The 72,089-nt window shown below is 39.2% G+C and overlaps 3 protein-coding genes across 3 annotated transcripts in view; all 3 read left to right on the top strand.

Moving 5' to 3' along the window:
• Positions 1 to 1,034, top strand: part of LOC142150576 (extracellular calcium-sensing receptor-like) — a 12,858-nt gene extending 11,824 nt beyond the window's left edge. Inside the window, exons 6-7 of the mRNA XM_075205776.1 lie at positions 1 to 58; positions 136 to 1,034. The exon at positions 1 to 58 is cut by the window's left edge and continues 81 nt beyond it. Of these exons, the coding sequence (XP_075061877.1) occupies positions 1 to 58; positions 136 to 1,034 (957 nt within the window). The remainder of the gene's footprint in view (positions 59 to 135) is intronic.
• A 16,734-nt stretch (positions 1,035 to 17,768) lies between these two features.
• LOC142150575 (extracellular calcium-sensing receptor-like) lies at positions 17,769 to 30,410 on the top strand. Its single transcript, XM_075205775.1, has 6 exons — positions 17,769 to 17,779; positions 20,197 to 20,488; positions 22,775 to 23,605; positions 25,410 to 25,637; positions 28,594 to 28,717; positions 29,482 to 30,410. The coding sequence occupies exons 1-6, from the start codon at positions 17,769 to 17,771 to the stop codon at positions 30,408 to 30,410; spliced, it is 2,415 nt and encodes an 804-aa protein (XP_075061876.1).
• Positions 30,411 to 53,019: 22,609 nt separating this feature from the next.
• Positions 53,020 to 66,884, top strand: LOC142150574 (extracellular calcium-sensing receptor-like). Its single transcript, XM_075205774.1, has 6 exons — positions 53,020 to 53,033; positions 55,528 to 55,819; positions 58,765 to 59,595; positions 61,550 to 61,777; positions 65,657 to 65,780; positions 65,956 to 66,884. Exons 1-6 carry the CDS (start codon positions 53,020 to 53,022, stop codon positions 66,882 to 66,884), a joined length of 2,418 nt encoding a protein of 805 aa, XP_075061875.1.
• The last annotated feature ends 5,205 nt before the right edge of the window (positions 66,885 to 72,089 follow it).

Here is a 72,089-nt window from a genome sequence, read left to right as displayed (position 1 = left end):
CCGAGTTGTTGCTATGAGTGTGTCCCTTGCTCACAAGGAGAGATTTCCAATGAAACGGGTGAGTTAGCAAAAGGGTAAAAGCAGTGGTCCTTAATGAGCGCTGGCGTTTTACACAGGACATTGTTCTCTTTTCAGACTCGACAGATTGCTTTAAATGTCCATGGAATGAATGGCCAAGTGAGGAAAAACACAGATGTCTCCCAAAACCAGTTGAATATCTGTCATACGAAGAGACTTTGGGTATCACTTTGGCCTCCACCAGTGTTGCCTCTTCATTTGTTCCTATGGCTATTTTAGGGGTTCTGATGTGTTATAAGTACACTCCAATTGTCCGTGCCAACAATTACACCATCAGTTGTCTTCTTTTGATCTCCCTTTCCCTTTGCTTTCTGTGCTCCTTGGCATTCATTGGTTATCCTCAGCGTGAGAAGTGTATTCTACGTCACGTGACATTCGGCATGGTTTTTTCTCTATGCGTTTCATGCATCTTAGCCAAAACAATTGTGGTTATGACTGCATTTAAGGCCACTAAACCAGGCAGTGATTTAAGAAGATGGGCTAGTCCTCATATGTCATACCTAGTCATAATTTTGGGCATGTTACTTCAATTCCTGATCTGTCTGATGTGGCTAATTATTTCTCCTCCGTTCCCTGAATACAATTTACATACAAAAACTGGAACACTTATTCTTCAATGCAACAAGGGTTCACCCACAGCCTTTTGGCTTACTTTGGGTTATCTCAGTTTCTTGGCTGTTATGAGTTGTCTTGTTGCTTTCTTAGCAAGACAACTTCCTGACAGTTTTAACGAGGCCAAGTTCATCACATTTAGCATGCAGGCCTTCTTCAGTGTCTGGTTGTCTTTCATCCCAGCCTCACTCAGTACCAGTGGCAAGTATACTGAGGCCATGGAGATCTTTGCCATCCTGTCTTCCAGTTGGGCTCTGCTCTGCTGCATGTTTGCTCCTAAATGTTACATTATTTTGTTTCGCCCCAGTGTTAACTCCAGAAAACTTCTCCTGGTAAAAAACTAAGTTTAAGTGAGTTCGAATCCACCAAATACCATTTGTTCTTCTTCTATGGTGATTATTTTTATGCAGTGTTAAAACAGAATTATGACTGGAAAATAAAAAAAAATACAAAAAATATAAATAAATATGTGTCTCTATTTTTATAATTGAGTTAACGACTATCCAATACTATTAAAAAGGTTAATATTTTGGAACATTCATCAAGAGCAAGAGCATTGTAGGTAAAAGTGAACTGTTTATTTCTTTCAGAAAGGTACAAATCTTACTACATGGAAGGGTTGTCAGATTCTTTCTTGGTATTATAGATTATAAACGATTAAATGGGTTTGTTAAAAAGGAAAGAGAGACAATATTTTACTAAGAATGGAGAATTCTATCTCTTTTTCTGAAGACCATAAGACGGTGAGAAAGACATAATATATTGACCATTCTGACACCAAAGGCTCCATCATTCTCTATAAGGCTAAATTAGTTTATTGATACCAATACAGATAGATGAATCACTTAAATTGGAGTCAGTGAAAAAGTATCTGTACAGAAGTGACAGGCTTGACCTAGCTTTTCTTTGCTTTCTCTGTTCTCAGATATGAGTTGAGCACTTTCTATATATTTAAGAAAATGGCCGTACAGAGGCTTGGTTATTTGCAGAGTCCAAAATGGTTCCTCAATATGTAGCAATGTGTTTAATTAGTAAATTAAACATATTTTTGCAAAGTCCCTTGTATGTAAATTTGCAGACATGCAGATGCATTGTGTCTGTTATGATAATCAGCAAACATGCTATCTCCAGTGTTGCGGTTAATCTGATCACATGCACACCATTGTGTGCAGGAATCTAGACATCTGGGGGTAAATGTATCAAGCTCCGATTTTGAAAATCCAGCGATTTTCTTGCGGGTGTTTCATCTCGCAGATGTATCAAAGTGAGATTTTAGATAAAATTGCCAGAGATGTGTTTCTGTCAAAATTGCCATTTCCAAAATCGATAGAGATCAAAGTCCTGACTGTTTGATACTCTAGCTATACAAATCTTAAAAGTATGAAGCTGCGATTAAGCAAACTCTCCGGAGTTTGCTTTAAAAATCGCCAGATAGACCACGCTGCTTCCTAACTGCTAGATTAGTAAACACATCACTGTTACACTGCCCTGCCTATACAGCCGCAGGTTCCTGCATCAACAGTTTAAATATAGATAAATGTTAAAAAAAAAATGCGTGGGGTCCCCCCGCCCAACCACTATTAACCCTAGTGCTGCCAAACTACTACTGATTGCGTGAAAATCGGGAAAAAGATTGCGTGGGGTCCCCCTGATTTTAACTCAACCAGCACTAAGCAAACCAGCTGGGGTGGGTGGCACTATAGCATCCAGGACATGCTGGCACTTGGAGAACCACAAGTGTCAACATGCCCTGACACCCATGGCTGGCTGAGACCTTGCAACTTTGTCATAGTTATTGCGTATCGGAGCTTGTACAGTGTACAAGCTGTTTAGTGTTGTCTGTCATCTTTTTTGCTTTTTTTTTAACCAAGCATGTTCCGGTTTGGATTACAAATATGGGGTCCCTTCTGGCCTGAAGAACAGAAGACTGCAATCAACAAGGGGGCTCTTCTGGCCAGAAGAATGGAAGATATTTACAAGCAGAGACATTTGGAATACAAATTATTTTTGACATTTCAAACACGATAAATTGAAATTACAAATTAATTTTGGACATGTTTACAAGCATTTTCGGATTAAAAGTTGCTGACAAAAGAAGAAGAAATCAGATTGGTGAGTATATTGGGGTTTTCCTATTTTTAATACATGTATGTGGTTTTAAAGAGGATGTTGTGATTTTGTAAACATTTTGTTTTGTGGTACTACAGGTCTCAGCCAGGCATGGGTGTCAGGGCATGTTGGCACTTGTGGTTCTCAAAGTGCCAGCATGCCCTGGCTGCCATGGGGATGCTGGTGCTTGTAGTTATACAAGCATCAGCATGCCCACACTGATTAGGGCAGCCCTGGCTGGCTGGGACTTGTAGTTTCACAAAGCAAAATTCCGTCAGTTTGTTTTTTTAACTTTATTTTTGCCGATATTACCCTACACCCACCGTCCAGGTGTGTATGAAGAGCCCTAGTGCTTTCAGCACTGAGCTGGTTGTTCCTAGAGAGAGTTCCCGCTTGTCATTTTCGGTGGACCCCACTCACTAGGCAGGGGCGGGCTGGGGTGGTGGGCAGGGGACAGATGTCCCCCGGGCCGGACCCAAAAACACTATTTTGGCCCGGCTCTAACTTCAGTTACTCGGTGGCTGGCCCCTTTTCCGGGACCAGACACCTTCTCATTGGCTGCTGCCGAAAGCCCATCCTCCCTTCTGTTGTGACATGGGACGCGCACAGCATGATAGGTGCCGTCCCATGTCAGAAGATTGCAGAGCAGAGCGAGCGGCGAGGATAGAACAAGGTAAATGCAGGGTTGTGTGTGTCAGTGTCGGCCTCATCTTGTATGTATGAGTGTCAGTGTCGGCAGTATCTTGTATGTATTAGTGTCAGTGTCAGCAGCATCTTGTATGTATGTATGTATGTATGTATGTATGTATGTATGTATGTGTGTCAGTGTCAGCAGCATATTGTATGTATGTGTGGCAGCATCTTGTATGTATGTATGTATGTATGTATGTATGTATGTATTAGTGTCAGTGTCAGCAGCATCTTGTATGTATGTATGTATGTGTGTGTGTCAGTGTCAGCAGCATATTGTATGTATGTGTGGCAGCATATTGTATGTATGTATGTATGTATGTATGTATGTGTGTGTGTGTGTGTGTGTGTGTCAGCATATTGTATGTATGTGTGGCAGCATATTGTATGTATGTATGTATGTATGTATGTATGTATGTGTGTGTGTGTGTGTGTCAGCATATTGTATGTATGTGTGGCAGCATATTGTATGTATGTATGTATGTATGTATGTATGTATGTATGTATGTGTGTGTGTGTGTGTGTCAGCATATTGTATGTGTGTGTGGCAGCATATTGTATGTGAGTGTGGCAGCATATTGTATATATATATATATGAGTATGGGGCCAGTATAGTGTGTGTGTGTGTGTGTGTGTGAGTGAGTGGAGGCCCAGTAAATGAATGCAAAATGTGTGGGGGCCAGTAAATGAATGCTGTGTGTGTGTGTGTGTGTGTGTGTGTGTGTGTGTGTGTGTGTGTGTGTGTTTGGGCCAATAATTGAATGCTGTGTGTGTGTGGTGGGGGGCAGTAAATGAATGTAGTGTGTGGGTGGGCCAGTAAATGAATGTAGTGTGGAAGGGAGGGGGGGGGGTCTTAATATAATGTGGGAGGTAGGCTATTAATTTAATTGTGTAGTGCAGGTGGGGGCTAATTATTGGGTGCTATTTTATTTCTGGGGTGATGGTGGGGCAATTTCATTTAATAGTGGGGCCTATGAATTTATAATGGGGTAATTAGACCTTTAATTTAATGCTGGGGTGGTTTGGGAGCTATTTATTAAATGTGGGCTGGTTGTGGAAAATGAGGTCTATTTATTAAATGTGCTTATGTTTCTTTAATTCCTGTGATTGTTGTGGGAAATGGTAATATTTGTTATTTAAATTATTGTTGAGAATGTTTGGAGGGAGGGAAATAGGATTATATATTAAATGTGTTTGCGATCTAATGTCAGGGTTCGTTGGAGAGAAAGGGATATATTTAGCAAATGTGAATATTATTTTAATGCTGTGGCTGGTGGTAGGCCTAATTATAAAACGTGAGTGCTATTGATTTAGCATCGGGACTGGTTGGAGTGTTCTAAATTTCAAGTACCCATTTTTTTTCCAAATAGGGCCTCCAACATTCCAGGATCTATACAACCAGCAAATGAGCAAAAGTAACCAGCAGCCACAAGTGGTGACAGTGACAAGACAGGTACCAGAGAGCAGGACAGTCTGCCAACTGTCCTGAATCTGGTGAGACAGTCCCGAACTTGGGTGACTGTTTCGCCTCGGACAGTTCGAAGGTATGTTCCGCTTCATGTCCCGCTTTACTGCTCGTGAAGGCAGAATTGTGTGCACCTAACAGTAGTGCACACAGTATTGCTTGTGTATTTGTCTAAAATGATAACCATGCTACATCATAGGGGGTTACCCAGTCTAAAATGCCCAGGCCCCCCAGAGCCTTAATCCAGCTCTGGGCCTGGGCATAAATATATATATATATATATATATATATATATATATATATACATATATATATATATATATATATATATATATATATATATATATATATATATGGATTAAGCAACACTACAATAGCCTCTTTCAATATAGATAAATATATATTGTACCAAAAACCACCCTTTAAGGATGGGCCGCTGCTGTGTGCTTGCCCCCCGGGCTGAAATCTGCCAACCCTCCTCTGTCCCTAGGGAATCCAGCCCAGCGCTGAACATCCTGGGATTGGTTTGTCATTATGGGACCGTGTGTCCTCCTGCTATAGTGCCACCCGCACTATAGCGTGAGGTCCCCTCAATGTGAAAGTCAGGGGGACCCTACGCAAATTTTTCTCCGATTTTCACGCAGCCAGCAGTAGGCTGGCAGCACTAGGGTTAATAGTGCTCGGACGAGGGGACCCCATGCTTTTTGTTATTCATCATCCTTTCATAGTCAGGCGCAGGCTGCCATGCTTGTTTGTGTTTTGGGGGAATTCATTAACATTTTGGTTCCATTTGTGTTGCCCTTTCAAGGGTCAACATTTCCCCCACCTCCCCTGTATGAAAAATTTGAACATGATGAAATGAATGAAGGATGGCTACTGGGTATGTATTTATAGGGGGTGCCTTTTGTAGTTTTGATGTAGTGTTTTCAGCAAGTAATTATTTTTAGTTTCATTTGGGCTTCATTTGGGTGTCAATCCTGGTTAATGAATCCTCCATTGAGTCCACATGCTCATGTACAACACAAATATAATGTCACACACAACCACTCGAGAGGTGATAGTAGGTACCTATGGCCTATTGAAGACCAGGTTCAGGTGCCTAGATAACTCTGGTGTGCTTCTCTATGGCCCAGGTATGGTGTCAGATATCGTGTTGGCGTTCTGTTTGCTGCATAATTTGGTCCTAAATCAGCATTTAACAATAACATCTGCAGTTGACAGTAACAATGCAGAAGAGCTCATTCCATCAGCTGATGTGGATAATACAGTGGCAGGTGCGAGAGAAGATCATCGCAACTTATTTTGAAGTTGAGTATATTTTTTCAGAAACTGTAATTGTTCGTGAATTTTTATTTAATTTTGTATCTTAAACTTTGACTTATAGATTCAATTTACGCATCACAACAGAATATGTAGACAAATCAGCTAGCATGATTTAAAAAGGTATGTGTGTGTGTTTGAGAAGACCCATTTCTGTTTAATTGTAATATGACTACAATAATCACATTTGTAAAAGTTTTGAAATGTAAACATATTAAGAACAAACACCATTGCAATTACTAGTGTCAACAGAAATTGTGTTTTATCTGTTAAGAAAAATAAACTAAACACATATGGCACAGTCTGTGAGTTGTATGTGTTCTTAGCCACAAATATGTCATTTTATAACCATTTTTAACCAAAAATGCTAATTTAAGTAATCTATGTTTTTCCCTGGAGGCTCAGGAGACTTTGTTCGTCTACTGGATGCATGTCTCCCACCCCTGATCTGCCCACTGGACCGTACAGGAGTAGCGGGTAAGGAGGGGCTTGGGGTAGTGTTTACACTACAACTAGCTGAGGCTGTGGCCACTGGTAGTCGGGTCATTAATTGCCCCAAAGTAGCTATTACATTTTCAGACATTTCCCGCATTGCCCCTGTTTGATTATTGATTGCACTCTCTGTGTGCACCAAGGAGCTGTCGATGCGGTCCATGGTGTTATATAGGCGGTTTGATTGTCATGTATATGTTGTAACAGTCGACATTCTCATGGAAGCTGTTTTTGAATTCCTCACAAAGAGTCTTGGTGAAATTCCATCAAGCTTGCCTGAACATTCGGCAATTGGCGGATAGAGTCTGCCAATGTGGGTGCAGTGTGCTCTTGGGGTTGGCTTTGGTGAGCAGCTGTTGGTGGTGATTGTGGCTGAAGCTGGACAATGTATTCCTCATTGACGTCTAAACCATCTGCGTGATCATCTTCATCAATAGGAACACTTGCATCCTGTGCTTGTGAGGGTCCTGAACCAAAAATGCAAACAAACACAAATAATTACCATTCTATGTACACTAGCAGATAGAGGTGATTAACATTGCAAGCAAATTATTAATAACATATTTTGTTCCCCAAATCCAACATTGGTGGATTTACCTGCTACGTTCTCCTCCTCATGTGTTGGAACTGATGATGCACCTGGCACAACTGAAGGTCCTGCTGGCTCTGGTCTTGCCTGCTGTTGTTCTGTGGCTGTGTGGAGACACGTGTGAAATTTTACGTAAGTTTGATAAAATAAAATTTAAATATTGATGAGAAAAAATAAAAAATTTGTTCTGAAAAGTATTAAAAAAAATCCTTTATCAGGCTGCAGGATAACTGATTAAACAGACAATTTAACAAGGGACACCAGTATCCAATATTCACCAGCCAGTGGTTGAGACACAGGTCTGTCTGTGTCCCTGACATTAATGCTGTTGATGAGCTCTATGGGGATGAGTTATTGAAATTCTTGCTCATATGAGGTATATGAGATAACTAGAGGCGGGCCACCGCCAGTGCCTATGAAAAAAATAATGTAAAAACTAGTTTTACAAAGGGCCACTACACCATTCATTTTTTAATGTCAACATGATTTAAAATCATATATCTTTCTAAATACAATTTTTAATACACAATTTCTACATATACTAATAACCACAAAGGTCTTAAGACGTGAACCGTTTGACAGGTAACATATTTCAAAATTTTATAAGGTGACTAGATAAATAAATACCGTATTTATCGGCGTATAACACGCACTTTTTTCCCCCTGAAAATAGGGGGCAAATGATGTATGCGTGTTATACGCCGATATAATGTTAAGAAGCCATGTTTTTATAGCGTGTGGAGTGTGAGGCAATCAGTAGGCCACGGCAAGCCGCGCCTTCCTCACGTCTAATTCTCGCGGCCATCGGAGCGTAACCACGGCAACGCTCTGCACTGCGAGAGTTCGCTGTCTGAGGTAGGAGAACTTGTACCCGTCAGGTACAAGTAAAGTAGTGAAGTAAAGTGGGGTTTTGTGTACAGCGCAACAACGAACTAACAATTAAACAGATAAAATACGGTATATAGTCATTTTAAAATAATTATATAAAGTGCTAACATGCTAATTCCCATATGTGAAAAACTGGTGATACAATAGTGCCAGCATGCTGGATCCAATATGTGCAAGTAATAAATATTACTGTATGTGCTGAAAATATTCTAAAATTATTTCTATAATATATATATATTTAACAAAGTGCTAGTGTATTACATAGATGTTGTGCAGCAGTGTGCACAGATTTAAAGGAGACCAGAATGGCAAAATAAATCTTCCTGAAATTTCCCTCTTAAAATGAAGATGCGTGTTATACGCCTGTGCGTGTTATACGCCGATAAATACGGTAAGTAGTTAAGAGATGTGTATATTAACACATCCTAAGGTAGCTCATGGCTATGTTATGATAGTCCCTTTAGGATTTTATAAGGTAATGGTCACACTCTGTAATGATGTTCCAGTATTAGTGTGAAGTAGTGTTGGGTAATCTGTCGCCCAATAATCTAGATATCAACTTTTTAGCCAGGGGCATAAATTGAATATGACAATTTAATGATTTGTAGGTTTTTTACAAAGTCTTGAGACTTTTGTTTCTTGTGGACAAATGGGGTTTTTGCAGTGAAACTGCCTAAAATTCTCTCATAGATAGGCACTAAATTGTGCACAAGGGCACAATTTTCTTTCCAACTGAAGCGTACATTACGTCCAGAATTAGGTTTACCAGTAGAAGGGCCTGGTTGCTGTTCATCCTGCTCCTCCTGACCTCCTAGCTCCTCTCTCTCCTCCTCCGCACTCTCCCTACCCTCCTCACCTCTTCTTCCTCTCACCATGCTCACACACAGGGGGAACAAAAAAACAGCAACAAAAAATACAAGTTAAACAGAAGGGAAAGACAACACAACAAAGAAATACACACACTAAGAAAACACAGAGAAAATTGCAAAAACATTGAAAAAATGAACTCGGCAAACAACCAAAAAAAAGACAATAAGACAAACAAGGGCAGACAATGAACCAAAAATAAAAAAACAAATAAATTTAATCAACCTTCACACCAACACAAACACTATCCCTCCTTAACAATACTCTCTCTCTCTCTCTCTCTCTCTCTCTATGTCTCAAACTCCTTAATCCCCTTTCAACTCAAATAAGGAAGTAGCTGGCTTTTTAGAATATTAGTGAGGTCAAAATCCAGTGAGTTTTGCAGGTCAAACTGCCAAGCAGTCAGAAATGAGTATTGTGCTTGTAATGTAAATTTTCATGTAAACACGGGAGAGTTTGTTAAACACAGGAGAGTTGGCTAAACACAGTCGTGTTTGAAATCGCAGCAAATCACCAGAGATGAACAGTGATTTGGATAATCTGAATCCAAATCACAGTTTAATAAATCTGGCGACTTGGGGACTAAAATCGCGGGGTTATCACCTGCGATTTTCCGCGATTTTAAATCGCTGAAAAAATCGAACCTTAATCATTTGCCCCCTGATCCCTTGCCCTTATGAGACTTTATGGCACCCTTTATGTCAGGCCTGGCCAACCTCTGGCACTCCAGGTGTTGTGAGGCTACATGTCCCAAAATGCTTTGTCAATAGATAGGCAAGTGTGGTGGTCGAGTACTGATGGGAAATCCTTCCCTTACCTTGTCCTCCAGGCACGAGTCAGATTCTTTTCTGTTCGGATATCCGGTGGTCAGGAGATAAATACTTCAATGAAAGGGACAAGGATTGGTCAAACAACTTGGGTTTATTGAGAATGCGGTAAGGATAGTTTTGGTAAGCCACCGCGCCACTGACCCCTTCAGCTCAATAGTAATGACAAAATAATGCGTCTGATCAGCATAGAGCACAATAGCATTTAACATATAACATACACCTGGTGAGTATAAGGCACAATAGCGATCACATCTTCAATGCACATTGTCTAATAAGGCACACTGGTAATCACAGTTACTACTTTCACGTTAACAATATCTGACTGGTGATGATGCAAGAACCATCAATAATAACCCATCAAGACTCTTACGGCAACTACCGCGCCCACTAGAGGGCTCTTTCTTATTCCGGAGTTTGGGGTACCGTGCTATTCCCTCTGGGTTAACTTGAATCGCAGCGGTACCGCTAACGCTGAATGTCACACCTTCAATATCATTAAATCAACTCTTAGGTAAATCACATAACATTAACATCATCTAAAACATTTGGTGCACCAATATTATCCCGGGTAATGTTACCATATTTTCCACTCAGTACTGGGCTGACCTGTGCACAGGAATTTGGTAGTGTTCCAATGTCCTGCAGAGATTTCCAGAAGGATTAAGTATTATAGTAGAAAGCAGGGCTGTTGCTCAGTTCAGCCACAAGATGGCGCTGTTCCCTCAACAGTCAATTAATCTATATTAGCACGTTTGCTCTGCAACAGGGGATAGTGTCCAGATATCAGCATCACATAGGATATAGCTTAATTGTTCCCTGCAGCCTGTGTAAAGGTATGATCTGGGGGAAAAACACTCACAATCCTTCCTTGTACAAGAATGCAATTGCAGTTTTGGGTAGATTCTCTCATCACTCTTCCCTCTGACACTGGGGTGTGTGCAATATACTGCAGGCTAGGGTTTTACCTTGAGAGGGTTCTCTAGTTAGTGGAGACTGTCTTTGGCGCCCCACTGTGTGTTCCCAGCTCTTCTCCGTCCGCTTTGCTGGCAATGTCACCAGTTCTGGCAGCAGCTTATCTTCTCTCTGCTCGGCTGCACCTCAGCCCCCCTTGTTCCTTCTACCATGCTGCTCTCTCTTCCTCCTCCTTCATGCACATCCTCTTCCTGTTACTCCCCCAGCCAATCAGGGCCTTCATCCTCCTCCTGTCAATCACTCCTGGGCACAAGTTTTCAGGAGCACAATTAACCCCTTGTAGCCCTGCATTTTAACAGTGCTGATGCACTCCTCTGTGCTGTTCAACTGGGCTTTGGGGTACCATACAAGGAATACTGGGACTTGTAGTTTCACAACACTTGGAGAGCCACATATTAGCCAGGCCTGCTCTATGTGGTCAATAGTGTGCCTAAGGACATAAAATATGATGGCAGATGGCTGAGAATGTGCGGGACATATGGATCGCAAGCACAGAGTAGGATCTGCTTATCTGTCAGTGAGCCCTTGTTGGAGGTGCTGTGTGAGCTGGTGTACAAGGTTGGGAGACACAGGACTTCTGCCAGCCTTATCTCACTATTGGACTGCGTTCCTTCACAACTCAATATCAATAGAGAGTCCAAGGCTTGAGACTAAGCCCCACACAGGTTAAGTACCAAGCAGGGCTTAGATAGCGGATAATTAAATTATGTTTGTCTGTGTCTATACTTTGAAAAGAAAAAAATATATAATATATTTGCATACACTATAATATAGCTTTTGTAAAGTAATAAATGGATCTTCCATGAAGATTCTCATCTAATTGTTTGATCAGACCAAGGGCTAGATTTACTAAGCTGCGGGTTTGAAAAAGTGGAGATGTTGCCTATAGCAACCAATCAGATTTACTTAGTGCATTCTACAAAATGACAGCTAGTATCTGATTGGTTGCCATAGGCAACATCTCCACTTTTTCAAACCCACAGTTTAGTAAATATACCCCCAAGTTGGTATTTTTGAACAGTTTAATGTCCTGCTACTTTTCTTGGAGGATTAGGAATAGCATTTAAACCATCAGGACTATGCTTTAGTGCCCTCAAGGCGCTATATGAATACTTTGAACTTTTTTATTTTCTCCTTGGGATCTCTGAAAAGTTTTTTGGAGGGGGAATTTTTAAAAGACAGTTGCAAAAAAACTAAACAAAAAGGGACTGACAACAGAGAGACATTTTGGATTAATTTCAAATAAAATAAAACAATCTCTGGCCTGCAAAACCAATTACATCTTATTCATTTGCACAAACACAAATTTACTCTCAAAAAGCTACAGATTCATTTCTAGGCTCATAGGGATAAGTCTGGCAACCTTTGTAAAACTTTCTCCGGTATTAAGAATGACTGTTTAGACTAGGTACCAACGCTGGGGATCTGCACCCCAAAAAATATATATATAAACAACCACGATGATGCGATGGTATACCAAGTCTGCCGTAAAAGTACTTGTGCACACAAAGATTATTAAAATATTTTATTAAAACAATATATAAACCACATAAAATTGGTAATAAATTCTAACCACATATTAACATGTGAACTTGCATCAGTGCCACATAGGACAAATCTCAACGTAGGTGCACCTACAAAAAATGTCCAAATATATATTTTACACATATAGTGCAATCCAGCTACTTTCAGCCATGCACTTCCGTTGTGGGTATATTAATCGCTGGAGGGTCTCCACCAACCAGGATGTTCTCACATTGCATAAGTCACTATAGTATGGAACTGTTCTTATATGTTTCAGCGGAGAAAAAACTACAATGCCGTTAAACGGATCTCATATGATTCGATAAAGGATAAAGCGCAAGTCTCTTAGCAGGTTCCTGGCGATGTAATAAGAAAGGACCGATACCTGCATTCACTTGTGGATTCTGTAGTTAAATTGTTCTCCTTGTTCTTACTGAATGCATCCGGAAAGCTGGAGCTCCGTAGTGTGCTCTCACTGTTCCACACTAGTAGCGATGGAGGGCGCTTACTCTCAGCGTGCAGCCGACGTCACTATGGTGCACACCAGTTGAACCCCCGTTGCGATATCATATAAAAAGAGTGTAAAATTGTTCTTGGACCAAAATCCTAATAGGCATTGAATAGTAAATGGCAACTATGTTGCTACTGTGTCCAAACTGACGTGTTTCATCCCCTTAAAGGTGATTTCCTCAGAGAAACCTTTGTGCTAGGAAACAGATTGCAAAACTGTGGTTAGCAGATATTTTAAACTAGAACATTAAATACATTCTAAACCATCAACATAATGTAACGGATTTTGTAAAAGATCTTGACCTGTTTAACTGCAATAAAAAAATATGAAAATATTGGAAATAGGTTAAAAATAGGTTAAAAAGATTAAGGGTCAGCATCCATCAACCTCACTAAATGACAGGTTGTTTGTTTGACAATCTAATTGACTACAATAGGTTACACCTCTGTTGGATACAATGAAGCTCATTAAATGTAATCGCAGATTGCTCTGAATCGCAACCTTAATATATGGTCATGTGCAATACTCCATAGCCTCTTCTGCACGTGCTCCAGAGAGCACATACAGTATAAAGGGATACATTTTAGGTATAGAATGTGGACAAAGAATGTGTCCCGATATAAACTGAGGTTTGTTGTCTTGTGGGGTTGGGTAGAATATATCAATCCTGAGAATTCCGACACGCAAAATTCCTGCAAAAGAAATCCGAAAGAGTGAAAAAAAAACTAAATAAAATGAAACAGACTTACCTTGAATCCGACGCTGGAGATGACCGATGGAAACAGAATGCTGACGGTGAGCCATTCTGATGAAAGAACTGTACGGCACTGCAATTTTACATCATTGCGACATCTGTGAATGTAAATTTAAAGCGGCAATGTGGGGTTAAGTGTTTAAACACTTAACCTTAGGGGTTCCCACATTGCATCTTTAAATTTAGACAAACATCGCAATGATGTAAAATTGCAGTGCCGCACAGTTCTTTCATCAGAATGGCTTACCGTCAGCATTCTGTTTCCATCGGTCATCTGCAGGGTCGGATTCAAGGTAAGTCTGTTTCATTTTCTTTCCTTTTTTTCACTCTTTCTGGGTTTTTTTGCATTAATTCTGCATGTTGGAATGGTGGTAATCAAAAAAGGGTGGTCAAAACGATTACCACTGGTCTTATGAGTTCTTTACCTGAATAAAGACTAAATAAAGGTAATTGTATGTTATGCCAGGATTATATATTTGGGTTAATTGTGCTTTACAATTTTTTTGTGGAAAGAGGGACACTAACCTCTCGCCTTGCTTCTTCACACCTCCAATCACTAACCTTGCCAGGAATGCCACCTGCCACTCAACCAGTGAGATCCCTTCCTCAACAGACTTACATTTTGGAGCCATAGAATGTAAGGTCGAGTACATCCTGCCAGCAATCATAGGGAAACCTTTTTAAAACAACTTAAAAATGTGTGGACTGAGGGTACTAGCAGACAATTGATCTCAATGGAAACAACAAACTAAAGAAACTACTTGCTAATAGTTTTGTATCTCCACTGGATGGGGTTGATAATTTCACTTCTAACTATGCTTTATATAAAGAGAGGTACTGACTACTATAAAGTTATTAAGGCTTTCATCCCCACTTCTGCCGTTACATATTACCTTTTCTGTATAATGCAATCATTGCACTGAGAGCACACTGACACCCTTAGAAACGCTTTTTTCACCAATAAATATGCTTAAATGGTAAGCAGTTGATATCATAGTGTCTACAACCCTCTCTTGTCATATTCACACACTGATATAAATAAGGACACAAACTCATAACTTGTAGCAAATAAAATGAGTTTATTAACAAAAAAACACTGTATGGTGGGGGAGAAAATGGTAAGCAATTGACAAGGCTCAAAGCTCCTGATATCCAATCATAGGCCATTAACCCTCTGGACACCAAACTCCTGATATCAAATCCAATCAATATAACTGAGTAACACTTTCGCCTGGGTGCACCTTTATCCTGGTCCTTAAGTTGGGCATCTTGAATCCCAGGCATCCCAGAACCCGAATCACCTCTGGGCTGATGGAACCCAACCAACAAGCCTGCCCCCAAGGGCGGTACTTGCAGTTAAATCTAAGCTGACTCTTCCAGGAAACTAGGTTCCGAATGCCTAAATAAAAGTATCGTGTGCCCAACAAACCTCAGGCGAGGACTGTACATTGTTTTCTGGTAAAACAAAAACAAACCATCCGGAATATTCAAATCTATGTAAGAATTAAACAAAATGCTTACAAACTTCTTTACAGGTGGTACCTGCTGCACTCCGGACTGCAAGCTGCTATGAAACACTGTGTATTTCTATTGAAGTATTTGAAGCAGGAATCAAAGTTAGATGAAATAATACATTTATTATTATTATTATCGTTTATTTGTAGGGCGCCACAAGGTTTCCGCAGCGCCGCACACAGTACAAGTACTTCAGAAACTCCGGGAGAGCAGATACAGTAGAGACGGAGCAGAAGAACAGGTATGGAGACTGGAGGGAAGAGGGCCCTGCTCATTCAAGCTTACATCCTAAGGGAGGGTAAACAAAGTCAGGCACAAAAGGGAGCCAGTGAATCAAAGGGGAGAGAGAAGAGGGGTCAAGGGAGGATGAGCAGAAGAGATGAGAGGTTAAGTGGATGGTTGGTAGGCCTTAAGGAACAGGTGAGTTTTAAGTGCCCGTTTGAAGGAGCACAGATTGGGAGAGAGACGGATGGAGGGAGGGAGGTCATTCCAGTGAAGGGGGCAGCACGGGAGAAGTCTTGGATTCGAGAGTGGGAAGAGGTGATCAGTGTGGAGGAGAGGCGGCGATCAGTGGCCGAGCGCAGGGAGTGGGCAGGAGTGTGAATGGAGAGGAGGTTAGAGATATAAGGGGCAGTAGACTGGGAGAAAGCCTTGTAAGTGGTGGTAAGGAGTTTAAAAAGGATTCTGTAAGGGAAGGGGAGCCAGTGTAAGGCGAGACAAAGTGGAGGGGCGGAGGAGGAGCGGCGTGAGAGGAAGATGAGTCTTGCAGCTGCATTGAGTATAGAGCGGAGGGGAGCAAGGTGGGAGTGGGGGAGGCCAGTAAGGAGAAGGTTGCAGTAATCAAGGCGGGAGATGATGAGAGCGTGGATGATAGTTTTGGTGGCCTCCTGAGAGAGAAAGGGACGGATGCGGGCAATGTTACGGAGTTGGAAGCGACAGGCTTGGACGAGGGATTGAATGTGGAGGGCAAAAGAGAGAGAGGAGTCAAGAGTGACACCCAGGCAGCGGAGTTGGGTGACAGAGGAGATAGTGGAGTTATTGACAACGATAGAGAGGTCATGGAGGGATGGGAGTTTGGGCGGGGGAAAAACAATGAGCTGATGATTAACCCATATGATGTCAATATAACAGGCTGGAGAGTAAAAAAAACATAGTGTACAGCAAAGAGTCCCAGTTATAGAACAACAAATAGTAATAACCACAGTAACCTAAAAGCCAAAATCACTGCAGTGCAGGTGAACTCAACTTGAAATCATTACATGGAGTGTCAGGCCTACAGGGTAATAAGATGAATGGTGAAATAATCCAGTCAAATAGAAATTAGCCGGGATTAGGAATCTGAAGAGATGCAGTTTATCAGGAACAAACTGGAATAAAAGGCAGGATCAAGCTGGAGATCAATATGTACATAGACACACACAGTGTACGTGGCCGTTTATCTTACTTGAAAGTTGTCCATAGAAGCCTCTTTGGTACTTATTTCAATAAAACAATAAATCTTCATAAATGACTTACTCTTGATAATACAAATATATCAGAAGTCTATTGATTAGGAGAACAAAATCTTCACCAGACTCATGATTAATCTAAAAATATAACCAAGCTTTGCTTAAGTGGTATTTATATCTATAGAGGAAATAGAGGCAGCATGGGGTCACTCCATAGTGCTGTTATAAAACTTTATTATGAAATCACCATACAAATGGAAATAGCCATACCAGATTAAAAACAATAAGCACATGTAGATAATGACAATAGGAATCACTGTAGGTGATTATAATGGTAATTTTATTGGTAATGGTGATGGTAATTTTCTCCCATTAATGGGAGGAGCTACTTGAATACTCCTACTGCTGTGGACTATTCAGAGCGAGATTCGAATACCAGGGCATTAACCTACGCTTTTGTCATGCAGGACTTTGTTGGATTACCCATTTGTTGATAAATTGAAGTGACTCCTATTGCTATTCTTTATGTTTTCTTATTGTTTTTAATCTATTATGAGTACTTCTACTTGTACGTTGTATTCTTAATAGTGTTTTAACTGTCCTACGGCCTATGGAGGAAACCCTTTCTTCCTTTATCCTAGTTCATTGTGCCCAAGGAAAGAATGGGCTAATAAAAACGGAATCTGCAAATTTTTGTTGCACCTGTATGTACTCAGATATATAGATAAAATGACTCTCTCAAAATTAGCATTTGGACACTAATTGGTTGAAATATAAACTTCTTCCATTCATCTTATAATTCATAAGAATCAGAAGAAATCATAAGAAACCGATTTGGCAATTTTCAATTAGATAAGCAAAGACAACAGGTCCCAAAGCTCCTACAGCATATTATATCATTATCTCATTAAATATAATTGTGTGCAGCCCCTTCAGCGCTAAATTGTAAAAATTGGTCTATGTGTTATACCTCCACATCTTCCCAATTCCCTCTAGCACTGAAAGGTGCAATTCTCATCTTTCCTTCAAAGGAATGTTAAATCCCAGAACGGAGAGGATTCTTCCATATAAAAAGTGGTTTGATGTGGAAGCAGCATACGGATAATGTCTATGAGGTGAGTGCAATGCATAGATAACACACAGCACTGTTACTGCACATTCCTATAGCTAGTCATATACACATCACAACCTTCTATGTTGTACTTTTCTTAATTTTCACCTTAAATGAGTTATTACATCTCTTTGTCTTTTCATCCATTGTGTCAGTCTAATTATAGACTTTTGCTTGAGTTTTCGAATGTGAAATAATTAGCTGCAAGTCTTATTTTCCATAATATGTTATTGTCCTTCATAAGAAAGTATTATTATTATAATTATTCTTATTCTTATTCTTAGTAACAGTGTACAAAGCATCTTTGTCTCCAAGACCTCCTGGATGGATTAATTAGGATTGTAATTGACTATATTTTGTTTTTATTCCAGGTCTCATGTTTAATTGTTGGAAGGATGATCCATACATTGTACATTCATGACCTGTAAGAAATTGAAACACTCCGGACAGTTCTTAAAAGACGATGTGGCATCTCTTCATACTTTATGTCCTACATTTATCTGATTGTACTGAACATGGATGCAGATTGACCAACACTGATCTCACCGGCATGTCACTAAATGGGGACTTATTAATTGGAGTGGTAGTTCCTGTCCATGTGAACAAAATATACTCAAAGATAAATTACAGGGAGCACCCTGTCCCAGCCATCTGTAAAACGTGAGACTTGTTTTTTTGTTCTTTGGAGAAAAATTAGATCACGCCCCCCTACCCCTTGCAATCAAGCTATTGTATATATTATTATTATTATTACTACCATTTATTTCTATAGCACCACTAATTCCGCCCTTGCATGCTATTGACATCATTACAACTAGGAAGTGAAAAAATGGAGTGTTGTGTGTAAGGTGTTAAACAATCAGAGGATCAAAATGATTGATTTGGTTCACTGAATTATATGTGATTCTAGTGCAATATTTTTTTACTAAAAATAAATTGTAAGGATAATTAAAATCTTCTTTATATTGTGGTTCTCTTCAGTTTAAGCTTTTCTTTTTTTATAGAATTTATTGTTAAAAATATAACTTTACACTATAGTCTTTAGCATTACCAATTTTAAGATAGTTTGACAATAAGTGCTGCAACTGCTCTAGTAGACAACGTCACATGCTGTGGACACCTTGAAGAATGTCCAAGAATAAACCAAAATATACTAATAGCTGCGCAAAGCATCACCATGCTCAATCCCATACAGCATAATCAGGAGCGACTGGGTTTATCGTAGTGGTTGCAGCTGTATTATAACAAACAATGGTAGTTTTCCTAGTGTTGATATTACTGATTAGTTTCCATAGGTTATTTTAACAATATATGGCCAGCTGATATTTTCTCGACTGATGAATCTCCATGTCCAGTTTTCTGTTTCAAAATTATATCACTCCTAATCATAACTATCATAATCATAGACTAGTGCTGTACTATCCATCCTTGGTAAACATGGATAATGATAATTTACAGGAGACCAAATAGTGTCTTCATTTTCTGAACCCAGTTACCGTATTTCCCCATGTATAAGACGCACCTTTTTCCCCAAAATTTTGGGTCTAATAACTGGGTGCGTCTTATACAGGGGTAGTAGCACTTACCCTGTCAGATGACTCCTCTGTCTGGTAGAGTCTTCTCTCTGTCTGATCCTGATGCTGGAAACCCGATTAAGGTCCTCTCTGCGATGTCCGGATGTACTTTCAGGACCTTGACAAGGTCCTGAAAGGCATTCTTTCAGGACCTTGAGGTCCTGAAAGGACATCCGGACATCGCAGAGAGGACCTTAATCGGGTTTCCAGCATCAGGATCAGACAGAGAGAAGACAAAAGACTTTACCAGACAGAGGAAGCATCTGACTAGGGTAAGTCAGAATTCACTATAGCGTTGTCTCTCCACTGTATAAGCTGCACAAATACTCTGTGAAAAAATTGAGGATAATGTTTATCCTCAATTTTTTCACATGAATTATATAGGTGCGTCTTATACAGTGGAGCGTCCTATACATGGGGAAATACGGTACTTATTTATTTACTCAGTATGGCTTCTAGATATGTCTATGCTATGAATGGAAAGATATGTAATCAGTATCTCTTAATGGTCATTCACAGGTTTATTGCTGGAAGAGTCTCAGGGGTATATTTACTAAACTGCGGGTTTGAAAAAGTGGGGATGTTGCCTATAGCAACCAATCAGGTTCTAGTTGTCATTTTGTAGAATGTACTAAATACATGATAACTAGAATCTGGTTGCTATAGGCAACATCCCCTTTTTTTCAAACCCGCAGTTTAGTAATTCTAGGCTTCAGAGTATGATTTTGAGCAGATAACAGGGTTTCAGCATTTTACATTACATGAAACCTATCATCTATCAATCATCAGAAGACACTAATGATCAAGAAATTGTAATCATATTATCTTCTCCCCTTCTAACACTCAGGTTCAGGTTTGAAAACTACCAGCGGGTCCAGGCAGTACATTTTGCAGTTCTGGAAATAAACAAGGACCCTGATTTTCTGCCAAACCTCACCTTAGGATTCCAGATCTTTGATTCTTGTACAGTCCTGCAGAGGGCGCTGTCAGGAACGCTGCAACTGCTGAGTGGTCATGGGCAGCCTCTGCCTAACTATCGCTGTAAGCAAGATGCCCATTTGGCAGCAGTAATTGGCCACTCTATATCTACATACACAATGCTGATGGCTCACATTCTGGGGCTATACCAGTATCCACAAGTAAGTTACCCTGTACCCATGGCACTGAACTGACAATCACTTAATAGATTGATCTGAGGGGACACTCAAAAAAAGGGCAATACAAGCTATATCAAATTGTATGCACTGCCATTAATACACAGATAAATATCTCTAGTGCAAAGTATGTTAATGCATTGTAATGTTTATTCCAAAATATAGGCCTGAAACACTGTCTCCGGGACCTTGCAAAGCCGAGCAGAGGCAATTTTTATTCATTCAAAAGCATATCCATTGTCTCAAAGTTGTAGATCCTCGAATGTAGGGAATTAAAAGCTTAGTATAATAGGAACTTTATCCTGAAGGTCTGCAAATAGAATCTGCAGTTTAGTGCAATCCTATACCTTGTATTTTAAAAACAAGTTTAGACTTGAATGCTATAATATCCAAATCTCTTCCAGTAAACTTGCATTGCAAGGGGTAAATATAAAATGCGTGGACAGATTTAGAGTTGGGAGGGCGTGTCCTAGCCATGGGTCACCCAGAAGCATTTTTTTGTCCCCTCCTGTTCTGTTCTGAATCACTGCTATTACAGCGAATATCAGAACAGACACAAGGATATAGCGGATAGACGCATCCGCAAACTCAGGGCACGGGGGAGATTGCAGCACCAGCCCTGTTTACATTATTAAACATCCTCATCATCATCATCAATTTATACATGATGATGTGCCACTAATTCTGCAGCGCTGTACAGAGAACTCACTCACACCAGTCCCTGCCCCATTGGAACTTACAGTCTAAATTCCCTAACACACACACACACACAGACGGAGACCCACAGACTAGGGTCAATTTTGATGGCAGCAAATTAACCTACTAGTATGTTTTTGGCTTGTGGGAGGAAACTGTAGCACCTGGAGGAGAACATACAAACGCAAACACGGGGAGAACATACAAACTTCGCACAGATAAGGCCATGGTCGGGAATTGAACTCATGACCCCAGCACTGGGAGGCAGAAGTGCTAACCACTTAGCCACCATGCTGCCCCAGTTATAAAAACAAATGGGATAAAAGTACAGAGCATTACTTACTTATCATAATCTGTATGCCTGGGGGTAGGCAGAAATGAAGAACAGTCCTTCAATTAGATTGATCCCCAAGAAACTGACAACTTGCTCCTTCCCAACACAGGTTTTTTTAAGCAAAATAAATGCGACATTCTTCACAGGGGTATGTTAATGCTAATAGGGGGGCAGAGATGTCCCCGGGGTGTCACTCTAGTTTTCTCACAAATATTCCCAAAGTTTTGACTTTTAGGTGATTCTTCACAGATATATCCCAGAGACATAACTCCCCCTTCAATAAACCGGTCATAAACTCTCGCACATTTAAATACCCAACATGATGGAATTATGACAATGTGACATACTTTTCCAAAAGATATGTGATTATAGTTGTTTACACTACTTATTGAAAGGAAGTCAATTAGGAAGTGGAATACAAGTTCAAAAACAATGTATGTGTAGGATCTGCATATCTTAACCTGATCTCTTCACAAAGGGTTTCTTCAACCTAATTACCTCCTACTGGGCTAATTTTTTCCTTTTTAAAAATATTTTTCAAACATTTATTTGAGTTGAACATCAGGTTCATTTATGTATCAATGCTATATTTTATTTGGGCCCTGACATTCAATATTCTATTTCATCATATCAGATTTATGCTCTCTTCCTGATAAAAGGGTTTTACATTATAGAGCTGCTGGGTCCTCGCATTGCCCCCTTAATACTAGCAATGTAACTGTCTCTGTTTGAAGTTACGTCGCTCTAAGTGCCGGCATGTTCTACAGTTGGGATTATTAGCAGGGTTCCCGGAATACCTCTCTGTCTCTTTTTCTGTAAGTCGCTATTTACTACTTGTCTAAATTACAGCAATCGGCATTCATTTTTGGCAGCTAATCATGTCGGAAAGGTGGTCATCTAAATCATGTACCCCACCCCATGATTTGACGTAGTTTTATTGTTGAAAACAATTATAAAAATATATTTATAAGCTGCATTAAATAAAACAAAACACATTTACATGCTACCTACATGTCACTAGGGGGATACCACTAGATTTGTACATTCTAAATTACATCTGAAATATAACTCTTTCTAGAGAAAGGCATCTTCTAGATAGCATCCTATGTAAAATACTTTGGAAATGTGGGAGGTGTATGATTTAAAAATAATTGAAGTTCTTTGTATATATCTGAAAGTTTGGTACCCAGGACCACATTTCAAAATTTCGCACAAAAAGGTGATCTTGTATTTTGCCACAGATTAGCCACTTTTCCACAAGCTCTATTCTCAGCAATCGTATACAGTTCCGGTCATTCTTTAGAACAGTTCCTAGTGATGCCTTTCAGTCTCGTGGCCTGGCTCAGCTGGTGTTACATTTTGGATGGACCTGGATTGGTCTAGTGGCCCTTGATAATGATTATGGACAACAAGGTATCCAAATGATTAAGAGAGATATTCTAAAAGCCGGAGCTTGTGTGGCCTTTACAGAGAATATTATTAGCAGCCAGCAAGATCGAAACGCCCCACACATTGTTCGGGTCATTAAAGAATCATCAGCCACGGCAGTGGTCATATTTTCTACTGATGTAGACTTAGTCCATGTTTTTGATGAGATGTTGAGACAAAATGCCACAGGAAAGGTATGGATTGCCAGTGAAGCTTGGGCCACCTCTCCCTTCTTATCAGTAGACAAGTATTCCAGACTTCTCCTTGGAACAATTGGCTTTGCCCTACACAGTGAAAGCATGCCAGGTTTTGGTGATTTCCTCAACAGGATCCACCCATCCATGTCTGTGGGAGGAGAATGGATAAAAATATTCTGGGAGGAAGTTTTTAGCTGTAAGTTCCAGGAGAAGAAAAACCTCACAACTTCTGTGCAACCACTAATAAAAGAATGTACTGGTGGAGAAAGTCTAGAAGGCCTCCAGAACAGTTATAATGATATATCTGGTTTGAGGGTAACATATAACATCTACACAGCAGTTCGAGTTGTAGGAAAAGCTTTGCAAGATTTAAGCAACTGCAGGGCAGGAGATGGGCCATTTTCTAATGGAACATGTGCTGATATCATGACCTTCCAGCCATGGCAGGTGAGAAGATCCAAAATGACACATACAAAAACAAAATTGTGCATGCTATGAAATTGATGTGATCACATGTGTGAGTGCTTCATGATGATGTACACTGTCGGAGCACAATGAAATAAAGATTGCATGTCCCTCAAAGGGAGCAAATTGTGCTTCCTTTGATAAACACGCAATAGTTATATCTTGAAGTTCATTACAAAATCCTATCCTGCAAAAGCAATAGTTCTTCCATTTGAATGATGTCACATTTTCTTTCCTTATAAGACCACATAGGCATTATTTTTATGTACTCATTTCTATGTGCAATTTCTAGGGTCAATTTGTTAGCGGCCAATTAACATACCAGTATGTTTTTGGAGTGTGGGAGGAAACCGGAGCACCCGGAGGAAACCCACGCAAACATGGGGAGAACATACAAACTCCACACAGATAAGGCCATGGTCGGGAATTGAACTCATGACCCCAGTGCTGTAAGGCAGAAGTGCTAACAACTTAGGCACCGTGCATAATCAATGTAATTAGAATTAAAAAGAATATGTGACTGGTGCTCAAGCAGGTTATTTATGCAAAATGGATTGTGCTTCAACTCTATATTTTTCCTGCATTCATAAATGACAATTGTGAACAGATGATAATTTTGGGGACACACAACGAATCTGGCTGGACAGTATGAGAATTGGGCCTTTAGGCTTAATAAACAACACAAAATGATGATGGTTTGTGACAAATATTTAAATGAGTAAAAAAATCAACTAAATGATGTTACAACTGGTAAGCTTTATTAAAAAGGTGGGAGGGCTATAATTAACAGATATGCCCTTTGTACCCAAAGTGTATTGTACACAGAAATTCGGAGGTAATCGGTATCCCGATGCTGGGGATACCAACACCAAGTATAACTACAAAAAAAACCACGAACACATAAGAACGATATACTTAAAAAACACTTTCACCTTTACAGCAACGGCGGAGATTAACGAAAGTAGTGGTATAAGACCGCTGCTATTTCCGAAGTTGATAGATGCAGGCCGCCTGATTTTTACGTCACTGAACACGCCCACTTTTGTTTATACAGGTATGTTAATCTTAGCGGTTAGGGTTAGGGTATGTCGGGAACTTACGTGATGTGAAAATCAGACACCGCCATAAAGCATCTTCGGATTGAGCACCGGTCGCATACAAATACATTCGGTAATCTACCCCGTCGCTGCACAGGTAAGGGTTCATTTTAATTATATTGCTATTAATGTGTTCGCCTTTTTTTGTATATTTACTGGGTGTCGGTATCCACACCATCGGATTACTGTACCCCACCCAAGAGATTGGGCTCACAAAGCAGTCACGATCATACCCCAAACTTTATAAAAACATTAGGCAAATATATTCATGTTGGTGATGTGTGCACAAATTCAGTAGTGTAAAAGGAGATACACATTTTTACGCTGTGTCAACCCACTGTGATTGATCCCCAACGTATCCATGCTACTGGAGAACGAACCCATGTACAATTGTCCTCAATCACATTGTTCATGTTCAGTGAAATCAACTGCATACCGGTGAACTTAAAGGATAATTATTTGATACTTTTAGATCATATGTCTGTGCCCCTTAATGATCTAAGAATGGGGAAGCAAAAAATGGGTTTGTCACATTGGGAGCAGCTTAGGGTGAAATCACCTTATATAACAATTCTTTCATTAACAAATCACACAAGTTAGTAGTAACATTACTGGAGCCTGATTTTTGAGTTCTTGTTTTTTTCCTCTGTACACACATAACCTAGTATTTTTGTGGACTCTGCCCACAGCTGTTACACTACATGAAGAAGGTGCGGCTCAGGATGACCAGTGGCAGAGAAATCTTCTTCAATGAGAATGGAGATCCACCTGCAGTGTACGACATAGTGAACTGGCAGCTAAGGCCAGATGGACGACTCCGACAGGTCATAGTGGGCAGTTATGATACCAATGTTACCACTGGCAAAGTTTTCACCATCAACACCAGTTCCGTACAGTGGGGCACTGGAGACAATGGGGTGAGATTTTGGTTTTGAACCTTGTTTTATCTTTTCTTTTAGATGTCATGCTACTAGGTACTGTAATTAGGTCATTCTGATTTTCTGCCAACATTATAGTTTGTTTTTACTTTTCATGAATCCATCTTAGTTATATAATCTTTACTTTTACTTGCTTGCTGGACAGATGTTTAGACCCAGACAATTGTTTAAAATAACAGACTTAAAGAAAACGATTTTTTTTTACATTTGCATTAAAATAACATAAAATGTAAATGTCTAACTTAAGGTCATTATCAAATAGTAAATAAAGAAACATCTACCAATCTACATTCTGTCTTAAGCTGCTCTATATTGGGAGTTGCTACATCCCCTGTCATGTTTTATATAGTCTGGCAACTATACCACTAAGGACCAGGGGCGGGCTGGGCAGGGGAGCATCGGCCCCCCCGGGCCGCTCCGATTTTCCGGTTTTAGGGCCGGGGGGTAGGTCGGCCGTCCGCCCCCCGATGCAATTTCTGTCATCAGATGCGGCCGCGTCAGCGCACAGGCGGCCGAATCCCATAACACGGGATGAGGCCACGTCATCAATGACGCGGCCGCATCCCGTGTAATGAGATGCGGCCGTCTGTGTGCCCCCCTGCCTGCAGTATCCCAGCCCGCGCCTGCTAAGGACGCACATCTAATATATGCTTATTGGGGGACAGCTTAAAGAAATGTGCTGACACAATGTAAAACTCTGCATCTGTTTTTAAATTCCTGCCCTGCTTTAGACCATGAACATATTGGGCCTGATTTAGAGCTTGACACACTTTGCACCTCAAGCCTAAGTCTAAAATTGCTGGCACAAAAATTGGGGACTTATGTATGTATGTTGAATTACCTATATTTCACCTGTGTGTTGAATCACCCGTATCTTAAGTTATGTCTGACACAAAGCACAATTTTCCCCATCAGGCTGATTATAAGCATAAAAGTGTTTATTTATGCCAGTGATATTGTAGAGATGTAGCTCAAAAGTGTTATTAATAAATGCTAAAGAAACACTTGCCATATAAAATGTAATTGAATATCAATAAAATAATGTACTATAATAAATATAACAAGAAACCCTACATACATTGCTGACCACTCTCTACATCCAATAAGAATCTTATTTCCAGAATTAGGTCAACCGACCAATCAGAAATTTGGATAGATGGTTGCAACTTAATATAACTGTGATGCTACATAATGAAGAATTATCAGCTGGATGGGGTCAATATGCAAACATCTAATCGAAAGATAATGTGGTTGCTGTCATTGTCATTATCACCTGGCAACTGTACCATTGACACCACTCCGGTATCCGCAAAAGACACAATTCTGAAGAACTATATCTGGAATTGGGTCCAAGTCTCATTAGGTCTCATCTTCAGAGGGATGTACTATTCAGACTTAAACAAACCCGTACGGTACTCAACTAATGCTTGCCGCTTGACCTCTCCAAGTATAAGATGCTAAGTAGTAGATATAAATAAGTCTAAGATTATTTTTTAGACGCATTATGATATACATGCACAGTACGGAAATGTATGTATTTTCACCACAAATATTAACACTAAATGACGTACATTAATTGTTAAGTTGTAAATATACTCATTTACGTACTGCAAATTCAAACCAAATACAACTCTCATATTGTGATTAAACATCTTAAAGAAAAAGGTCACTTAATCCCATTTCCAAATATCAAGAAATGAGGACCAGCACTGCCTCCTTATTTGAACAACTCCACTTACTTCTCCACCTAACACATTTTCATGGTGTTAGCCCACTACAAAATCTTGAGAACTGCCCCCAGAAATCAGTCTGCCCCTAGCTGTGTGGGTTTGTAGATAGACCTGAAAATACCCATGGTGGAATGAAATAAACATCCAACTTACTACAACTTAAATGTTCATAATTGCTCCTAAAAAGCTGCTTGGTTTAGCCACATGTATGTCTTAATGTGATCATGAGAGTCAGGACTGTACTTTTATCCATGTGGCACATTGATGTCTTGGAAGATTTTTATTACATTGCTTCAAATGGGAAATTAATATTTTATTGTTGAACACCTAGGGGGCACTAAACTGCGGGTTTGAAAAAGTGGAGATGTTGCCTATAGCAGCCAATCAGATTCTAGCTGTCATTTTGTAAAAAAGCAATAGATAAATAATAACTAGAATCTGATTGGTTGCTATAGGCAACACCTCCACTTTTACAAACCCGCAGTTTAGTAAATCTAGCCCCTAGACTAGTACCTGTTCCCTGCAAGCTTTCATGAAGTGGAGAAAAGGCGAGCACCATACTGCAAATCAGAGGACTTCCCTCCCACTAAATGCTCCGTCCACACCTTTATCTGCTAATCTTGTTCCACAATGCAAAACCTAATTTTATTTTTCTGCAAGTACAAACATAGACGCATCCCAGGTCCCTGATCAACCCAACTACATCAGATGGTTAAAACTTTTGTAACCCTGTCAATGCAAACATCTTGGTGCTTGAATCATTGCACCATGCTCACCTTACAATGTTGGTATATTTCTAATGTTACATCATGAAGGAGCATGTGTGTTTGGTTTGTCGGTTTTGAACTTGTAATTATATTGTTTTCAAGTGCACATGACCAAAAGTGAAGTGTTTTGATTGTGCTTCAGATATAAACAATAACTAACATTCTGAAACTGGCACATGTAACCAGAACGCAAATGTAAAAGAGAATTTTGTACACTGATTATTAAAGAATGTAACAGAGTAATAAAAAATAATTGTTTTAATAGTACATTTAGTAATACACAGTGAAATAAAACAACTTACGCTCGCCTTCATTAACTATATAAATTTCCCTTAAACATACATTGTTAATATAGATGTCACCATTGTTTATTTCAGTTAATTATGACATTACTTGTTATAAATATACTAACAATATCTCCTTAAACTTATCTTTAAGGTCCCTCTCTCAGTTTGCAGTCGTAGCTGTCCACCAGGCTTCAGGAAGGTGGCCATAAGAGGAGAACCTATATGTTGCTATCAATGCATCCTGTGTCCTTATGGAGAGATATCCAATCAAACAGGTTAGGGAAAGTCATACAGTACATAGAAAGTATACCTTATAGCGCTGATTGGGTCACAAACATATGAATGCCAGTGTCATGTAACAGATCACTGTAACACATAACATGGAGGAAACATAGAGCAGTATAGTTCAAACAAATTTAAACATATAAAAATCCCTGGGGTCTATATCCCTATATGAAGTGTCTAGAGTGGCCAAATCGATGACACCAAGTGGGGAGATCCCCAAAGGTATTAGGCTTACAAGCACATATCTTGCACCACAGCACTTCTGATCACATCTAATAGGGAGATGATCTTATCCTCCAAGGTTTTTCAGCGATGCAGTCATAAGAAAGAAAAAATATCATAGCATAATACTGTTTATTACAATAAAATATATATAAAAGGGATACTTCTATAAGCGTACCAGAAATATAAATCAATACAGCATATGTAGATAAATGACACAGTGGGTATTACCCGAGTCCAGCAAGTTCTCAAAAAAAGCACTAGGGTAAATCCACAGTCTTTCTGTATAATGCCCCCCTTCATCCAACGCGTTTCAAGTCACGAGGACTCTTTATCATGGTGGGTTAGGGAAAGTATCTTCTGGCTATTCTACACATCTTCCATGTTTTTCACATTTATTTATTTTTTTGCCAAAAGCAAAAACCACCTGTTGTGCTTATCCAAACCATCTGTGTGTAGTAAGCCACATTTAATTAAATTCTAAGTACATCCAGGATCACTTCATGAAACCAAATTGTTTTACGTTTTTCAGATTCACTAGATTGTGCCAAATGTTCGTGGGATATGTGGCCAAATCCAATTCAAGATCGTTGTGTTCCAAAGACCAGAGAATTTCTTGCATATGAAGATCCTTTAGGTATCACTTTAACAACTACAAGTATCTCCTCATCATTAGTTCCCATGGCAATCCTTGGAGTTTTTATGCATTATAAGAACACACCCATTGTTCGAGCCAATAACTATTTTTTAAGTTGCCTTCTTCTGGTGTCGTTGTCCCTTTGTTTCCTTTGCTCATTGGCTTTTATCGGTTACCCCCAACTTCAGAAATGTCTTTTACAGCAGGTTGCATTTGGAATTGTATTTGCCCTTTGTGTCTCTTGCATCTTGGCCAAAACCATTATGGTTGTCATAGCTTTCACAGCCACAAAACCAGGAAGCTGCATGAGAAAGTGGACAAGTTCCCGAGTATCTTATCTCATCGTCATTTCATGTATATTTATTCAAACCTTTCTTTGCATTATGTGGCTGATTTCATCCCCTCCCTTTCTGGAACTCAATACTGAAATTAAATCAGAAGTAATCATTGTTGAATGTAATGAAGGATCACCCACTGCCTTCTGGAGCATGCTGGGTTTTCTTGGTCTCTTGGCCTCCATTAGTTTCATTGTGGCCTTCTTGGCCAGGACACTTCCTGACAGTTTCAATGAGGCCAAGTTCATCACCTTCAGCATGTTGGCCTTCCTCAGTGTTTGGGTGTCCTATATCCCGGCATCTCTCAGCTCACAGGGAAAGTACACAGTGGCCATGGAAATCTTTGCTATTCAATCATCAACCTGGGGCCTGGTTATTTGCATGTTTCTACCTAAATGTTTCATTATTTTGTTCAGACCCAACATGAACTCAAGAGAGCATATCATGTGGAAAGAGAAAAATCAGACTAATAAAGTTAGAACAATTTAAAATTCAAAACCTGTCATCCATTTGCTGTCACCCCTTCCTCCAGTTGCAGTGTTGTTCTGTATGCATGTACAGGTTGTGTTATGCAAAAATAAAAAGCAAAATACTGAATTATTGAAACATATGTGTCTACTTCCGCCTCACAGCCCTACGTATTCTTATCAGTTTGTAATATCTTTATCTCAGGGGCCAGTATCTACCAAAAACATTAATTTGAGTGTGAATGTGCCAATAGCCTAAACTATATGCAGGTATATGTAAATAGGAGTTTATTCACTTAATGTCACTGGATACAAAGTCCTTTACCCTATTGCCAAAGTACTCTACAAGTAGCAATATACATTACAGTACTGGAAGATAAACAGAAATGCAGTACATGTAGAAACATAAATATGTTAAGTATGCTTACAGTCTAAATAGATGGTAAACAAAGTAAAAGATAGGTTAGTACTCTAGTAGATAATATAATAGGTATTTATATTAATGTGGCCCACATCATCTTACTATGTAACAGGTTTCATTGGGGTTATGGGTCTGGTGGAGAAGAATTTTGAAGGTGAGAAGGAAAGGTGATAATCAGATATTGGAATGTAGGAAGTTCCAGACTTCCATGTTATAATGTGAAATTAAAATTAGGTCAACTATAGGAAAGGATGTGGGGTAAGAAGATATGTAGTGGAAGATTACACCAGAGATGAAAGTGGTCGCATGGACAAGTTGAAGGTTTCGAATGAAAGGGTGATGGATATGAAGTGAAAAGATGCATTTGTAATCCTAGTAGCTTCAGATAAGGGAGGAGGGAAGAGTCAATACTTGGTTAGAATTAGGGATGAGCGCGCTCGGATTTCTGAAATCCGAGCCCACCCGAACGTTGCGGATCCGAGTCGGATCCGAGACAGATCCGGGTATTGGCGCCAAATTCAAAAGTGAAACTGAGGCTCTGACTCATAATCCCGTTGTCGGATCTCGCGATACTCGGATCCTATAAATTCCCCGCTAGTCGCCGCCATCTTCACTCGGGCATTGATCAGGGTAGAGGGAGGGTGTGTTAGGTGGTCCTCTGTGCTGTTTAGTTCTGTGCTGTTTAGTTCTGTGCTGTTTAGTTCTGTGCTGTGCTGTGCTGTGCTGTGCTGTGCTGTGCTGTGCTGTGTTCTGCAGTATCAGTCCAGTGGTGCTGTGTGCTGTGCTCTGTCCTTCTGAGGTCAGTGGTGCTGCTGGGTCCTGTGCTGTGTCCTGTTCAGTCCAGTGGTGCTGTGTCCTGTGCTCTGTGCTTCTAAGGGCATAGTTATTTCCCCAATATTCCCCTGTGTTTAAAAAAATAAAAACATTTTTTTTTTATAAAATACCAAAAACTACTTTAATATTTTTTAATTACCACAAAATTTTCACAACCAATCCTGCAGTATAAGCCCATTGGTACTGCAATATTACCAAGTTCACACATTCAGCAGTAAAAGTCCAGTGGTACTGCAATATTACAAAGTTTACACATTCTGCAGTATCAGTCCAGTGGTGCTGTGTCCTGTGCTCTGTCCTGCTGAGTTCCGTAGTGCTGCTGGGTCCTGTGCCGTGTCCTGTTCAGTCCAGTGGTGCTGTGTCCTGTGCTCTGTGCTTCTAAGGGCATAGTTATTTCCCCATTATTCCCAAGTTTGTAAAAAATAAAAAAAAAGTAAAAAAAAATAAAAAATTAAAAAAAAAAAAAAATATATAATAATTATAACCAAATTTGCAAAACCAATCCAGCATTATAAGTCCATTGGTACTGCAATATTACCAAGTTCACACATTCTGCAGTATCTTGTGCTACATATAATGGAGAGCAAAAATTTGGAGGATAAAGTAGGGAAAGATCAAGACCCACTTCCTCCTAATGCTGAAGCTGCTGCCACTAGTCATGACATAGACGATGAAATGCCATCAACGTCGTCTGGCAAGCACGATGCCCAATCTCCTAGTACAGGGCATGTAAAATCCAAAAAGCCCAAGTTCTCAAAAAACAGCAAAAAAAGAAACTTAAAATCATCTGAGGAGAAACGTAAAGTTGGCAATATGCCAATTACGACAAGTAGTGGCAAGGAACGGCTTAGGCCCTGTCCCGTGTTCATGACTAGTGGTCCAACTTCACCCAAGGATCAAAGCCCTCCTCCCCCCCCCTACAAAAAATTTAAGAGAGTTATGCTGTCAGCAACAACAACAAAACAGCAAAGAACTCTGCCTTCTAAACAGATGACATCACAAATCCCCAAGGCGAGTCCAAGGGTGTTGTTGGTTGTGAACCCTGACCTTCCCATCACTGTACGGGAAGAGGTGACTCCATCCAGCATTTGCAGCACGCCCTCTGCATATGCTGGAAGGATCACCCACAGTCCAGTTACAGATTTGGCTAATGAAGGTGTGAATGTTGTGCACTGGGAGGAGGATATTGATGTAGCTGGCGCTGAGGAGGATGTTGATGATTATGATGCAGACAGATACCAAATTGCATTTCTCAATTTCTATTTATATTCTAGATTATATAACGGCTGAAAAGTTTTCTGTTTTACTCCTAGTGGAGAGGGGATCTGATGCAGACAGATACCAAACTGCCTTTGTCCATTTCTTTGTATATTTGAATTGCTAGTTCTACAGTCTATGCAGGCTGCTTTATTTATATTCAACTACAAGTGTAGGGCGGGGGGGGGGCATAGATAGCCACCAAAGTAACGTGGTCCATTTAATTTCACTTTCTAGCTCCACAGTCTGTGCAGCCTGCTTTTTTTTATCTTCAAAGTATTTATATTTACAAGCCTTGCAATCTAAATTAACTAGAGGTAGTGACGTGGTAGAACTCCAAAAGGCAGTTTGGAAGCCCCTGTACAAACTGGCTCTATTTTTTAACTGAGTTGTCCCCCCTCCAGTGTGTACTCGGAAAGAGTTTTTAGTGCAGCGGGGAACCTGGTCAGTGAGCGGCGAAGGAGGTTGCTTCCTCACAACGTTGAAAAAATGATGTTTATAAAAATGAATAATCAATTCCTCAATGAAGTACAGCACTGCCCTCCAGACAGTACAGAGGGACTGTGGTTGTGGAGTCCAGCGGGGACGAATTGATAATGTGTGAGGAGGAGGAAGTACACACTGTAGGGGGAGAGGAATCAGAGGTTGAGGATAAGGACGACATCTTTCCTCAGTAGAGCCTGTTTAGTTTGTACAGGGAGAGATGAATTGTTTTATTGGTGTGGGGGCCCAAACAAACCAATCATTTCAGCCACAGTTGTTTGGTAGGCCCTGTCGCTGAAATGATTGGTTTGTTAAAGTGTGCATGTCCTATTTCAACAACATAAGGGTGGGTGGGAGGGCCCAAGGACAATTCCATCTTGCACCTTTTTTTTTGGCATTATGTGACCATTCAACAGTCGTTTGCCATGTTCAAAAAGTAAAAGAAAATGCCAACAAATTCAATAAATTAAATCAAAAGTTAAATGCCCTGTCATTATTTAAAACAAGAGGTTTTGACGTGCTAGAATTAGTGTAGTGTTAAGATGTTATAAACACTACACTTGGAAATTGGAGGAGGTAATGTGGCCCCGGTATCAAATTGGGTACCGGGGCCACCCCACTATGCAGTCCAGATATTTGTTTGGTGGAATTCCGACACGTGGAGGGTTTTTAAATTATATTGTGGCCTCGGTACCAAATTGTGTACCGGGGCCACCACACTACGCAGTCAAGATACTTGTTTGGTGGAATTCAGACCAGTTGAGGGTTTTATTATTATATTGTGTGGACCACTCTATCTATACCACACTACAACTCTATACCACTCTATTTCCTACTTTAATTCTATTTAATTCTATTTCCTACTTTAATTCTATTACTAATTAATTACCATAAAGAGGAACAAAAAAAACCAATTTTACCAAAAGTATAATATGACTTAGACTTACAAACACTACACTTGAAAGATCGTGCCTTTAAATGAAAAAGTCAGTCTTCATTGCACGACTATGTGCAAGTGCAACAGGGACATTTTTTTGGGTTTACAAAGTCAAACAATAACACTACGACCCTGTCTGTCTGGGGTCTGTCAATGACGAATTGTCTGGAGCATGTTTTGAGGAGGTATTGTGGCCCCGGTATCAAATTGGGTACCGGGGCCACCACACTACGCAGTCAAGATACTTGTTTGGTGGAATTCAGACCAGTTGAGGGTTTTATTATTATATTGTGTGGACCACTCTATCTATACCACACTACAACTCTATACCACTCTATTTCCTACTTTAATTCTATTTAATTCTATTTCCTACTTTAATTCTATTACTAATTAATTAACATAAAGAGGAACAAAAAAAACCAATTTTACCAAAAGTATAATATGACTTAGACTTACAAACACTACACTTGAAAGATCGTGCCTTTAAATGAAAAAGTAAGTCTTCATTGCACGACTATGTGCAACAGGGACAGTTTTTTTCTTTACAAAGTCAACTAATAACACTTGGACCCTGTCTGTCTTTAACATACTTAATGGGATCTCAATGACGAATTGTCTGTAGCATGTTTGGAGGAGGTATTGTGGCCCCGGTATCAAGTTGGGTACCGGGGCCACCCCACTACGCAGTCCAGATACTTGTTTGGTGGAATTCTGACACGTGGACGGTGTATTTATTTTATTGTGGCCCCGGTATCAAGTTGGGTACCGGGGCCACCCCACTACGCAGTCCAGATACTTGTTTGGTGGAATTCTGACACGTGGAGGGTGTATTTATTTTATTGTGGCCCCGGTATCAAGTTGGGTACCGGGGCCACCCCACTACGCAGTCCAGATACTTGTTTGGTGGAATTCTGACACGTGGAGGGTGTATTTATTTTATTGTGGCCCCGGTACCAAATTGTGTACCGGGGCCACCACACTACGCAGTCAAGATAGATAGATGCGTATCATAGATAAAGTACATTCAGTGGTGTGGGGCAAATTGAAAAATATTCAAAATGCACTGACATTATCAAAAACAAGAGGTTGTCACACGCTAAAACTCCAACATGTATATGATGGAGAGGATGGAGGAGCAGCCGTATGTGTAGTGTAATGCAGACCTGTTGAAGGTTTTTTATATATTTTATTGTGGTGCCCAGTGCCCACTCCTCTACGCAGTCCAGGTACATTTATTGGTGCGATTCATAAAAGTTCAGGGTTTTTAATATATTGTGGTGACCCACTCCTCTACGCAGTCCAGGTACATTTATTGGTGCGAATCAAACAAGTTGATGGTTTTCTTATTATATATATTGTGGTGACCCACTCCTCTACGCAGTCCAGGTACATTTATTGGTGCGATTCATAAAAGTTCAGGGTTTTTAAGATATTGTGGTGACCCACTCCTCTACGCAGTCCAGGTACATTTATTGGTGCGATTCATAAAAGTTCAGGGTTTTTAAGATATTGTGGTGACCCACTCCTCTACGCAGTCCAGGTACATTTATTGGTGCGATTCATAAAAGTTCAGGGTTTTTAATATATTGTGGTGACCCACTCCTCTACGCAGTCCAGGTACATTTATTGGTGCGATTCATAAAAGTTCAGGGTTTTTAATATATTGTGGTGACCCACTCCTCTACGCAGTCCAGGTACATTTATTGGTGCGAATCAAACAAGTTGATGGTTTTCTTATTATATATATTGTGGTGACCCACTCCTCTACGCAGTCCAGGTACATTTATTGGTGCGATTCATAAAAGTTCAGGGTTTTTAAGATATTGTGGTGACCCACTCCTCTACGCAGTCCAGGTACATTTATTGGTGCGATTCATAAAAGTTCAGGGTTTTTAATATATTGTGGTGACCCACTCCTCTACGCAGTCCAGGTACATTTATTGGTGCGATTCATAAAAGTTCAGGGTTTTTAAGATATTGTGGTGACCCACTCCTCTACGCAGTCCAGGTACATTTATTGGTGCGATTCATAAAAGTTCAGGGTTTTTAATATATTGTGGTGACCCACTCCTCTACGCAGTCCAGGTACATTTATTGGTGCGAATCAAACAAGTTGATGGTTTTCTTATTATATATATTGTGGTGACCCACTCCTCTACGCAGTCCAGGTACATTTATTGGTGCGATTCATAAAAGTTCAGGGTTTTTAATATATTGTGGTGACCCACTCCTCTACGCAGTCCAGGTACATTTATTGGTGCGATTCATAAAAGTTCAGGGTTTTTAATATATTGTGGTGACCCACTCCTCTACGCAGTCCAGGTACATTTATTGGTGCGATTCATAAAAGTTCAGGGTTTTTAATATATTGTGGTGACCCACTCCTCTACGCAGTCCAGGTACAATTATTGGTGCGAATCATAAAAGTTCAGGGTTTTTAATATATATTGTGGTGACCCACTCCTCTACGCAGTCCAGAAAGATACCTTGTTGCAACGTTTTGGACTAATAACTATATTGTGAGGTGTTCAGAATACACTGTAAATTAGTGGAAATGCTTGTTATTGAATGTTATTGAGGTTAATAATAGCCTAGGAGTGAAAATAAGCCCAAAAACTTGATTTTTAAACTTTTTATGTTTTTTTCAAAAAAAATCCGAATCCAATACCTTAAATCCGAACCGAGACCTCTCGTCAAGTGTTTTGCGAGACAAATCCGAACCTCAAAAATAACGAAAATCCGGATCCAAAACACAAAACACGAGACCTCAAAAGTCGCCGGTGCACATCCCTAGTTAGAATCCATAATTGAAGATCAGAAAGTACAAAGCTTTCAATGAGCATTTTAGTAATCAAAGCACATAGATCAGGATATAATTTAGGGATTATATTCTGAAGCAAAGTTTAAAATGTGACAATTTCCTGGTAAAGAGGAGACTTCATAACTGTTGGTTTTATAACTGTATGTATTGAAATAAATTTAGAGACCATTTGTACCAGATATGAATAAGGAGTTTAGCAGTTGAGTTAGTGTTGATATTATAGAAGTGGAGAGTGGCTCTAAAAGATAATGAGGAATTAGATTATTTGCAGATTATTAGTTGGACAGAACATAGCCTTAGGGAAACCCCTTCCGGTAACTGGTGAAAAGGTCAATTTCACAGTATAAGGTGCAAATAATGGCACATAAGAAAAATCCACCCATCTGTTTAATTTATCTCTCGATCTTCCCCTTCTGTTTAAAGTAATAAGCTAAGGGTGGAGATGAAGGTCAAAGAGCTGTAGTAGGAAGTTTAAAATGAGAACAAAAAACTACAAAAAAGAGTAGATTAGAGTGATATGTGTTAATTAACTTTGCATAGTTGTTAGGCTCCTGCTGGTCACCAAAAGAACCCATTGAACAAAAATAGGGCTTTAATGTGGTTTTCACTTTGTTAAGAAATAAGACATCATCTACATACCTAATCCATTATCTGCATTCCTTCCCTGTCAGTTAACAATGCTTGGGACTCTCATGTGTGTAGCTATGCGGTAGCACGGCTCCATATATGATCTCTTGCTGGCATCCTCCATATTCTCAGCCGGTGTCTCATTCATTCATTCAGCTGGTTGCTATGTAAAACAACAACCAGCATCTCTTCAGGATTCAGTTTATAGATTCAGCTGTGCTGTCACTGCTGCACTCATGCAGCCAATCTTCCAGCAATCTCTGATTGATTTTGCTTTTAAACTGCTTCATGTTGCCAGTCCAATGTTGGTGATAATTCGTGAGCGGCCTAGTCTGCCTTGTATCCTTACCTTCTCTTTTATCAGTGTTTGACCTGGATTGTTTAAATGATTCTGCTTTCTTCTCCACTCCTGACCATTGGCTTGGTTTTTTTGACTACCTGCCCTAGCCCCTGGCAAGACTGAAGAAATCTGCTGTCTTCTCTACTACTGACCCTGGGCTTGTAAAATGAATTTGCTCTGATATCTCTACATGCCCTGACCTCTGACTTGTTTAAAATAACTGCTGTCTTCTCCTGCTCCTGTCCTAAGGCTGTCTGTTGCTCTGCATTAACCCCTGCCAATCTGGCTCTGAGTTCTGCCAATAACATCCTGGTTGCTCACTATCTCCTGCTATATTCTGTACACTTCACCAGGCAAATTCTAGATCAACTGTCACTACCTGAGATTAAATCCTGAAGGCAACCGAGTACTGTGGAACATAACTAGCTCCTTGGAAATGGGTCTACAAAAGATGAACATCTTGTAAAGCGGTTCTTGCAGTTGAGGATCTCATGCTACTCTGCCCTTAACACACTTTGGCAAGCTGAAATTCTCATAGCTTACATTATACTTATGGGTACTCCAATGACCCCAGGAGTTAAACTCAGGGTTGTAGTGACTTATCTGAATACCAGCTAGTAAAGGGTTAAGGAGACTGCCAAAGGAGGAACTAACCAGGGAGGTACATTTCTGGATTGTGGTGAGCTAGGACAGAACATTGCCATAGATAAAACCTTTTTTTAGTGACTGGTGAAAAGGTCCATTTCACAGTTTTTCTGACCATTGCTCCAACACCTCTACAACCGAGACTGGATGGCACAGACACAGCAGGTAGTAGGCCACTGATGTCATATTCTACTTCCACCCCTGTTGTTGCCTAGATTCTACCCACCACCAATAACAGCAGACCATTACTGGGGGGTTTACTCACGGAGGGGGCCAATATCGGGGGACTTTGTTGAAGAGACAGAAAGGGTCTCTGAGAGAGAAGGGGGGTAATTGTTGTAGAATCTTGAAAGAGTAAGGACCTGGGATGATAGAGAGGAGCCGTATTCTCACAGGGTCAGAAAGGATTTCTGAAGCAGGACCTTCGTCAGACAGAGTGGCAGTGTACTTCTAGGACTGATTATGTCACCACTCCATCAGGAGATACTCGCAGATTCTGGGGAATTGGTGAGCCTACATCGGTAAGGAAACTAATACCTAGGGTCGCACCAAGTCGGTGGAGACTTCCCTGAGAGGCTGGAATCTTCAAGATACACAGACCCACTTTACAGTCCAGAACCCCTGGCCCACTTGCATTGTCATCTGTGGACTTTATTGCTGGAAGGTAACCAGCTGGAGACTTTTGTTGGGAAGTTTTACTTGCACTTTTGTATTTTACTTAGTGCATGCACTTTGTTTATTAAAAGTGGCTATTATCTCTTTCTTACCTCCTTACCTGTATGGCCTGGGAACCTAGAGTGCCGAGTACCAACAAAAATATTCCAACTCCGGTGTCCTCACAGAAACATAGAAAAACATTGGTTACAATTGCTTCAAATTTTCTATCAGCAGCTGCCTTCTCTCATGCAATCCTATGTCGAAGTTCTACAGAGAAAAATAGTAACTATATTATTGTCAAACGATCATTCTAGCAGTCTCTCAACTGCTCAGAAGTAGAGGGATCACAAGCTATCAAACCCTGCTGATGAATGAGCAAATCCACAACTTTTTAACTTGGTTAGTCGATTGAACAAATTGCAAGTGAAATGGTATATTTACAATATCTCTTTCCCATACTTATTGCTTTCCTCTTACTGGGAGTTACAACTTTAAATATTGCTGCTGGTATCACAGGAACACTCCCGACAGTTCACACTACACTCCCAAATAGTGGAGTGCTACAGTTTTTGTCATTGAAAGTTCTCAGGTACTCAAAATGTTGTTTTTCAGCACACTATTTCATATTTGTCATTTGTTAAAGTGCACGTTCTGTTGAGCTATATGTCCCTTTTTCACTGTGTGTTCTTGGGAGCTCCTAACCTATTTTACAACATGGATTACTTCATTTCCATATGCAAGACCTTCTGTCCAATGGAGATAGCATTTACCCACTTGTTAATTTCCCATTTTGTCCCTTTGGATAACCTGCAGACATTGTCACTTCCTCAGTCTGGCCACTGTGTGCTCAGGCATCCTGCCTCTGTATTTATTCCCCTCAGGTCCTGCACATAGTAGAGGAAAGTGTGTTCTGTCATTACACTACTTTAGGTCGAGGACAACTTGTGATGTGACTTGCAGCTTATTTTGTGCATGTCTTTAGATATCTTATTGCAGCTGAGCTGTCCCTGAAAAACTTGAACAATTGTTACATAAATGGTCTATTGTGAGATCCTTAATATAAGGGCAGTATACACCTTGAGATTTGATCGAACAAATAATTGATCCATCTATGACATTTGAATATACACTAGAGATGCTCACTGACCCCCGTGTTTTGGTTTTGGATTTGGCTTTGGATCTGGATTACCGTCGTGTTTTGGTTTTGGTTTTGGTTTTGCAAAACCGCCATTGCGTGTTTTGGTTTTGAATTTGTTTGGTTTTGTTTTGCTATTTTGTTGGAAAATCAACGTTTTTTGGGCATAAAATAACCAAATTTAGTGCTCCACCTGTTTCTTGGATAAGTAATGTAATTGTAAAGCTAATAAATTATCAAAAAAACTGTTTAATTCCTGGTAGGTAGGCATTCATTAATTCTACACACAAACCAGATTGTCTTCCTCTCCATCTATGCATATTGGCAATGCAGCCATTGTCTTTGGGTGTATATTACACCCTACACTTCTAGTTAAATATGTAAAGTAAGGGACAAAAGCAGTTTGGTTTCTGTCTCTATAGGCCCCCCCTCCACTTGTAGAAAATACAAAAAAAATCAGCCGTTATAGACTGTACAATATTAATTGAAATGGACAAAGGCAGTTTGGGGTCAGTCTGTGTATGACACCCTACCCATAATGAGAAATTGCCAAAACAGCTGCATTTTAAGACGGTACATGATATGGTAATGCCCCAAGTCCCTTCCCTCTTTGGGGGTAGATTGCACCCTAGAATTAAATAGAAAGTTTTAAAAAGATGTTATCGTCATCATCTGGAGCTTCATCCTCACCCTCATCAGTGTGTACGTCATCATCAAGGACTATCAATTCATCACCGCTTGAATCCGCCATTAGACAACAGTCAATGCTTGGATGTCTTTGATGGTGAAGGCCTTCCTCGTGGAAGATGTAGTTCATTTTTATAAACATAATTTTCTCCACATTTTTGGGAAGTAACCTTCTACGGCGATCACTGACTAAGTTCCCTGCTGTGCTGAACACTCGTTCAGAGTACACACTGGATGGTGGGCAGCTTAGGTATTGCAAAGCAAGTTTGTACATGGGTTTCCAAATGGCCTGCTTTTCCTCCCAGTAAGGAAAGGGACTGTCTTACATTTCATATCAATTACCTCTTGAAAAAAATCTTCCACCATCCTTTGCATGTTTATACTCGTATTGGATGGAGTTATGGGCAAGGTGACACATTTTTTTGAAAAATCCTTAAAACCAGCCCAGATGTTAAATTGTTCTGGTCTGCCCCCTGCGTTTTCCCTGCATCTTTTTTGGGAATTTTAATTTTTTACGAGCAGCAGCAGCTTGAGAAAGCGAAGTTCAGCGGCCAACTTGCTGAGCAATAGCTCCTTGCAAAAGTTCACATCTCGCCCATTTTCAAGTAAAGACTCAATGTAGGTCTTAAACCTTGGATCAAGCACAGTGGCCAAAATGTACTGATCCGAGTTCAAGATCTTAATAACTCGAGGATCATTGTGAAGCAAATTAAGTACTTGATCAACAAGGCCAACAAACTTTGCTGAATTGCTTGCTTTCATCTCCTCCTTCAGTTGCTCTAGCTGCTTTTCCAATAGTCTAATTAAAGGAATGACTTGGCTCAAACTTGCAGAGTCTGCACTCACCTCACACGTCACAACTTCAAATGCTTTCAGCACCTTGCACAGCACTGAAAGGATTCCCCACTGCGCAAGACTGAAATACATCCCCCCCTCCATTCCCAATGTCAAGGCTTGTGCAATACTCTTGGATGGCTTTGCGATGTTCCTCCATCCTCTGAAGCATTTACAGAGTGGTATTCTACCTAGTTACCACCTCTTGCTAAAGTTAGTGGCAGGGCAAGTTAAACTGCTCTTGGAGCTGCTGCAATCTCCTACATGCTGTGGCAGAATGCCTGAAATGGCCTGAAATTTTACGGGCCACCGAAAGCATCTCCTGCACCTCATAGTTATTTCCTAGGAAGCTCTGCACCAACAAGTTGATGGTGTGAGCAAAACAAGGAATGTGCTGGAAATCACCCAGCTGTAATGCTCGCACTATATTGTTGGTGTTATCGGAAATGACATATCCTGGGGAGAGTCCAAGTGGTATAAGCCATGTATCAATCACATTTCTTAGTTTGCATAACAAATTGTCAGCTGCATGCCTGTTAGTGAAGCCGGTGATACAAAGAGTGGCCTACCTGTGACAAATGCTACGTAGTAGTGTAAATGCTGCTGCTGTTCCTGCTGGTGAAGGTGAATGACCAACCCAGTGGTCTGTCACAGTCATATAGTCTTTGGTTTGCCCACTTCCACTTGTCCACGTATATGTGGTTAATTGGACAGTGGGCAGAATGGCATTTTTCAGCGCAATCTCTACATTTGTACACACTTTTTGGTATAGTTGTGGAATAGCTTTACGGAGAAAAATGGTGTCGCAATGGAATTCTGTAGTGCGATTATTGTGGATATTGGATGTAGATCTAACGCTAACATGGCAGCCATGGCGTCTGTGATTCGCTTGGCGACTGGGTGACTGCTGTCATATTTGCTTCCCCTAGCAAATGATTGTTTCACAGTTAATTGCTGAAAGTAGGACTGCTCATTTCCTTGGCCTGCCTCTGGGCTGACGATTCACCCCCCAGCAGCAGCAACAGCAGCAGCAGTGGGACTAACGCTTTCTTCAGAGGAATCAATTATAGTGCAGGAGTCATCCAGCCTTAATAAGTGGGATGCCGGGCTAACTCCGAGCGCTACTGAGGAGATTGATGAGGATGATGTGGTGGGTGTATTATGTAGCCGTCAGGATGTTGGTGACCGGAGGGTCCTAGCTGATGATGGAGTGGTGGTATTTTTTTGGAAGAACTTTCAGCTTTTCCCAACACTTTGCCATGAACTCTATTTAAATGGCGTAACATAGACGAGGTTCCAAGATGGTTAAGGTCACTCCCTCGACTGACTGTGGCTTGACATACACTACAAATGACTATACAATTGTTGTCTGGATTGGGGTCAGGGGCGGGCTGGCCCGGGTGGCAGGGGGGCATCGCCCCCCAGGGCCAGTCAGAATTACCGATGTTAGGGCCGGCCGAAGGGCCCCAGATTAAAAATCGCCATTTTTTCCCGGCAGCCGCATCACAAGACATGCGATGCAGCCGCGTCATCGCGCAGGTGGCCGCATCACATGACAAGGGATGCGGCCGCGTCCTCAATGATGCGGCCGCATCTCTTGTCATGAGATTGCCAGCCCGCGCCTGATTGGGGTAGAAATAATTACACACATAAGAGGTGGATTTTTTTGTTTTACGGCCAGGCATGACAATGGCCTTTTTCTTGTCACGTGCCAGAAATGCTGCCACTGGTGCAGGACTTACACAAACAACCTCATCCTCATCAACATCCTCATTAACGCCCTCGTCGCCTACACAAATCTCCCCCTCATCCTCTTCTAATTCCAAAGTGGCATCCTCAATTTGGGTATCACCGGCTACACTCGGGCTATTAAGGCACACATCAGCAGAATGCTCACGATTAGACATCCCACTGTTGGATGGACTCTCCACAGGGATTGGTGTCATTTGTGAATCAGAGCAAACATTATCCTCTAATGCCTCACTGTTATCTTGCAGCTCGGCTTTGACGCGTAACAGTAGTTGTGCACCAATTGTAGACATTTTTGGTTCTGCCACTAATAGAGAATGGCGAAGGCCTCATTCTCTCTTTGCCGCTGCGCGTGTAGAATGGCATGTTGGCAAAAAAAATTTGCGGCAGTTAACTTTTCCTCACCGTCATTACGGTAATAGTGCGCATAAATACCGGTATTACGGTACTTTTCTCGCTGGATTTCAGCTTGCGGTTCAGGGAGCTGCGAGCTGAAATCCGGCTTACTATTACCATAATACCGGTAATAGCTTTTCCACGACGTAAACCGCAAAGAATTGAATATACCCCCAAGAGTGAGACAGGATGAGCGCACGCAGTAGCCACATCTGACACAAGCTTTGGGCATCTCTAAGGTACATATTTTTCAGTCATGTCCCTTGCACCAGCTACAGGTCAGGTGTAAATGCAGAGTGATAGTGATGATGGTCATGTATGCAAGAACAACTGTAAAAATGCATTTTGTGTACAATGGAGATTAATAACATCATAATATATCTGTTTCTTGGGGAAAAAGCTAAAAAAAAAATCCCTTTATTTAAAATATTTTTTCCATTAATGATTAAATTATTAAAAGGTGACAATAATTGATTTTTTGTGTTTTGCTGGGAATTTGTATTCCACATATGTACAGAGTATACATACGCCCGTATTGAACAAGAGACGCTTCTTCAGATCCGCTTCTAGTTGAATATGGAAGTGCCTTTGCCCAAATTACATGCAGTTTGTTAAAAAACACAATGGGCTGATTCACTAAGAAAAGTAAGGCAAACAATTGAGTAAGATTTCTCCTGGACAAAACCATGTCACAATGCAAGGGGTGCAAATTAGTTTATTATTTATAATAAAGTTAAATAGCGGCTGTTTTTTCATGTAGCACACAAATAATGTATTTGTACACTGAGAGTTAATCTAGGACATGTCTTACCCCAACTATAAATCTGTCATCACCTTTTAAATTTACCTCCCCCTCCAATGCAACATGGTTTTGCCCAGGAGAAAACTTACTCATTTCTGACTTACTTTCCATAATGAATCAGCCCCTCTAAATTTTACTATGCAGTGTTTTTCTTAGAGGTTCGTCGCTTGCAATAAAGAGCTGGCAAAATTATTCAAATTAACTGAAGCGTATTTGAGCTGGGACTCGCATGTGTGAAATGGCTTGTACACGTGTACTCCAGCTCACATGAGTGGGGATAGGCTTGTACACTGACAAACAGGCCCAAACATGGTCACACTATCTAAAACATGTTTGAACCTTTTTGATTGTTTCCATGTTTCAAATTAGTTCCTAAATTCTATAAAATGTTTACAATTTTAGAACTGATTCACCGAATTGGTTTCCAGAATAAAACGATGACAGTTTCTGGATATCACATTTAAAGGTTTTGCTTGATTTAAGTTCAGCGCTACTATTTATGCAGCATGGTGCAGAGATTAGGAAGCCCAAACACAGCTTCAAGCTCTCTCTCTCTCTCTCTCTCTCTCTATTAAGGTGGACTCTAATAAATTGCATTTCGCCATGTTAAATTTGTGAAAGAGAGGAATGACGCTTAAGGGGCTGCATCTTAAAAAAGTATTAGAGCTATTGATCACATTTGTTGGTTTAATGATAGCAGGCTGCTAATAGCTGATATCAAGTTGCTATGGGTTACAGCACATCCTTGATCTTCACACCATGATATAAAATAAGTCCCAAGGAGGACACATTGTGTAAAAGAATAAAAGAATAGTTTATAGTTGAAAATCTTGAAGTTTTTTTCTACTTCCTGTTTTGCAACCCGTCACTGTATTTTCTTTTTTGGAGAAAGCATAACACAATGTACAGGACAATTTAAAACTAGGGATTTCTGTTTTCTTAGAAAACTATTGTTACAGTGGAGCGTCTTTGAGGGGTGATATTTTTGAGAAATATTAAGTTTATTTACAATTAGGTTAAATAAGTTGCATATTAATAATAGGGGATTTCATAGCACTGCGCATGTCACATAGACGTGTGTGCTGGGTGTACTCATAGTGACTTCACTTGAGAGTACAAATATGGCTGAATATCTCTTCATAAAAATGTTCTTATTTGAGAAGGAGTGTATTAGATATATTTGTCAGTCACAGGGATGCTGGTTGGTGTTTTGGGGATGGTGGGGGGCACACTGTTCCAGTATTAGCCCTGGCACCACTCTCATTATAAAGCTTAATCATTCTGAGCAGTGCCAGAGGTTGTGTCTGATTTTTTAGTTGTAAATGTCCTGCTCAATCAGTGACATCAGTTAATTTTTTCATTGCACTGCTCAGGGCAGCTCCATAAGGCCAATAATTAAATAAACAATAAAAAAAAAGTGTGGTCCCCTGACTACAAATCATTACCAGCCTTGGTTCTGCCAGCCTAGCCTGGCACTTGCAAAATCAGGGAGGACAAGAAGTGTGGGATAACCCCAGAATTTACAAATACAACACTAGGATTTGCCAGCCTGGGCTGGTGACACTAGAGCAGGAAAACTCACAGCGAGGAGTCCCCCTGCCATAATGCAAAACCAACCACATTATTGTCAGCATGGGACCCCACAAATAAAATGTGTCCCCCCTTGGCTTAACAAGCCACATGCTGAAATGCACTAGGACCCTTCCCACACCCCTGGGATGTTGGGTGTGGGGCAAAAATGAATTCAGTTATAAAAACCATTGTAATCCTTGTGTACTACAAGTCCCAGCATGCCCATGTTGCCATTAAGTGTTCATGCATGCTTGTGTGTGTGTTTAATACACATTTTGCCTTGGTGCACTACAGATCCCAGCAGACCCTGGGATCCAGGCAATTCTGGAAATTGTGGATCTCAAAGTGCCAGCATGCCCTGGCAGCCTTTGGTATATTGGTGCCTGTAGTACTACAAGCGCTAGCATGCCAAAACATTTAATGGCAGCCAAGGCTTTGACCTGTAGTGCACCAGGAAAATATATTTTTTTTCTAATTGAATTAATTGTCATTACCCCACACCCACCGCTCCAGGAGAGTGGGAAGATCACTAGTACTTTTCAGCAGGGGGCTGGTTAAACTTAGGGAGGGGGGATGACATTTTTTGGCAGACCCAACATCCCTAGGGAATCCAGCCACAAGTTGACCAGTCTGGTATTGGTTTGGCATAATGGCAGGGGGACACCACGCTGCAGGTTTCCCTATGTTTCCCAAGTGCCACAGCCCAGACTGGCAAAGCCTAGTGCTGGCAGTAATACATTTGAGGGGGACCCCATGCTTTTTGTCCCTCTGACTTTGCAAATGCCAGCCTAGGCTGACTGCGCTAGATCTGGTTAAAATTTGTAGGAAGGTGCATGCTGTTTTAGTTTTATTATTATTAATTTAATTATCGGCTTTACGGAGTGGCCCGCAGCAGTGCAGTGAATACATTAAGTGATGTCACTGAGCAGACAGGGCATTTAAAACGGATTCTATACAAGTGTGTTGTATGTAAATGGCCACCCCCTGTTGATTCTAAATGCAAATTTGTGGCCAATGGAATTTAACTCCTGCATATGTCAGAAAATCTGGTGCGTGTATGAGGTAGTATATAGGAGAAAAGCTGGTGGGCATATGTTAGTTGCAGGTGGTGGGAAAAACAGATGGGCAGATGGGGTGACATGTGGAAGAAAAGCTGGTGGGCATGCAAGGTAGCATTTGAGGAAAAAAACAGGTCGCAAATGGGATGGCACCTGAGAGACTAAAGTTATCAAGGGTGGTATGTGAGAGAAAATCTGTTGACCATATTGGATGATCTGACAAGACCAGGCCACACTGCCAAGATAACATTTTCCACCGGACACGTGAGAGTGCAGTATCAGAGGGTTAGATCTATGTTTCTGTAAGGGCCAGGAGAGCAAAGGAATGGGAGAGGAAGATATCATGAATGGGAGTGAGCTTATTGCAGACAAATCTTGCATTCAGGAGTGCACAGAACAGGGGAAGGTGAGTGAGAGGAAGGATGGCAGTGAGGATGGTGATGTCCTAGGGAGAGAAGGTGATATGTGGTGGAGGGAAGAGAGACAGCAGATAGAGGGGATACATTTGGGCATGTAGTATGGAGTAATGATGGAGTAATAATGTGGGGAGCCATGTGGGGGAGTGGGTGGAATTCTTGACTAGAGAGTAATAAGCCACAGGAGATGTGCCACGGTCTGCCTGCAGCTTGTTGCTTTGTATTGGCAGCTTCTGCCTCCAGGACTATTGGACTTTATTATTGTGTTCATTTATATATATCTGGCAGTACCTCTGTTCACTAGAGGTGCTGCTATTGTGCCTTTCCTTTGCTATTACTAGGGGTAACCTGTCTCACCAATTATCTCCTGCACCTGGGTGTTCCCTATTTATACCTGCCTCTCTCTATTTTCTGTGCTGGTCATTGTTGTTTTGTTGCCTTCCCCTTTGTCTACTGGTTCTCTTGTGCTCTTGGACTTCAGAACCCTCATCATCTAACCATTACTCCTGTATCTGCAGTATTCCTTGCAACCAGTATTCAGTTATCTCAGATATTCCTGTACAGTTTCAGCATTATTTGGTTTGTACTATTTATCTGCATCTTGGTCAATAAACACCTATATTCTTTATCACATCCTGGGCTCCATAGCTGTTACTTATTTATTTTGAAACGTGACAAGATGTAGTAACTGAGTTCTTGCATGAAAGAGGAGATTGGGCCAAAGTCCAGTTCAAACTCAGTTCCAGCTCTTCTTACTGGTGATGGCAGACAAAGCCTTGATTAGCCTTGGCAGTACAATGATTAGATAGAAGATTGAAACAGCTAAAGCAGGTGGAGGGAGTGGCTGAGCAAGTAGTAGAGAAGGCTGATTAAACAGAGCGAATGTTGCAGGGAAATAAACTAATTGATTAAAAACAAACTTTCATGAGCTGAGAAGGAAATAAGTCCAAAACACACATCTTGAGATGTGAAGCATGCAGCCAGGAAGAAATGGAAATATTAGGAGTAGAATATGGAGTTTAGATGAATGCTGACTGTTGTCCTCATGTTGCTGTGGTAATGGATAAAATGTTCTTCTCCATTATCCTCCTGTTTAACTCCAGTATAACTCTGAATTATGCTATTTAAATCTTAATACACTTGTAACTAACACTCTTAGAAATACACACACTGACTAATCAGCCATCACCGGTTTGCAGTCACAGTACAATGATTATATATGGTTAACAAACCCATGTAATCAGTGTCTGCAACCAACTCCCAAAAAACTCCCCCAGCAAAGACTAGCAATAAAAGTTTTAAACAAACACGCAGTGAAATGACAGAATACCATGGAAGAAGGAACAAAATACACTTTCCCAATTCAGCTCAGACACTGGTACATTACCTGAATCCAGCGTAGTTTTCCATTTCTAACGACCTTGAGAAATACTTCACTCTTAATTTGTCTTTCTACAGGGCCCCTCAGTTATGGAGCTTTACTGAAATTTTCTTGATTTAAAAACTGGGCATATGTGTAAATCGGAACTTGAACTGAAATATATTTCCTCATTTAAACTATGGTAATTAACTATTAATAGTTTTTATTAAACCTCATAGTAGATTAACCATATAGAAAACGCTTGAAAAATCCTACTAAAATTATATTTAGACCCCCAACTGTTAAGCATATAAATACCCCAGGGCTCAATCTGATTGCAGAAGTCCATGTGGAAAAGTGAGCACCTTATTAAATGACTTGTGGACATGCAAGATGATTGTTAGTTGTTTGGTTGGAACCCATTATACTTATTAATGTCATTGTTGACTACTTTCTACATCCTAATCCTGCATTGGCCCTCCTAAGCATTGGATTTTAAATCATATCCTTCCCCACTTATTGAACTGGGGCAATATGTATTTTAAAAGCTGCAAGTTTGATACCTGCATTCACTGAAAACATTACTCTTAACCTAATTGAAGTAATCCACCTGGTTAATTAGCCAGACAACATTATCAGAGGTGCGTTAACATGTATATTCTATGGTGTTTAATAAATTCTGTAGTTAGATTATTGGTATACATGTCAGTGTCATCTACCTGGGGACTATGTTCAACAAATTCCTTTTCATTTTACCAGTCGACATGCAAATTAGGTTTTTAGTATTTCTATACTTTGTTATTTTTGGTTTGTTTATGTTTACTTTAGGACAGATATCCATACAGTCTACTTTCGCTTATGTTTATGCTTATTGGTTGGGCAAACTTCACCTGAAATGTACTTTAATGTCTCATGTGAGTTTGCTTTACAGTATACCAACAAAAATGCTGAATCAAATTTGATCGATCGCTCTAATGTGTAATAATATAAGTTATAATGACAATACTGATGATATCAGTAAAGACATTGTGCATATTAATATCCTTTACAACAGTAGTAGTGGCTGCCTTGCAACTATTCAGGGCTGTTTTTATAGTGGTGTAGGAGATTGTGGGCCTACTAATTCTATCACTATACCCTATCACTCTACATTATTTTAACATATTGGGTACACTGTTGGCCTTTTTTTTTTTTTTAAACCTAGCCCTTTGTCTTAGAAGCTGAAAATGACAAGATTCGTATCACATGAAATTTGCTCTATCTATAAAAGCCACCTGTGCTTCCTCTTGCAGTAAAAAAATAAATCTTCATATTTCGGTTACTCTTGTTAATTCAAAAACATATGTCTATTATACAGAACAACAAAGTCCTAGGGGGTATATTTACCAAACTGCGGGTTTAAAAAAGTGAATATGTTGCCTATAGCAGCCAGTCAGATTCTAGCTGTCATTTTGTAGAATGTACTAAATAAATAATAGTTAGAATCTCATTGGTTTCTATAGGCAACATCTCCACTTTTTGAAACCCGCAGTTTAGTAAATATACACTCTAGTGTCCCCATGACTCTCATGATTATTGGAAAACATAAGTAAGACTTGATAGAAAAAGATAAACCACCGCACTAAGTATTTATTTACGTATCCAGAATAATATTGTATTATCTTAATAGTTAGGTTATATATCTGGATTGGTGCACCTCTACATGTGAAACATTGAATTGAAACGCAAGTGAAAGAGGGAAACATGCTTAGCAAGGGCACTCCGTAAGAATCATGATTATTAAAATATACCATTTATTAATATAATTTTAAAAAATACAGTGTTCCCATAATAAGCCTAAATATAGTAGGCAGCGAAATAATAAAAAGAAAGAAGTAATGAAAATAAAGATTTAAAATAAAGATGTTAATAAACTGGCAGATTATGCCAAGCCTCACTGTGTTGTTTGCTTTATTGAGAAATATATTTAATTAATTATTAATTCACTCTCTATATATATCTCCAATTGACCATAGGTGTCAGTGTATGAATTCAGGTTACTTAGTAACAAAGTTTGTATTCATCACCTGTATCGTTATTTACAATATATTGTTGCTTATATAAGGATTTTATTCCTCAATTATTTTCCTACACATAGACATAACCACATGACTATATGTCTGTTGTAAACGGTTAGTTCTTAAGATTGATTAGTGTAGTGACCTATCATTAACTCTATTAGTGATCATGTAGATCAATATACTTAATGGAGCTGCTCTAAAGCTATTATTCATAGGTTTATACTACAATCTAATCTTTATACTAGATTGTAGTATAAACCTATGAATAATAGCTTTGGAGCAGCTCCATTATGTATATTGATCTACATGATCACTAATAGAGTTAATGATAGGTCACTACACTAATCAATCTTAAGAACTAACCGTTTACAACAGACATATAGTCATGTGGTTATGTCTATGTGTATGAAAATAATTGAGGAATAAAATCCTTATATAAGCAACAATATATTGTAAATAACGATACAGGTGATGAATACAAACTTTGTTACACCTGAATTCATACACTGACATGGTCAATTGGAGATATATATAGAGAGTGAATTAATAATTAATGAAATATATTTCTCAATAAAGCAAACAACACAGTGAGGCTTGGCATAATCTGCCAGTTTATTAACATCTTTATTTTAAATCTTTATTTTCATTACTTCTTTCTTTTTATTATTTCCCTGCCTACTATATTTAGGCTTATTATGGGAACACTGTATTTTTTAAAATTATATTAATAAATGGTATATTTTAATAATAATGATTCTTACGGAGTGCCCTTGCTAAGCATGTTTCCCTCTTTCACTTGCGTTTCAATAAGTAAGTCTTGGTTGAGCAATATTTATATCTCTATAGGATAAAGGAGGAAAGGGGTTAGAAAACTTTGTTAAGAGATAAACATACAAGTGAAATTATTCATATCTGATTAAAACCAACAAGAACATGTAAATAATAACAACAGGAATCGCTTCAAGTTACCACCAATGGGAGGAGATGCTGGAATATTCTTACTCCACCTGTTGCAATGATATGGACCACTTTGGGTGAGTTTTGAACTCCAATCTATGACCCTACGCATTTCATCATCCAAGCCGTTGTGTAATGCGTGATAACCTGAAGTGAATCCCATTGCTTTTTTCTACTTTTTCTTATTGTTTTTTAATCTATTATGAGTAATTCCAACTCTATGGTGATTTCCTTTAAAAATATATTAACTGCAATACAGAGAAACCCATTTCTTCATTTTTTATTAGATCAATGAGCACAAGGAATGAATGTGCTAATAAAAGGAGAATCTGCAAATCTTTACCAAGACATAAGACTGATTTGAGTATTTTCACTTAGATAAGCATTAGCATTCTGGTATCATAGAATACAGTATTCTCTAATAAAGGCAACAGGTCCCAAAGCACATACACCAGTTTATCTCATCATCTCATGTCCCTCTAGCACTAAAAGGTGTAATTATCATCTTTAATTGAATATTAAATCCCAGAGCGGAGAGCAGCTTTTCGGATAAAAAGCGGTTTGATGTAGAAGCCGCATACGGATGAGGTCTATGAGGTGAGTATAATGCACAGATCACACACGGCACCGTTACTGCATATTCCTATATCTAGTCATATACACATCACAACCTTCTATAGGCATTACTTCATCTCTTTGTTTTTTCATCTATTTTCTCAGTCATTTTAAATACTATTGCTAGATTCAGTAATTGAATGTGAAATACATATTTGATGCAGTGTCACAGTGTCTGATGTCTCACAATATATCATTGTCTATCTTAAGACTTCTGTGTTATTAGAAAAATTCTACAGAGCATATTTACCTTCAAGACCTTCTGGACACATGAATTATGAATGGAATTAATTATATTTTGTATTTTATTCCAGAACTGGTGCTTAATTGACGTAGAGGTGGTCCATATATTGTACAAGTAAAAAGTCGAAACATTCTGGAAAGTTTATAAAAGACAATGTGGCATCTACTCATACTTTATATCCTACATTTATCTGATTGTACTGAACATGGCTGCAGGTTGACCAGCACTGATCTCACCGGCATGTCACTAAACGGGGACTTATTAATCGGGATGGTGGTTTCTGTTTTTAAGGACCAAATATACCGCAATGTAAATTACAGAGAGCACCCCGTGCCAGCCATCTGTAAAACGTGAGACTTGTTTTATACTCTCTGCAATGATGAAGCCCAACAGTTACTGTATAGACTTGAATAATGTCTACATTATACCACTGAAAAGTGAACAAAATCATGTGATGTTTAATGTGTTATACCAATCAGTTCCATAGATTAACAAGATTACTGGTTCGGTCCACTGAATTATTGATGACACTGGTCCAGTAATTTTTCATTCTGTTTTTTTGAGAATTACCAAGAAAAGTTTAAAAAATATATTTTGAGGGTATAAAACATATTCATTTTGTTAATCTCTTCAATTTCCATTTTTATAGAATTTCTTTTTGCAAACATAATTTTACACTACAGTCTTTAGCAATATTAATTGTAAGAATTAAATAATATAAAATTATCTGCACTCATGCCAAACATCCTAAAAGGTAAACAAGCTTTATAATACTTTATTATAATAGTGTCATATGTTGCTATATCGTAATATAGTAAAAGAAATATATTCATAGCCTACATTTATTATTATTTCGCTACAAGGACTAAGAGGCGATCTCTATTATAAATGACTCAAAGGGCTAGATTTACTAAGCTGCGGGTTTGAAAAAGTGGGGATGTTGCCTATAGCAACCAATCAGATTTTAGCTTTCATTTATTTAGTACCTTCTACAAAATAACAGCTAGAATCTGATTGGTTGCTATAGGCAACATCCCCACTTTTTCAAACCCGCAGCTTAGTAAATCTAGCCCAAAGTCACAAATTATTTTAGTAAGTAATTCATGAAACAGTTTATGAAAATGTTTAAGAACAGATGGTACTGTGACGTCTGAAGAATGTGCAATGTATTCGTTTTGGGGGTATATTTACTTAACTGCAGGTTTGAAGAAGTAAAGATGTTGCCTGTGGCAACCAATCAGATTTGAGCTGTTATTTTGTAGAGTGTACTAAATAAATGAGAACTAGAACCTGATTGGTTGCTATAGGCAACATCCCCACTTTTTCAAACCCGCAGATTAGTAAATATACCCCTTGGTCTTTTGCAGAAAGCCATATATAATAGAGATCGCCTTTTAGTCCTTTTTATGAAATAATTTGAATAATCGTAGTCGCTGAATATATTTCTTTTACTTTTTTATGATATATCAATATATGACACTATTGCAATAGCGCTTTACAAAGCATGTACCTTTTAGGAATTTCGGCATCAGCGCAGTTAATTTTATATGACATATACATTGAGGGGATACTTTGTAAATCAAGTTCTGCTTTACCAAACTGTGGTTTCTGAAGTTTTAAATGCAGTATACCCCAGCAAATTTACCGATAGTAAAATAGCCTGACATAACTTGCTGCTATTTCTCTAGCAGACGACCCTCCATGCTGTGGGCAGAGTCATGTGACCATCCACCATGTAGTATGCCAAGAAGAAGCCAATTCATACCATAGTTACACAAAGCATCACTATGCTCAATAAAAATCGCAATTTTCCTAGAATTAAGACTACCGTTAATATTAACTTATCAGTATTAGTGATAATATGCTTCTTTAACAATACTATTATATTTGACATTTAAAGGAAGGAGAAAGTTGATATGTTTCTGGGAGCACGCTGACACTTGATACTGGAGATGAAATATTGTCTTTACTTCCTGAACCCTATTATCTTTTTTATTTAATGAATATGATGTCTGGGCATTATGGATTTAATGATACGTAATTAGTTTTTCTTAGTGGTCATTCACAGAATGGTTTCAGAGTACGCAGACTGATTTTAAGTAGATGAAAGGGTTGCAGCTTTTTCTATTACCTGAACCCTAATTCGTATCTAATATCAGAAGAAACTACTCAATATGTGCTTTTGATAAATTAATTTTTAATCACATTATCTTCTCTCTTTTTGACTTTTAGGTTCAGGTTTGAAAACTACCAGCAGGTCCAGGCAGTACATTTTGCAGTTCAGGAAATAAACAAGGACCCTGATTTTCTGCCAAACCTCACCTTAGGATTTCACATCATTGACTCATGCATGGTCCTGCAGAGGGCGCTGTCAGGAACGCTGCAACTGCTGAGTGGACATGGGCAGCCTCTGCCTAACTATTGCTGCAAAAGAGATGTCCACTTGGCAGCAATAATTGGCCACTCTATATCTACGTACACCATGCTGATGGCTCACATTCTGGGGCTTTACCACTTTCCACAAGTAAGTTCAGAGCAATCTTACATCATGTATTTTCCTAGCAAGTTCTGCATCGAATGCTGCAATTTACAAATTATATTCCACAACAACCCTTTAATTTGTTTTTGCAAAATGAATAACTCCCAAGCGCTCTTTATTAACAAATCAATATTATCATAAATAATTTGCAAAATGCAATCCAATGTCACACCCTATTTTAGGAATGCCAATCCTACAAAGTTAACACCAAATATAGAAAGAAAGGGGCACCGTTAGTAAAGTAATTATTACAACTATTATAGACTAAATTAAATTTCAATGCAGAAATTGTGGAGTTTGAATACAAATATAATATTTAATAAAAAAAATTCACACATGCAATTTAATAGAAATAATACATATCCACAACAATAAATAATATTGCCCTCTGTTATCATTTTAGGCTCTGGTAGTCTTCTTGCATTATCCACCAATAGACTAACTGACTAATGAGCATAGGAAAATACCTCTTATATTAAAAACTTTATCTTCTATATTTTCTGTTTGCCTTGATAACTCCTGAAACTTTTCCGAATAACTTGTAGTGAATATTTTAGTATTCACAACTAGTGTAAATGTTTTAGTTTTACAATTCACAAGTTAGTGTCCCCTACCTTTAAATAGCCCTAATTCACCAATGCCGCAATGGGAGTGACTTTCAGGAAAATCATTGGATATTCATTAATCATTAAATCGTGGTCCCTGACGTGACTGTGTGCAGAGGCTCCTGACTCTCTTAAGTGCTGCAATGTCATTATGTCATGTTCATGACACTTAAGGAAGTCTGGAGCTTCTTTATATGTAGCACGTGGACAGAAGAGAGAAGAAAGAAGCCCTAATGTAAGGTTGTTGTCAAGGGGGCACATTTATTAATTACAATAATTAACGGGACACTATTATAAATTACAGTCATCAAGGGGACACTATTATAAATTTAGACATTTAAGTAAGCAGCATTTTTAATTTACCCCCCCCCCCACGTCTTAGGTACCCCAAGCCCCCCCAAAGCCTTAATCCAGCTCTGCCCATGAACTACATACATTGACGGCAGCCATACTGTATGTTTTGCTTGCAATCATAAACATGTAGAATATCAATTAGCTAGAAACTAATACATCACTCGTGCCTCTGTGCCTTGTTCCTGAGTGATGTCACTAGTCAATAGCTGAATGGGCCACATTATCGTAAACATAGAAATTATTGTTCAGCCCAGAAAATGTTGATTCCACTATGTGTAGGCAACGGTTGCTTAAATGTTGATTTTCAGCATGTTTTAGTATGAACTACTCATCTTGCACTCTATTTAACTTTGTTTTATAGTAAAAAAAATATAAAGATTTTTCTTTTTGTATTTAAGAAGAAAAAAAAGAAAAGAAAAACTTTTATGTGCTACCACCTAGGGATGTGCACCGGCCACTTTTGGTGTCTCGTGTTTTGTGTTTTGGATTCGGATTTTCTTGAGGTTTTGGGTTCGGATTTGTTTCGCAAAACACCTGGCGAAAGGTTTTGGTTCGGATTTAAGGTTTTGGATTCGGATTTATTTTGAAAAAAACATAAAAAGTGTTAAAATCAAGTTTTTTTGGTTTATTTTCACTCCTACGCTATTATTAACCTCAATAACATTCAATAACAATCATTTCCACTAATTCCCAGTCTATTCTGAACACCTCACACCTCACAATATTGTTTTTAGTCCAAAACGTTTCACCGAGGTAGCTTTCTGGACTGCATAGTGAAGTGGTCCCGGTACCCAATTTGGTACCGGGGCCACAATACCTCCTCCAACTTTCAAGTGTAGTGTTTATAATTTATAAAAACTACAGTAGTTATAGCACGTCAATAACTCTTGTTTTAGACGACCATGGTACAGAGCATTCATCATTGAGATCCCATCAAGTATGTGAAAGACAGACAGCGTCGAAGTGTTATTTGTTGACTTTGTTAACCAAAAAACTGGAATTATACTGCTGAATCAGTGAACTTTGTAATATAGCAGTACCAATGGACTTATACTGCAGAATCAGTGAACTTTGTAATATTGCAGTACCTCTGGACTTATACTGCTGAATCAGTGAACTTTGTAATATAGCAGTACCAATGGACTTATACTGCAGAATCAGTGAACTTTCTAATATTGCAGTACCAATGGACTTATACTGCAGAATCAGTGAACTTTGTAATATTGCAGTACCAATGGACTTATACTGCAGGATTGTTTTTGGATATATTTTTTTTATTTCTTTTTTTTATAATTATTTTTTTTAATTTTTTTTATAACTTTTTTTTTTATTTTTTATAACTTGGGAATAATGGGGAAATAACAATGCCCTTAGAAGGACAGAGCACAGGACACAGCACCACTGGACTGAACAGGACACAGCACAGGACCCAGCAGCACCACTGAACTCAGAAGGACAGAGCATAGGACACAGCACCACTGGACTGAGCAGAGCACAGCACAGCACAGCACAGAACTGAACAGAACAGCACAGCACAGCACGAGATATAGCAGGACAGAGGACCACCTTACACAACCTCCCTCTACCCTGATCAATGCCCGAGTAAAGATGGCGGCGGCTAGCGGGGAGTTTATAGAATACAAGTATCGCGAGATCCGACAGCGGGATTATGACTCAGAGCCTCGGTTTCAGTTTTGCAATTGGCGGGAATACCCGGCTCTGTCTCGGATCCGGCTCGGATCGGCAACGTTCGGGTGGGCTCGGATTTCAGATATCCGAGCCCGCTCATCTCTACTACCACCACAACACTATACCACCAGTTTTAAACAGAATTAGCATCCTATGTAGCTGACATGTAAGAGATGTGTGATTTAAAATTGATTGATCTTCTTTGTATATATGTGAATGTTTTACTTCCAGGTCCACATTTCTAAATTTTTCACAAAATCGTAATCTTGTATTTTACCACAGATTAGCTACTTTTCCACAAGCTCTCTTCTCAGCAATCGTATACAGTTTCGCTCATTCTTTAGAACAATTCCTAGTGATGTCTTCCAATCTCAGGGCCTGGCTCAGCTGGTATTGCATTTTGGCTGGACCTGGATAGGACTAGTGGCCATTGATAATGATTATGGACGACAAGGTATCCAAGTGATCAAGAGAGATATTGTAAAAGCCGGAGCTTGTGTGGCCTTCACAGAGAATATTATTATCAGTCGGCAAGATCGAAATGCCCCACACATTGCTCGGGTCATTAAAGAATCATCAGCCACGGCAGTGGTCATCTTTTCTACTGATATTGATTTAGTCCATGTTCTTGATGAGATTTTGAGACAAAATGTCACAGGAAAGGTATGGATTGCCAGTGAAGCATGGGCCACCTCTGCTTTGTTATCAGTAGACAAGTATTCTAAAATTCTTTTGGGAACAATGGGCTTTGCCATCCACAGTGAAAGCATACCAGGCTTTGGTGATTTCCTCAACAGGATCCACCCATCCATGACTGTGGGAGGAGAATGGATAAAAATATTCTGGGAGGAAGTTTTTAGCTGTAAGTTCCAGGACAAAAAAAACCTCACAACCTCTGTGCAACCACTAATTCAAGAATGTACTGGTGGAGAAAGTCTAGAAGGCCTCCAGAACAGTTATAATGATATTTCTGGTTTGAGGGCAACATATAACATCTACACAGCAGTTCGTGTTGTAGCAAAAGCCCTGCAAGATTTACGCAACTGCAGAGCAGGAGATGGGCCATTTCCCAATGGAGCATGTGCTGATATCATGACCTTCCAGCCATGGCAGGTGAGAAGATCCAAAATGACTCACAAAAAAAACAAAGTTGTGTATGCCATGAAATTGATGTCCTCAGTAACAGAGCAACATTCATATGGTAGTAATATTATTCCCCATTGAAAATGAGTAGATCAAGTCCATCAGAATAGCACTTAGACGTCAATGTTTCCATTGTTGCACTAGGTTAGAGGCCAATATGCAGTCTCTAAGGGTCATTTGTGAAAGTAGCAAATATACATTCTTAAAGCTGTATTTTATTCTATTAAGATGCCAATGTCATACACGTGAGTTAGTGCTTCATGAAGATATAGGCATGACATATATGTAGACATTTCTATATTGACTTAAATCAATGTAATCAGAATTAAAAAGAGTATGTGACTTGTGCTCAAGCAGGAAATTTGTGCAATGTCTCTTGTTCTTCTACTCTATATTTTTCCTGCATTCATAAATGACAATTGTGTACAGTTGATGGCTTTGAGGACACATAAAGAATTTGGCTGAAATGTATGAGGATTGGGAAAGCTTTCGACTTAATAACAAGCACAAAAAGATGAATGTTTGTGACTAATACTTAAATGAGTAAAATGAGGGTTAAATCAGTAGAAACTTGTAGGTGAGCCCTACATTTGTTGTGTCCCAGAGATTTTTAGAGGAAAAAAATGGCTAGCTTTCTAAGTGGTATTGAATTGGAGGTCCACCTCCATAGAATTCTATTTACTCAGCAGGTATTTTTATTATTACAGTCCATTATTAAGACAATAATAAGTCCAAAGGTATCTACTATGTACATAGAATTTTTTCCAGTCATGTATTTGCATTGGATAGCATTCTATGTACATCGTAGATATTGTTTGTAAGTGACTTTCCGCTTTAAGTCAGACTTACAATGGTAAGCTGTTGCCCAATGTAATATAAGATTGTGAATGTGAGCGGCATCCATATTTACCACTTACTTTCCTTTATTACTTTATAATAAAATAAGACTAAAACAACCAAATAAATGTTGTTACTATGGTCGCTGAAAAAGGTGGGAGGGCAAAATGAACCAATATGCTTACAAAGTATATTGTAAACAACAAACTTTGGGCTTACATAACAGTCACAATCATATCTCAAACCCTATAAAAACATTGGGCAAATACATTGGGCATATATTCATGTTAGGGACCTGTGCCCAATTTCAACAGTGTAAAAGGAAATACACATTTATACATTGTGTCAACCTACTGTAACTGAGTACCAAGATATACATACCAGTGGAGATCCAACACATGTACAAATGTCCTTAATCACATTGGTCCCTGATTCATTAAGGATCTAAAATGAAGAGGATTCTTATTTCAGTCTCCTGGACAAAACCATGTTACAATGCAAGGGGTGCAAATTAGTATTCTGTTTTGCACATAATTTAAATACTGACTGTTTTTTCATGTAGCACACAAATACTTGATAGCTTATTTGTACACTGAAATTTAAAGTTGATATGTGTGTGCTACATGAAAAAACAGTCAGTATTTAACTTATGTGCAAAACAGAACACTCATTTGCACCCCTTGCAATGTAACATGGTTTTGTCCAGGAGACTGAAATAAGAATCCTCTTCATTTAAGATCCTTAATGAATCAGGCCCATTGTTCCTGTTCAGTGAAATCATCTGCATACCGGGGAAGTTAAAGATATTTATTTAAAATACATTTAGATCTATGTCTTTGCCTCTTAACAACCTATGAATAAGGAAATTCAAGCAAAAACTAGGTTTGTCAGGAAAAGATCTCTATTGTAGTGTTGCACAAAACATTGGCAGCACCTTTGCATTAAATCAACATTATAAAACATTTTTCAATATTTGATTTGCAAATTACTCAAATTAGAGTCACTATTACTGTGACATGATTTTTATTTGAGTTTTTGCTTCTACCCTTTTTGCAAATACACATAACCTCTATTACTGTGCCCACAGCTGTTACACTACATGAAGAAGGTGCGGCTCAGGATGACCAGTGACAGAGAAATCTTCTTCAATGAGAATGGAGACCCACCTGCAGTGTACGACATAGTGAACTGGCAGCTGAAGCCAGATGGACGGCTCCGACAGGTCACAGTGGGCAGTTATGATACCAGAGTTACCACTTGCAACGTCTTCACCATCAACACCAGTTCCGTACAGTGGGGCACTGGAGACAATGGGGTGAGACATTTTTTGTGAACCTGTTTTGTTTTCTACTCTATTATATTCTATGCTACTAAGTATTCATGGATCCAACTTGATTATATTTTCTTTACTTATGCTTGCATGTTGAAAACATGTTAAGGCCTAAAGAATGTCTTAAGTTGCTTTCCATTTGCATTGCCACATCCCCCATCGGGTTTCATAATGTCTAAGAATGCACAACTAATATATGTTAATTTGGGGACAACAGGAAGAAATGTCCTGACACAAAGCAAAATTCAGTATCTGTGATTAAGTTCCTGCCCTGCTTTATTCCGTTAACGAACTGGGCCTTATTTAGACCTCAAAGAAAAGCTTAAAAATGCTGGCACAAAAATTGCAGACCTATATTAGTATATTACCTGTATCTCAAGAAATGTCCAACACAAAGCACTATTTTCCCCATCAGGCTGATACTAGACATACAAATTTGTGTATTTAAGCCCAGTGGTAGCATAGAGATGTAGTTCAGCAGAATTATTAATAAATGTTAAAGATACGCTTGCCATATACATGTTAATCAATATCATTAAAATAATGTAAAATAATAAAAGCAACAAGCAGCCCCACATACGTTGTTTACACTTTATAAATCCAATATCCAGAATTAATCCAACTGGCCAATCAGACATTTGAAATAAATGGCTGCAACATAATATAATATAACTGTGATGCTACAGAATGAAGAACTATTAGCTGGAGGGGTCAATACTTATATTAATATCTAATCGAAAGATAGTGTGGCTGGTTTCATCATCATCATCCCCTTGCAACTGTACCTGAATGCCACTCTGGAATCTGCAAAAGGTACACCACCTAAGAAGTGTATCTTAAGATGCTGAATAGTAGACATGTCTAAGTCTATGATCAAATTTTAAATTGACGCATTTTGGTTTGCAGGCACCGTGCTGTAGTGCATGTATTTTAACCAAACAAATTTACACCAAATGATCTACATCCATTTGTAAAGTGTAAATAAATGCAGTTATGTCCTGTGCATTCAAACCAAATGCAACTCTCATATTGTTACTAAACTTCTTAAAGAAAAAAGCCCATTTCTGAATATATCGAGAAATCCGGACCTGCACGGCCACCTCCTTATTTGAACAATTTCACCTACTTCTCCACCTAACTCATTTCATGGAGTTAGCCCACTTCAAAACCCAGAGAACTGACCCAGAAATCAATCTGCCCCTAGCTGTGTGGGTTTGTAGACAGACCTGAAAATACACATGGTGGAATGTGATAAACATCCAACTTACTACATCTTAAGTTTTCATTATTTCTCCTAAAATGTTGCTTGGTTTAACCAAATCTATATGTTAATATCAGAAATACGACTATTATGAGTGACTTACTTCTATCTGCCATTGTGGCACATCATATACCAAATTAAAGGTCTTGGGGCCTGAGTCATTAAGGAGAGCAAAACATAAAAAAGGAGTATCATTTACACCTGGGCAAAACCATGTTGCATTGTAGGGGGAAGTAAATTTAAAATGTGGGGACAGATTTATAGTTGGGGTAAGACATGTCCTAGATCAACTTTAAATTTCAGTGTAATAATAAAGGTATTCCATTTTTTTGTGTTAGATGAAAAAACAGCCAGTATTTAACTTATTTGCAAAATAATAAACTAATTTGCACCACTTGCATTGAAACATGGTTTGTCCCAGAGAACGTTTACTCCTGTTTTGCCTAAATGACTCAGGCCCTTGGTCTGTAGATTTGTAGAAAAATATTGCCATCCGTAATTGTTTGCATCGTTTCAGAATAATTACGTAAAACATCTGCCTGTCATTTACAACAATTCATTACCATTGTCCTCTGGAAAATGTGACAATTGGCAATACACCTGTGCACCAGCTGATTGCTCTGGAAACTGTGACAGTTAGTGAACTCTCTATGTGCACCTGCAGGGTGACCTGGAACATGTGACCTGCTGGGTGGTATGGGAACTGTGACAGTTACTTGCACCCCTGCTGCAATATAATGTAATGTGATATTAGTAATATATTGTTAACATTTTTTTTATTGATTATACTCCTGTGTTAACATTTCTAAATTAAGTATATACAAAAGCTATTGAATTCTGTTCAAGTAATTTAGTCATTATATTTCAGTTTAATTTAAGGTGGTTACCACCAAGTTTTCCTAGTGTATGTCTTAATTTAATTATGAGCGTGAGGGGACAATGGAGAATCATTTTGCTACATAGTAAACTTTTAATTGTAAAACCATTATAAATAGGATCAACGTGTCTCTGTAAACTAATCACAGATATTTTACTTAATACTCTGTTTAACTGAGAGGAATACAGCACTGAATCATTAGTATTGGAATATGCTGTAGTAGCAGTGGGTTCAGTATCTATCTAGTAGCACACACACTTCCCCAGGGGTAATACAGAGCATAATAAGAATGGGTTACTAGACTTTATACAGCCAAGCTTGTTCCAAGAAATTAACTTTAATTCCATAGTGGAATATGCGATTTACACTCAATTACCATATAATTTTATAACCATGGTAGTGATTCAAGTCAAACCAATTTGCCACACATTGTATATATAATTGTTATATTGCTGCCTACCAGATCAGCATGCTCCTGGATACTGATTGCTGTGGTTTTATTTAAGCATAGTCAAGGGGAAATTAACCAATAAGAAAATTATGTGGGATATTAAAGGAGTAATCTTAGACTCCTCAAATGGATTAACCAAGATCTCTAATAAATCTAGGTGGAAAACACAAGACTTCAATTGATATTGGAGACTATACAGTGCATACAGCAATTTTATAACACATTATATGTTTATTCACTTGCACTTTTGTTTGTCATATTGCACTGATTTTACTAAAACTTTGTTTTTTAATATCAAGTTAATAAAAGTTAGATTTTAATATTTAACCTCACAGTTCACAATTTTGTATGTCCTCCAATCAGTTTAAACATCCAATCTATTTGGACTGAAAATCTGTATACCCCCATACAAGAAAAAGGCACCTCAAAATTTCCTAAGGATCTTTTGTTGGTTTCAATACCTGTTCTAAAAAAAACATCAGTTTGGCCTTTGTTCGTGGGCTGATAATATTGTTCATCGGGTAGCTGAATGTGACAGAATGACATCTCCTACACAGTATGGCGTAAAACACAGAGGCAATGTTTCAGAGCTGATGAATTAACAACACAAATAGGCAGAAGTATTTGAAAATGATGATGGAAATAAAACCATCTTTTTTCAATGTTGTGATTCTGTCTACATGACTTGTTTTGTGAGTACATGTTTTTATTATTCTTATTGTTATCATAATTATTATTTATAAAGCAACCAACATATTCTACAGTGTACCATTGGGCATACACAAAATAACTTTCATAGAGAAACTGGCACAAAAAAACCCCCTGAGTTCTGCCAATAAAAGTAATTGTGGAAGAGACTTTTGTGCACTAATTGTTACAGGGACACATATGAAATAAAAAATAAATTATATTAATAGTCCATTTAGCAATACACAGTGACATAAAACAACTTAGGGGTATATTTTCTAAACTGCGCTTTTGAAAAAGTGTAGATGTTGCCTATAGCAACCAATCAGATTCTAAATATCATTTGTTTAGTACATTCTACAAAATGACAGCTAGAATCTGAATGGTTGCTATAGGCAACATCTCCATTTTTTTTTTTTCAAACCCGCAGTTTAGAAAATATACCCCTTAGACTCTTCGATTAAGAATATAATTTTCTCTTAAATATACATTTTTTATATAGATGTAACCATTATGTATTTCAGTTAATTATGGCATTACCTGTTATAAATATATTAACAATATCTCTCCTTAAAAATTATCTCCAAGGTTCCTCTCTCAGTTTGCAGTAGTGGCTGTCCACCAGGCTTTAGGAAGGTGGTCATAAGAGGAGAAGCTCTGTGTTGCTACCAATGTATCCGGTGTCCTTATGGAGAGATCTCCAATCAAACAGGTGAGGCAAAGTATCTTCCACCTATCATTCCCTGTTTTGACCATTTATTTGTTTTTTGCCAAAGCAAAAGCCACTTACTGTGCTTATCCAATCTATCTGTGTGTAGTAAGCCACATTTCAATAAATTCAATAAAATGCATCCAGAAATGAAATCAACTTGTTTTATGTTTTTCAGATTCACTAGATTGTGCCAAATGTTCGTGGGATATGTGGCCAAATCCAATTCATGATCGATGTGTTCCAAAGACCAAAGAATTTCTTGCATATGAAGATCCTTTAGGTATCACTTTAACTGCTACAAGTATCTCCTCATCATTAGTTCCCATGGCAATCCTTGGAGTTTTTATGCATTATAAGAACACACCCATTGTTCGAGCCAATAACTATTTTTTAAGTTGCCTTCTTTTGGTGTCGTTGTCCCTTTGTTTCCTTTGCTCATTGGTTTTTATCGGTTACCCCCAACTTCAGAAATGTCTTTTACAACAGGTAGCCTTTGGCATTGTATTTGCTCTTTGTGTCTCTTGCATCTTGGCCAAAACCATTATGGTTGTCATAGCTTTCACGGCCACAAAACCAGGAAGCTGCATGAGAAAGTGGACAAGTTCTCGGTTATCTTATCTTATCGTCATTTCATGTATAATTATTCAAACCTTTCTTTGCATTATGTGGCTGATATTATCCCCTCCCTTTCTGGAAATCAAAACTGAAATGAAATCAGAAGTAATCATTGTTGAATGTAATGAAGGGTCACTCACTGCCTTCTGGAGCATGCTAGGTTTTCTTGGACTCTTGGCCTCCATTAGTTTCATTGTGGCATTCTTGGCCAGGACACTACCTGACAGCTTCAATGAGGCCAAGTTCATCACCTTCAGCATGTTGGCCTTCCTCAGTGTTTGGGTGTCCTATATCCCGGCATCTCTCAGCTCACAGGGAAAGTACACAGTGGCCATGGAAATCTTTGCTATTCAATCATCAAGCTGGGCCCTGGTTATTTGCATGTTTCTACCTAAATGTTTCATTATTTTGTTCAGACCCAACATGAACTCAAGAGAGCATCTTATGGGGAAAGAGAAAAATCAGACTAATAAAGTTAGAACAATTTAAAACTTCAAACACCTGTCATCCATTTCATGTTATCCTTACCTCCATTTGCAGTGTTGTTTTGTATACATGTATAAGTTGTGTTATGCAGAAAATTAATTGCTAAATACTGAAACAATGAAACATACGTGTCTATTTTTGTCCTGCACCCCACATATTGTTATCAATTTGTAAAATCTGTACCTCAGGAGCCTGTATCTACCAACCACATTACTATAAGTGACAATGTACAAGTGGTCTAAATTATATGAAGGTATATGTGAGTTTATTAATTTAACACCGTGGGATACAAAGTCCTTTATACAATTCCCAAAGTACTGTACAAAGAGAAATATACATTAAAGTTCTTGGAGATAGACACAAGTGCAGAACATGTAGAAAGAAATTATGCAAGTTATGCTTACAGTCTAATTAGATGTAAACAAACTGGAAGGTAGTTAAGTACTGTAGTAGGTACTATAGTAGGTACCTATTTTAATGTTAACCACATTGTCTTTGTCTGTAGCTGGTTTTTATTGGGGTTATGGGTCTGCTGGAGCAGCATTTAAAAGTGTAATAGGAGGGTGATAATCAGATATTGGAAGTAGCGTGTTCTAGACTTCTATGTTATAATGTGAAATTAAAATTAGGCCAACAAAAGAAAGGGATGTGGGGTGAGAATATGTGTAGTAGGAGATCAAACCAGAGATGGTATTGTGTGCATGAGCATGTTGAAGGTTTTGAATGAGAGAGTGATGGATTTAGAGCAAGCGGATAAGCTAGTAACTCTATTAGCTTCAGTTAAGGGAATTGAGGAGAGTCAAGATTTGGTTGGATTACAGTTTTCAAGATGGTAAAGTACAAGACTATCAATGAATATTTTGGCAGTCAAAGGACATAGATCGGGATATAATTTAGGGACTATACTCTGAAGCAAAGTTTAAAATGTGACTATTTCATGGTAAAGAGGAGGCTTCTTAACTGTTGGTTTTATAACTGTATGATTGAAATAAATTTAGAAAAAAATGTACCAGATATGAGTAAGCAGTTTAGTAGTTGAGCTACAGGTAATATTAGAGAAGAGGAAAATGGCTGTTAAAGTTGACAAAGAATTAAATTATTTGCAGGTTATTAGTGGGGCAGAACAAAGGGAAATTCCTTCAATAGTGACTGATGAAAAGGTCACTTTAACAGGTTTAGATGCAAAAAAGGGCAAATAGAAAATATCCACCCTTCTGTTTAATGTAATACACAATATCCCCTTAATTTTAAAGTAATAAGCAAAAGGTGGAGATGGAGGTCAAAGAGCTGTGGTGGTTAAAAAGAGAACAGAAAACAAAAAAAGTAGATTAGGGGGATAAGTGTTAACCATCTATGCATAGTTGTTAGGCTCCTGCTGGAGACCCGATGAATTCCTTGAACAAGAAGAGGGCTTTAATGTGGCATGCTCCGAATGGATTGTCGCGAGTAGCGTGACGGCTCATAACAGTAGGTAGTAGGGCTATTTAGCTGCATGGTAACAGTTAGTGGTGTATTTACAACAGTTTAGCTTCTATATGTGATCTTCCAAGTCCTCTTTGTTTAAACATACTTTATAACTGGCAATCATTTTCCTGTTAAGGCAACTTTTGACTACATGTAAAATGTGCATAGGGTTGCAAAGTCGAAGCACCAAATCCTAACCGATACTAGGGAGGCCCAGTTAGGAGCCATGCTAAAGTCTCCATTGCGTAAACATACCTCTGACTTCCTCATGCCAGTCCTGATCCGCTTTTTGAGGGGTTTACATTCCTCTCTCTGCCTTCCTAGACTGCGGTTTGGGTAGTAGTTTTATTTCTGCCTCGATGGCAGAAAAAAATCCACCCAAACCTTGGAGCATTCTCTGTCTCTAAGAAAAGTGCATGGCTATTGATCTTTGATCTCTTAATGCTACTATCTCAAAATGACTCCATGTAGTGGCACTCCACTCAGAATGGATCAGCCTACTAGTTCTTCCTCAGGCTGATAACTCTATTATCCTTAGTTTAGCCTGGCTCCAGAATCATTCTCCCCAGTTTGATTGGAGTACAGCACATATTACCTCTTGGGGTTCATCTGCTATCAGTTATTTCAAGTTCCACCAGATTGGTCAGCCATACCTAGTCCTCTGGTTATTCACCCACTAATGCCTTATTTCTAGATGTCTTCAGTAAGGCTGCTGCTGAGAAATTTCCTCCTCAACGGATTTTGGATAATGTGATAGATTTAATTCCTGGGAAGACAATTCCTCATGGCATGATCTACCTTCTATCTCTGCCCAGGCTTTGTCTGACTACATCTCGGAAAATCTCAAATGTGGCTTAATTCGCAAGTATTTCTCTCCAGTAGGAGCTGTTTTTTTCTTTATTTAAAAGAAGGACAGTTCTATGAGACCCTGTATAGATTATTGTCAACTAAATGCTATTTCTATTAAAAAATCACTAACCCTTGCTGTTTAGCTCCAAATTCTGATTACATTCGTGGGGCTGAGCTCTTTACAAATCTAGAACTTAATGGAGCTTGAATCCATGACGTGGATGAGTGATGGTCACTAGGAATAACTTGACATGCCATGTGGTCTTGGTAATATCCTGGCAATCCTCCAGGGGTTTGTAATCAAGATTTTTAGAGACCTGTTCTACCACTCTCTGGTCATATAAATAGATGATAGTTTGACTTTTTCTAAGCACTTGAATTCCCACCGTAACCAACGAGGTCCCCACACAACTCTGGTTCAATCATCTTAATGTAAATTAGAAAAATGTCTCTTTGAGCAAAAGAAAGTCCTATTTCTTGGATACTGTGAAGATGCGGGGTCCCCCAGATCACTCAGACTTGGTATTAGATGAAAAAAGAATGATGATTTATTCTGCAGAACAGAATAAAACACAGCACAGCACTCTTGGCAGAAGCAGGTCTAACAAGTGAAAAAATGAGTACAAATAAATTCAGTGTGACGTGTTTCACAGCGAATTTCTGGTAGAGCATTACCATTACCTCTTGGACAAAATCAGCCATTCACTCTCTCAGCTCTCAAGTTAGCTACCTTTATCAACTTCATAATCCCACCGTGGGAACTGCCTATCTAGGGAGCTGCAAAAGGTCTTGATTGGTGAGCATCTCACACTATTCAGCCTCTCTTACCTCCCCCAGGTGTCTTCCCTGAGGTGACCCCTGCTGGGTTCAGCTCCCGGCTATATGACAGAGGTCACTAGTGGTCAATAGGGAGAAAACAGAAGGGATGATAGTACCATAATTCACTCAACTCCTGAGTGTTTCCTGTGGAGGTGGAATTTAACCCCTGAAGTGCTTTTTCAAGGAGATGTTACATTTTCATCACTGGTACTTCCTGAGAACAAAGGGGGTAAAAAGTACAGTTCTGGTGTGGATTAAATAAGGAATTTTAACTCTGGTTTCATACACCATTCCCATTTCATTGCAGATACCTTGTATCAGGCCAGGTTCTTCAAATAGATCTGGAGAAAGTGGCATCAGTCCTCAATTGACCTCAACCTTCTGGTTTCAAGGCAATTCAGCAATTTGTGGGATTTGCTAATTATTGCCATCAGTTAATTGGGGATTTCTCTACAGTAATAGCACCCATTACTGCTCTTAATCGTAAGGGAGCTTCTCACTAGATCTGGGTACCAGAATCAACTTCCGCTTGTCAAATTGTAAAAAAAATATTTTTCTTATGCACTTGTCATTTTGCATCTAGACCTCAACCAGCCATTTTACCTTGAAGTACATACCTCCGCTGCAGTCTTGTCCCAGAATGATTCCACTGAAAGGTTTCACCCCTGTGAGTTTTTCTCTAAGAAGTTCGTGCCAACTGAAATTAATTCCTGAATTGGTGATAAGTATTCACCAACCATAAGAATATAGTCTACCTTCAGAAAGCCCATTGTGTCAACCCACAACAGGCAAGGTGTTAACACTTTAACTCACTCTTAACCTAAAGAACAAATACCAAGAATCAAATAGCTAATGCCCATTATCATTGTTTTGATATCTTGGATCTTCAGATCCAAAACCAATCCTGGAACTTTTACCAGTATCTCTCATAAAACTCCACCAGCTGGTCGCTCCTTCTTAAACACAAAATTTCAACCTAAGGTGCTTTGCTGGGACCATGGTTCAAAGCTAGCTGGACAATCTCCAGGTATTACTGGTGGCCCACAGGATGTCCAACAATATGTCCAGACTTGTACTAAAATTCCCTTGTGGTATCCCTTAGGCCTTCTCCTTTCCAAAATGTCTTATGTTGTTCCACTGAAAGGATTACCCTCTGCATCAAACCTGGCCACTCTCTTTATATAAGAGATATTTTGTCTCTATGTCTGTCCCCAGGAATACATGTCAGTGATCAATTAATTTCTCAGTTTTCCATGTTTTTTGTGAGGAATTACATATTAAACTTACCTTCTCCTCTGGCTATCATGCCCAAACGAATGGGTAGACAAAAATGGTGGACCAAGATCTTGAGCTCTTCTTGAGAATATAAACTTCTGATAATCATGATAATTGGAGTTATTTACTTGCCAGGGCTGAATTTTCCCACAACAACCATCTTCACAATTCCTCTGGCTCCACTCCATTCTTCATTGTCTTCACCACCTACCCTGAGTTACCTGAATTTTCTTCCCTAAAGAACGCTAATGCTCCTACTGTGGAGCCTCTGGTCCTTGATTTTTCTCGCATTTGATCCCAAACCAAAGAAAGACTTTGCTTTGCTACAAAAGAGCCGATGGCATAATGCAGCAACTGGTACCAGTACTGTCAGTAGGAGAAGTCACTGGTGCTAAATAAATTATATGAAGTGCCTGTCTGTCTCCCTCCTATCGAGACTTCAATTTTTAGTTGGATAAAATGGCAATGATTCCGAGGAAAGATCCTGGGTTTGACTAATTACGTGTATACCCTTAAGAGGAAGGGTACTGTAGGACGCTGTCCCCCACTCTCTCCCCTCACATGGGACAGGCACCTTCTGAGCCATTGGTGTGTGGCCAATTGCCTAACAATGGGATGCAACTTACGGTTCACAGGTGATCTGCAGTATAGGAAGCATTCTGTTGTTAGGCAACATGATGTAAATTTTTTAAAAAAACTATTGGCAGTCAGTGGGATATCATGAAAAAACAGCCAGTATTTAACTTATGTGCAAAATTATAAACTAATTTACACCCCTTGCATTGCAACATGGTTTTGTCC

This window comes from Mixophyes fleayi, chromosome 4 (assembly GCF_038048845.1).
Source record: "Mixophyes fleayi isolate aMixFle1 chromosome 4, aMixFle1.hap1, whole genome shotgun sequence".
NCBI classification, from domain to species: Eukaryota; Metazoa; Chordata; class Amphibia; order Anura; family Limnodynastidae; genus Mixophyes; species Mixophyes fleayi.
The sequence above is the reverse complement of the archived record's forward strand: the minus strand, read 5'-3'. Positions and strand labels throughout refer to the sequence as shown.

Coding starts and splice junctions, on each gene's coding strand:
- LOC142150575 (XM_075205775.1), top strand. Junction 23,606..25,409: donor TGACCTTCCAGCCATGGCAG/GTGAGAAGATCC, acceptor CTCTGCCCACAG/CTGTTACACTACATGAAGAA. Junction 25,638..28,593: donor GGGGCACTGGAGACAATGGG/GTGAGATTTTGG, acceptor CTTATCTTTAAG/GTCCCTCTCTCAGTTTGCAG.
- LOC142150574 (XM_075205774.1), top strand. Junction 55,820..58,764: donor GGCTTTACCACTTTCCACAA/GTAAGTTCAGAG, acceptor ATTTTACCACAG/ATTAGCTACTTTTCCACAAG. Junction 65,781..65,955: donor AGAGATCTCCAATCAAACAG/GTGAGGCAAAGT, acceptor TATGTTTTTCAG/ATTCACTAGATTGTGCCAAA.